This window comes from Lissotriton vulgaris, chromosome 3_1 (genome assembly GCF_964263255.1).
Source record: "Lissotriton vulgaris chromosome 3_1, aLisVul1.2, whole genome shotgun sequence".
NCBI classification, from domain to species: domain Eukaryota; kingdom Metazoa; phylum Chordata; class Amphibia; order Caudata; family Salamandridae; genus Lissotriton; species Lissotriton vulgaris.
Genome location: NC_141689.1, coordinates 1,867,109,806 through 1,867,181,894, shown reverse-complemented (window position 1 = coordinate 1,867,181,894; position 72,089 = coordinate 1,867,109,806). Strand labels below are relative to the sequence as shown.

Sequence of the window (72,089 nt, the reverse complement as noted above, 5' to 3'; positions counted from 1 at the left end):
GGTGAGTGAGGGTGAGTGAGGGGTTGATGGTGAGGGGTTGAGGGTGAGTGAGTGAGGGTGAGGGGTTGAGGGTGAGTGAGGGTGAGGGTGAGTGAGGGTGAGGGGTTGAGGGTGAGTGAGGGGTTGAGGGTGAGGGGTTGAGGGTGAGGGTGAGGGTGAGTGAGGGTGAGGGGTTGAGGGTGAGTGAGGGTGAGTGAGGGTGAGTGAGGGTGAGTGAGGGGTTGAGGGTGAGTGAGGATGAGTGAGAGTGAGGGTGAGTGAGGGGTTGAGGGTGAGTGAGGGGTTGAGGGTGAGTGATGGTCAGGGTGAGTGAGGGTGAGGGTGGGTGAGGGGTTGAGGGTGAGTGAGGGTGAGTTTGAGGGGTTGAGGGTGAGGGTAAGTGAGGGTGTGTGAGGGTGAGGGGGTGTGAGGGTGAGAGGGTTCAGAGCCTGCAGGCTTGACAATTTGAGCCTTTCCCATTCCCAAGTAGACAGCTCTTGCGCCTAAGCTACAAGTCATTTCAAAAGGAGGATGTGGCATAACAGTCAGAGCTACCCACTTTGGCCATAGGGAACCAAGTTCCAGTCTTGGTGTTAAGTGTTGGCTTAACAGCCTGTGATTCTGGGCAAATCATTTAATCTCCCCCTACCAAAAAATGTATGTACCCTTGTAACATGATGCCTCATTTCCAGTAGTTTAAGTAAGTGAATATATGACATTTGAAGGGTATGTGTGTATTTCAACCCCACGCAGGTACTACAAAGTTATCAGTCGGTTTTTCTTGCCGATTCTAGAGCATGGGCTCTAGACAAATTTCTCTATCAAGTGCACACATACGTACGATGAAAGCATTCAAATGCCGCAAATGAGCAGTCTGAAAACTTAGAAGGTATAGAAGGAACGTAGTATATATGGTGCCTTATCAGTAATGATGGCGGGACCAGAATGGTTATGACAGTCCCTAACGAAAAGAGATAAGGAGACCAGTTGGGGGAGGGCGGTAATGTGGTAAGTGCTCTCCAATCGAAAGAGATGGTATGGTAAACACCTGCCCGCTACTTACGCGGACTGCCGGTGACTCTAGTCTTGTGTCCATCGTCTGCAGTTGATCTTTTAACTGGTTTCATTTGTGCGTACTTGTAGTACTTCCGGGTCGCAAAACGTCTAATCGGACGGTTTAACATAGCCCGGGAGTGCGCGGTATAACATTTGAGTTGAAATGGGATTGGTTTATTGGAGATACTTTCACCAATCCTAGTGCGGCTTTCAAATTCGGAAGTGCTGATTGGCTTTGGAGAATTGCATTTGTTCGTTTCAGCCTCTTACTGTCTCACAGAGTAACGCCCATCTGATAGGGAACGATGTTTAGTTAGTCGGTCGGAGTCTCGTCTCTAGCCTGAGGTGAGTTATCATCATGGGCCCGGGCGGCGACTACCTGTTTAGTGTCTGGCTGGTTAGAAAGATGCTGCTCGTCGTCCAGGATAAGAAATGGAGAGCGGGGAAGGGGAACTCAAGTTCGAGTCTCGGCTGAACACCCTGGTGCTGCGCAAATATCTTAAATTCCCCGGACCTATACATGAACGTGCCATTGTGTAATGTGGTCATTTACAGCCCTCCAATACTTTCGGGTTGAGTTTGCTTTATATAAAACTGTGGTGGTGGGGTGGGGGTGTTTGGAGATACCTAGTAACAAAGTCATGGACTCTGACTGGGATATAGTCCTAGTTCCACTATGCAAGTATGTAGTGACAGTCGAAAGTGAACTCCTTGAAGTGATGACCTGTTACTTGCGCTCCTCCTCATATGCTGAATAAACGTGTAGACGGAGGGAAGAGAGGGGAGGGGGGAGGAGAAATGCGACACGGCGGGAAGGGGAGGGGGCGGAGCGGGTAAAATAAACAAGACGGAGGGAAGAGAGGGGAGGGGGGAGGAGAAATGCGACACGGCGGGAAGGGGAGGGGGCAGAGCGGGTAAAACAAGACGGACGTGCACGCGCTTTTAAGCTCAATGCGCATGCGCATTGAGCTTAAAAGTCACGGGCACTGCAAGGAATCGCCACGATTCCTTGCAGTGGATAAAGAGTGGATAAGCCCCCATAGTCTCGCTTGCTCGATGCGCATGCGCATCGACAGGCGAGACCTAAAAATGCACGCTTCCCAAGGTGAGGCATAATGAGGAGAAATATGTTTATTTCTCCTCGTTTTTCCCTCTTGCTATGTTTGATGCATTCTGCAGCACACTAGGCAAGAGGGAAACGCCTCGTTGGATTGTTTTTGTGAAGGAAGGTGCCCCATCCCACAAAAAAAAATCCCGCCTGCAATGGAGGCCGTCTTGCATCATTGTGCCAGAAATAAGCGCCCTATTCACCGAATTCTCAGAGAGCAGCAATAAATGCTCTGTGCTTAATGGGAAGGAGACAGCAGGAGAGTTCCATCGGGTTTCTTTATGGGATTTTGGGTGTAGGGCAGTGCAGCAAGATGATTCGCGCTAAATCACCTTACTCATGATTTATGAGGCCTCCCAAAGGCATGCAGTGTGTCTTTGCTAGGCTTTATAAATCAAAATGAGAGCCCATCATGCATGTACCACGTCACATGGTGCAAAAGTGATGCTGGGGCACCCATATCCACAGAAATATGCCACTCTCCTCCCTTCTCCCTAGCGCTGATGCACTTCCAGTATAAAATGCCTTGCTTAAACTAACTTGAGTACTTTTACCACTTTGTTTGTGTGCTGTACAGTGCAGCACACATGCAAAGTCAGAAAAGAAAGGAGAAATTAAAACATTTCTCATTGATTACGCTTATTTGAAATGAGCATTTTTTCATGCAAAAAGTGTCTACTTTTTTATTAGATGTTGTTTTGCATCAAAAACCATTGATGATTGCATGGGAATGCCCGTGCACCACCCATGGATTGCCCCCTTCGCGTGAAGTAATGCACAGCAGCACAATTTGCCACTTTGTGTTACTTTCAAGTGAACTACCAGCATAAAACAGGTTTTGCGCTGGAAAGTAAATTCGGAAAAAAGATGTTGAGTCGATTTGTGTTACTTTTGTGAAACAAATAAGGTACAAACTATTAGTAAATATACCCCTAAGTATCTCAAACGAACTATGACCATTTAGCAGGAGAGTGGTAAGGCTGTAGTAAGTAGCTTGCATTTAGGAGCAAACCGTCAGAATGATATTAAAACATGGTGTGGTAGCACACTGTAATTTACACATGGCATAGTCTCCATTCCTATTACCACTACATTTCCACAGAAGACATACAGTTTTAGTGAAAAAAACTGTACAGCGTACAAAGGATAAAGTTTGAAAATTAGGCTTCAGCGAATATTTGTGCAGTGCTGGAACGCCTTAGGGTAGCCACCGCGCTTTACAAATCGTCATTTCATTTGTCATTTACGCATGAACAAGCTTAGTGTTGACTTGTTTTCATCCTATTAAAATCTTTGTTTTTATCACACTTCAGAATTCGCAAAAAGCACTTCATTTGTGCTTTCTTAATTGTTAATTTATTTTGAAATATTGGTGCAGTTCCTTTACAGGGATTTAAATGTTGTGTGTTACAAGAAAAATACATTCTACCGCCTTTCCCTTCACACCAGAAAGATTGCCTCATAGTTCACTTTACAAAATCCACACAGTTTGCAGTAAGAGAAAGGAAAAAAATCACCAGTCTCTGTGTTGTAAGCATAAGCAGCAGTTTGTTAGAAGACATAGGCTGACATTTGACCTGTCTTTCAACACACAGCAAATGCGACAAGATAAAAACGCAATTTAAAGTCATTAAGTTATCTTCAATGTTCATTCACTTCTGGAACTCCAGCATAATTGTTTTGGGGGTGCAGCAGCACCACCATCCATATGGCTCAGCCCCCTGCAGGCTGGCTTTAAAGTGCAAAAAAATGAAATGTGATGCATTAGGAGCATTAGAGACTCATTCATGGTGAGGTGGAATTATAATAATACCTTTTCTATCCTTTTTTAAAAGAGGGTTGTCAATTGGCTGGTAAGGCAGCTGGTTTTGAAGTAGCCAAATATCTCTTACTCACATTCTGGAATGTAATAGCTCTAGTGCCAACTGAATAGGGGTTATGCTTAGAAATGTCAAAGTAGGTCTCAAGCATTATTGCATGACTTTGGATTTGTGTAGATAATACAGATCAAGTTGGTGTACTAGTAACTACAACTGAGTTAAATTTCATTTGGAATTCACAGGAGCATGACCTGCAGGACATGGGCTTCTTTTCATCAATAAATCTGGCTCTTTGGATAAACTACTTGCTACCTTCCTGTCTTTAATTCCTCACCTCACAGAAACATTGAGGATGGGCAGAATGGTGGGCAGGCGAGGAACACACTACTATGTAACCCAAGGTTAGTAGTTAATCAAGTGGTTATTGTTGGTTATTGCGATTAGTATTGTGCTCTGTGACTTTTTAGCCACCGCTCATTTACTCTTTGATAATCACTGTTTTGGATAAGTACACTGCCTAGAGATGGAGGGCAGCTGAGCCCTCCTTCCACATATAGCAGGATAAAAGTCAGCATCTTGCTAACTGGGAGCCAGAAGCAGTAAAAGAAAATCCCCTGCAGTTCCAGAGACGTTCGGGATGGTGTGTACAGAACATGTATCTATGTTTATGTTTTTATGTTTCTGCATGTTTATGAATGAATGCTTACATGTTTTTACATGACTGAATAGATGTGTGTATGTTTAGAGGTTTTGTTCCCTGAAATGATGTTGACAATGGCATAGATTGCACTTGCCACATGAACCTATATGTGTTAGCCTTGCATAATGCACATATTCTGAGAACACTTGACATATTTGTGGCTAGCATTATGTGGTACCTCCTTTATATACTAAATTATGTTGGCATAAGTGTGTGTATCCCTGATAATATGGTAGCACAAGCATAGTGATGCCTTCCTTGACATGTTGTAGCACTCAACATGTGATTTAATTTGGTTTAATATTTATTAAGCCTGCAAATACCCAAGGGTGTCCTGGTACTAACAAAGGAAAGTGCGTCGAAAGTGGCAAAAGAACCAGTCAGAGAGCAAACAATTAAATAGATTGGATTGAGAATGCAATGCTATTGGGAGGAAATCCAGGTGGAGGCAGAAATGGTGCAAAAAGCCCATACAACCGTATCCGTTTTTTTAAATCAGGAAATGGACAACAGAAATTAGTTTGTGGACCAGAACATAAAACTTGTTTGGTAAGGTAAAAAAAAGCACATATATAGTTTTGGGGAGTGGGAGAAAACAATGCTTTATGACAAAGACTTAGGGACTGACTTACAATTCGGCCGACAGGATACTACATCTCAAAATGTGACAGAGATACCATACACTGTATTACAAGTGCACTTGTAATACAGTAGACAGGATATCCATCACATTTGTGATGAAGTATCCTGTCCACCAAACTCTGAATCAGGCCCCTACAGGTACATGCATCAAGCTAAATTGCGTTTGCAAAAATAGCGAATTGCAAAAAAAGCATGTTTGCAAGCGCAATTTAGCTACTCCCAATGCATGAACTGAATTTTGCGAAAAACCATGAAATTCTCAAAAATAGGGAATCACTAAAGTTGCGAACCTCAATTCAGCGAATCCTTATTTGTGAGTTCCCTATTTGCGACTTCCAAATAGCGATTTGTAATTAAGGACTCGCAAACACATGCATGAAAAATCGCAAATATCGATTTGTATGAAATTCTCTATTTTGCAAGCGCAATTTAAAGAGGATCACAATCAGGTGGTAACCATGAGTACAGAAGCCCTACAGGTGTTAATTCTTACAAACTTATTTAAACTGATCCAGGAGGCCTCGGAATCTTTAACAATGGCAGCGCTCTACATAATGGCAAGGAGGATGATTCTCCATGCAGCAGCCCAGCAAAGAAGGAGAATACAGGGGCGGAGTCCGCATCGCATTGTTGGGACAAACAGATGATGAAATATACGACAAGTACAAGCTGAATGGTGCCATGATCCTTGATCCTTGATCTAATTGCAGAATTGGGGCCCCTAATGCAGCACCAGACTTGTGGGACCCATGCCATCACCACTATTGTCCAGGTGCTATATGGCCTGCACCTACTTCCGTCAGGCAGTTTCCACAGGGTAGTAGCTGTAGCTGGAGGGGTGTCACAAAGCTCCCTTTCAAGTTTCTTTAAATCTTTCCTGAGCGCCATGATTACAAAGATCCACAACCACATTACCTTCCCCACAACCCCACAGGAATTGAATAAGACCAGGACTTCTACCAGGTATCCCGGTTTCCACATGTATTCGGTTGCATAGATTGTACGCATGTTGCCATTTGTCCACCAGCAGTGAATGAATACATTTTTAGGAATCGTAAAACCTATCACTTACTCAATATACAAGTAGCCTTCACTGCTAACTATATCATTACAGACATTTTGGCTCAATACCCAGGAAGCACACTATATACTTCGACACAGTGGCATACACACCCGTCTGCTCAAGGGTGATTTTGGCAAAGGAAGCACAACCAAAGGAGGAGGATGGACGGAGTGTTGAACATTGCAAGCACTCACCCCAAGTCAACTGATCTATGTTTAATCCATCATCATTCTTTAGCTCACTCCGCCACCCAAGTTCAGACATGGCCATATGCAAATCAGTCTGACCCTGTGCCTCATGGGAACAGTCCAGCCCGAACTGCCAAGCCATGTCTTCCCTGGACCAGAAACAAGCATCCTGGGACCGGTTTCTGGCTAACCAGCCGTCAACAGCTAGGCTAGCTTGAATGCAGTGGCAAAGTGAGCAAGGGACCCACGTCTGGGCATACCCTGTTAACTTAGGGCGAACAAAGCAAAACCAAAGGGGACGATGGACGGAGTGTTGAACATTGCAAGCACTCACCCCCAGTCAACTGATCTGTGTTTAATCCATCATCATTCTTTAGCTCACTCCCCCATCCCCGTTCAAACATGGCCATATGCAAATCAGTCTAATCCTGTGCCTCATGGGAACAGTCCAGCCCGAACTGCCAAGCCATGTCTTCCCTGGACCTAAACAAGCATCCTGGGACCGTTTTCTGGCTAATCAGCCGTCATCAGCCAGGCTAGCTTAAATCCAGTGGCAAAGTGAGCAAGGGACCCACTTCTGGGCATTCCCTCCCAACTTAGGGCGAACAAAGCAAAACGAAAGGGGATGATGGATGGAGTGTTGAACATTGTAAGCATTCACCCACAGTCAACTGATCTGGGTTTAATCCATCATCATTCTTTAGCTCACTCTACCACCCCAGTTCAGACATGGCCATATGCAAATCAGTCTGACCCTGTCCCTCATTGGAAAAGACCAGCCCGAACTGCCAAGTTATGTATTCCCTGGACCAGAAAAAAGCATCCTGATACCAGTTTCTGGCTAATCAGCTATCACCAGCCAGGCTAACTTGAATCCAGTGGCAAAGGGAGCAAGGGACCCACGTCTGGGCATACCCTGCCAACTTAAGGCGAACATAGCAAAACCAAAGGGGATGATGGATGGAGTGTTGAACATTGCAAGCACTTGCCCTCAGTCAACTGATCTTGGTTTAATCCATCATCAGTCTTTAGCTCACTCTGCCTCCCCAGTTCAGACATGGACATATGCAAATCACTCTGACTCTGTGCCTTATGGGAACAGTCCAGCCCGAACTGCCAAGCCATGTCTTCCCTGGACCGGAAACAAGCATCCTGGGACCCGTTTCTGGCTAATCAGCCGACATCAGCCTGGCTAGCTTGAATCCAGTGGCAAAGTGAGCAAGGGACCCACATCTGGGCATACCCTGCTAACTTAGGGCGAACACAGCAAAACCAAAGGGGATGATGGACGAGTGTTGAACATTGCAAGCACTTACCCCCAGTCAACTGATCTGTGTTTAATCCATCATCATTCTTTAACTCAATCCGCCACCCCAGTTCGGACATGGCCATATGCAAATCAGTTTGACCCTGTGCCTCATGGGAACAGTCCTTCCCAAACTGCCAAGCAATGTCTTCCCTGGACATGAAACAAGCATCCCACCCGTTTCTGGATAATCAGCTGTCATCAGCCAGGCTAGCTTGAATCTAGTGGCAAAGTGAGCAAGGGACCCACGTCTGGGCATACCCTGCTAATTTAGGGCGAACATAGCAAAACCAAAGGGGATGATGGACGGAGTGTTGAACATTGCAAGCACTCACCCCCAGTCAACTAATCTGTGTTTAATCCATCATCATAGCTCACTCCCCCATCCCAGTTCAGACATGGCATTTTCAAATCAGTCTGATCCTGTGCCTCATGGGAATAGTCCAGCCCGAACTGCCAAGCCATATCTTCCCTGGACCGGAAACAAGCATCTTGGGACCGGTTTCTGGCTAATCAGCTGTCATCAGCCAGGCTAGCTTAAATCCAGTGGCAAAGTGAGCAAGGGACCCACTTCTGGACATACCCTGCCAATTTAGGACAAACAAAGCAAAATCAAAAGGGGATGATGGACGGAGTGTTGAACATTGCAAGCACTTACCCTCAGTCAACTGATCTTGGTTTAATCCATCATCAGTCTTTAGCTCACTCCGCCGCCTCAGTTCAGACATGGACATATGCAAATCACTCTGACTCTGTGCCTTATGGGAACAGTCCAGCCCGGACTGCCAAGCCATGTCTTCCCTGGACCGGAAACAAGCATCCTGGGACCGGTTTCTGGCTAATCAGCCATCATCAGCCAGGCTAGCTTGAATCCAGTGGCAAAATGAGCAAGGGACCCACATCTGGGCATACCCTGCTAACTTAGGGCGAACACAGCAAAACCAAAGGGGATGATGGACGAGTGTTGAACATTGCAAGCACTAACCCCCAGTCAACTGATCTTGGTTTAATCCATCATCAGTCTTTAGCTCACTCCGCCTCCCCAGTTCAGACATGGCCATATGCAAATCACTCTGACTCTGTGCCTTATGGGAACAGTCCAGCCCAAACTGCCAAGCCATGTCTTCCCTGGACTGGAAAAAAGAATCCTGGGACTGGTTTCTGGCTAATCAGCTATCATCAGCCAGGCTAGCTTGAATCTAGTGGCAAAGTGAGCAAGGGACCCAAGTCTGGGCATACCCTGCTAACTTAGGGCGAACAAAGCAAAGCCAAAGGGGATGATGAAAGGAGTGTTGAACATTGCAAGCACTTACCCCCAGTCCACTGATCTTGGTTTAATCCATCATCATTCTTTAGCTCACTCCGCCTCCCCAGTTCAGACATGGCCATATGCAAATCAGTCTGACTCTGTGGCTTATGGGAACAGTCCAGTCCGAACTGCCAAGCCATGTCTTCCCTGGACCGGAACCAAGCATCCTGGGACCAGTTTCTGGCTAATCAGCCGACATCAGCCTGGCTAGCTTGAATCCATTGGCAAAGTGTGCAAGGGACCCACATCTGGGCATACCCTGTTAACTTAGGGCGAACAAAGCAAAACCAAAGGGGATGATGGACGAGTGTTGAACATGGCAAGCACTCACCCCCAGTCAACTGATCTGTGTTTAATCCATCATCAGTCTTTAACTCACTCCGCCACCCCAGTTCAGACATGGCCATATGCAAATCAGTTTGACCCTGTGCCTCATGGGAACAGTCCTTCCCAAACTGCCAAGCAATGTCTTCCCTGGACATGAAACAAGCATCCTGGGACCCGTTTCTGGCTAATCAGCCGTCACAGACCAGGCTAGCTTGAATCTAGTGGCAAAGTGAGCAAGGGACCCACGTCTGGGCATACCCTGCTAACTTAGGGCGAACATAGCAAAACCAAAGGGGATGATGGACGGAGTGTTGAACATTGCAAGCACTCACCCCCAGTCAACTAATCTGTGTTTAATCCAACATCATAGCTCACTCCCCATCCCAGTTCAGACATGGCATTTTCAAATCAGTCTGATCCTGTGCCTCATGGCAATAGTCCAGCCCGAACTGCCAAGCCATATCTTCCCTGTACCGGAAACAAGCATCTTGGGACCGGTTTCTGGCTAATCAGCTGTCATCAGCCAGGCTAGCTTAAATCCAGTGGCAAAGTGAGCAAGGGACCCACTTCTGGGCATACCCTGCCAATTTAGGACAAACAAAGCAAAATCAAAAGGGGATGATGGATGGAGTGTTGAACATTGCAAGCACGCACCCCCAGTCAACTGATCTGGGTTTAATCCATCATCATTCTTTAGCTCACTCTGCTACCCAATATGCAAATCAGTCTGACCCTGTGCCTCATGGGAACAGTCCAGCCCGAACTGCCAAGCCATGTCTTCCTGGACCAGAAAAAAGCATCCTGATACCAGTTTCTGGCTAATCAGCTATCACCAGCCAGGCTAGCTTGAATCCAGTGGCAAAGGGAGCAAGGGACCCACGTCTGGGCATACCCTGCCTACTTAAGGCGAACATAGCAAAACCAAAGGGGATGATGGATGGAGTGTTGAACATTGCAAGCACTTACCCTCAGTCAACTGATCTTGGTTTAATCCATCATCAGTCTTTAGCTCACTCCGCCGCCCCAGTTCAGACATGAACACATGCAAATCACTCTGACTCTGTGCCTTATGGGAACAGTCCAGCCCGAACTTCCAAGCCATGTCTTCCCTGGACCGGAAACAAGCATCCTGGGACCGGTTTCTGGCTAATCAGCCGTCATCAGCCAGGTTAGCTTGAATCCAGTGGCAAAGTGAGCAAGGGACCCACGTCTGGGCATACCCTGATAACTTAGGGCGAACACAGCAAAACCAAAGGGGATGATGGACAGAGTGTTGAACATTGCAAGCACTCACCCCCAGTCAACTAATCTGTGTTTAATCCAACATCATAGCTCACTCCCGCATCCCAGTTCAGACATGGCATTTTCAAATCAGTCTGATCCTGTGCCTCATGGCAATAGTCCAGCCCGAACTGCCAAGCCATATCTTCCCTGGACCGGAAACAAGCATCTTGGGACCGGTTTCTTGCTAATCAGCTGTCATCAGCCAGGCTAGCTTAAATCCAGTGGCAAAGTGAGCAAGGGACCCACTTCTGGGCATACCCTGCCAATATAGGACAAACAAAGCAAAATCAAAAGAGGATGATGGACGGAGTGTTGAACATTGCAAGCACGCACCCCCAGTCAACTGATCTGGGTTTAATCCATCATCATTCTTTAGCTCACTCTGCTACCCAATATGCAAATCAGTCTGACCCTGTGCCTCATGGGAACAGTCCAGCCCAAACTGCCAAGCCATGTCTTCCCTGGACTGGAAAAAAGAATCCTGGGACCGGTTTCTGGCTAATCAGCTATCATCAGCCAGGCTAGCTTGAATCTAGTGGCAAAGTGAGCAAGGGACCCAAGTCTGGGCATACCCTGCTAACTTAGGGCGAACAAAGCAAAGCCAAAGGGGATGATGAAAGGAGTGTTGAACATTGCAAGCACTTACCCCCAGTCCACTGATCTTGGTTTAATCCATCATCATTCTTTAGCTCACTCCGCCTCCCCAGTTCAGACATGGCCATATGCAAATCAGTCTGACTCTGTGGCTTATGGGAACAGTCCAGTCCGAACTGCCAAGCCATGTCTTCCCTGGACCGGAACCAAGCATCCTGGGACCAGTTTCTGGCTAATCAGCCGACATCAGCCTGGCTAGCTTGAATCCATTGGCAAAGTGTGCAAGGGACCCACATCTGGGCATACCCTGTTAAATTAGGGCGAACAAAGCAAAACCAAAGGGGATGATGGACGAGTGTTGAACATGGCAAGCACTCACCCCCAGTCAACTGATCTGTGTTTAATCCATCATCAGTCTTTAACTCACTCCGCCACCCCAGTTCAGACATGGCCATATGCAAATCAGTTTGACCCTGTGCCTCATGGGAACAGTCCTTCCCAAACTGCCAAGCAATGTCTTCCCTGGACATGAAACAAGCATCCTGGGACCCGTTTCTGGCTAATCAGCCGTCACAGACCAGGCTAGCTTGAATCTTGTGGCAAAGTGAGCAAGGGACCCACGTCTGGGCATACCCTGCTAACTTAGGGCAAACATAGCAAAACCAAAGGGGATGATGGACGGAGTGTTGAACATTGCAAGCACTCACCCCCAGTCAACTAATCTGTGTTTAATCCAACATCATAGCTCACTCCCGCATCCCAGTTCAGACATGGCATTTTCAAATCAGTCTGATCCTGTGCCTCATGGCAATAGTCCAGCCCGAACTGCCAAGCCATATCTTCCCTGGACCGGAAACAAGCATCTTGGGACCGGTTTCTGGCTAATCAGCTGTCATCAGCCAGGCTAGCTTAAATCCAGTGGCAAAGTGAGCAAGGGACCCACTTCTGGGCATACCCTGCCAATTTAGGACAAACAAAGCAAAATCAAAAGGGGATGATGGACGGAGTGTTGAACATTGCAAGCACGCACCCCCAGTCAACTGATCTGGGTTTAATCCATCATCATTCTTTAGCTCACTCTGCTACCCAATATGCAAATCAGTCTGACCCTGTGCCTCATGGGAACAGTCCAGCCCGAACTGCCAAGCTATGTCTTCCTGGACCAGAAAAAAGCATCCTGATACCAGTTTCTGGCTAATCAGCTATCACCAGCCAGGCTAGCTTGAATCCAGTGGCAAAGGGAGCAAGGGACCCACGTCTGGGCATACCCTGCCAACTTAAGGCGAACATAGCAAAACCAAAGGGGATGATGGATGGAGTGTTGAACATTGCAAGCACTTACCCTCAGTCAACTGATCTTGGTTTAATCCATCATCAGTCTTTAGCTCACTCCGCCGCCCCAGTTCAGACATGAACACATGCAAATCACTCTGACTCTGTGCCTTATGGGAACAGTCCAACCCGAACTTCCAAGCCATGTCTTCCCTGGACCGGAAACAAGCATCCTGGGACCGGTTTCTGGCTAATCAGCCGTCATCAGCCAGGTTAGCTTGAAACCAGTGGCAAAGTGAGCAAGGGACCCACGTCTGGGCATACCCTGATAACTTAGGGCGAACACAGCAAAACCAAAGGGGATGATGGACAGAGTGTTGAACATTGCAAGCACTCACCCCCAGTCAACTGATCTGTGTTTAATCCATCATCGTTCTTTATCTCACACCACCTCCAAAGTTCAGACATGGCCATATGCAAATCAGTCTGACCCTCTGCCCCATGGGAACAGTCCAGCCCGAACTGCCAAGCCATGTCTTCCCTGGACAAGAAACAAGCATCCTGGGACCGGTTTCTGGCTAATCAGCCGACATCAGCCTGGCTAGCTTGAATCCAGTGGCAAAGTGAGCAAGGGACCCACATCTGGGCATACCCTGCTAACTTAGGGCGAACACAGCAAAACCAAAGGGGATGATGGACGAGTGTTGAACATTACAAGCACTTACCCCCAGTCAACTGATCTTGGTTTAATCCATCATCAGTCTTTAGCTCACTCCGCCTCCCCAGTTCAGACATGGCCATATGCAAATCACTCTGACTCTATGCTTTATGGGAACAGTCCAGCCCAAACTGCCAAGCCATGTCTTCCCTGGACTGGAAAAAAGCATCCTGGGACCGGTTTCTGGCTAATCAGCTATCATCAGCCAGGCTAGCTTGAATCTAGTGGCAAAGTGAGCAAGGGACCCAAGTCTGGGCATACCCTGCTAACTTAGGGCGAACAAAGCAAATCCAAAGGGGATGATGGAAGGAGTGTTGAACATTGCAAGCACTTACCCCCAGTCCACTGATCTTGGTTTAATCCATCATCATTCTTTAGCTCACTCCGCCTCCCCAGTTTAGACATGGCCATATGCAAATCAGTCTGACTCTGTGGCTTATGGGAACAGTCCAGTCCGAACTGCCAAGCCATGTCTTCCAGGGACCGGAAACAAGCATCCTGGGACCGGTTTCTGGCAAATCAGCCGACATCAGCCTGGCTAGCTTGAATCCATTGGCAAAGTGAGCAAGGGACCCACATCTGGGCATACCCTGCTAACTTAGGGTGAACACAGCAAAACCAAAGGGGATGACGGACGAGTGTTGAACATTGCAAGCAGTCACCCCCAGTCAACTGATCTGTGTTTAATGCATCATCATTCTTTAAGTCACTCCGCCACCCCAGTTCAGACATGGCCATATGCAAATCAGTTTGACCCTGTGCCTCATGGGAACAGTCCTGCCCAAACTGCCAAGCAATGTCTTCCCTGGACCGGAAACAAGCATCCTGGGACCGGTTTCTGGCTAATCAGCCGTCATCAGCCAGGCTAACTTGAATCTAGTGGCAAAGTGAGCAAGGGACCCACGTCTGGGCATACCCTGCTAACTTAGGGCGAACATAGCAAAACCAAAGAAGATGATGGACGGAGTGTTGAACATTGCAAGCACTCACCCCCAGTCAACTAATCTGTGTTTAATCCATCATCATAGCTCACTCCCCCATCCCAGTTCAGACATGGCATTTTCAAATCAGTCTGATCCTGTGCCTCATGGGAATAGTCCAGCCCGAACTGCCAAACCATATCTTCCCTGGACCGGAAACAAGCATCTTGGGACCAGTTTCTGGCTAATCAGCTGTCGTCAGCCAGGCTAGCTTAAATCCAGTGGCAAAGTGAGCAAGGGACCCACTTCTGTGTATACCCTGCCACTTTAGGACAAACAAAGCAAAATCAAAAGGGGATGATGGACGGAGTGTTGAACATTGCAAGCACTCACCCCCAGTCAACTGATCTGGGTTTAATCCATCATCATTCTTTAGCTCACTCTGCTACCCCAGTTCAGACATGGCCATATGCAAATCCGTCTGACCCTGTGCCTCATGGGAACAGTCCAGCCCGAACTGCCAAGCCATGTCTTCTCTCGACCGGAAACAAGCATCCTGGGATCGGTGCCTGGCTAATCAGCTGTCATCAGCCAGGCTAGCTTGAATCCAGTGGCAAAGAGAGCAAGGGACCCACATCTGGGTATACCCTGCCAACTTAGGGCGAACAAAGCAAAGCCAAAGGGGATGATGGCCGGAGTGTTGAACATTGCAAGCACTCACCCCCAGTCAACGGATCTGGGTTTCATCCATCATCATTCTTTAGCTCACTCCGCCACCCAGTTCAGACATGGCCATATGCAAATCAGTCTGACCCTGTGCCTCATGGGAACAATCCAGCCAGAACTTCCAAACCATGTCTTCTGTGGACAGGAAACAGGCATCCTGGGACCAGTTTCCAGCTAATCAGCCGTTATCAACCAGGCTCGCTTGAATCCAGTGGCAATGTGATTTTGGCAAAGGACACCTGCTTGGTCAACATACATAATGATTCCTCTTACACAATAGCCAAATGGCAATGCATAACTGTCACTAACCCTTTGCTCACTACCCTGTAGGTGACAGTACTTACACCGTACGAAACTACATATTGACACCATATCTCAACCCACCCACCCCAAATGAGCAGAGGTATAGTGCAGCGTACATGATGGTCTGATGAAAAGTCTCTTTTGCTGCCTCCACAAGACTGGTGGAGCATTGCAGTACCGGCACGAAACCTGATGCAGGATCGTGGCTGCATGTGACATGTTGCACGTTATTGCTACCAGGAGTGGTATACCCATTGAACTGACCAACAGTGAGCCTGAGGAGGACAACCAGCAAGGGCCACAACTGCGACCAGCACATGGGGAAAGCTCAGCAGAAGGGCGAAGCAGACATGCAGAAATTACACAACATTATTTCTGAGGTGAGTAATGATCAGACACGACACAGCATGTTTGAACTGTACTGTATTTACTTGCATTAAACCAAGTAGTTGTGTTGAAGCACACATAGCAGGTGCAAAGTAGCACAGTGATTGAACGCCCAAAAAAAACACAATACATGATTCTTGGACTTGGACTTGGTTCTTAGTCACTAGTATGGTATTGTCAAGGTTACCTCACCATGGTTGAATTGTGCTGCCCAAGTCAGTCTATCTCTCCTACCATGCTCCCCCAAACGCCTTACGCCGGCATCATCTACATCCCCCAATTAGGCTCTGGAGGGTGTTGTGCTCCGAGTGGTGCACCTCCTGCAAGTGGGGACTGGCACTGACAGGCCACTGATGCTGGACGCTACCTCACTCCCCTCTTCCCCGACACATTGCTGCCCCCAGAAGTAGCAGCCTGGATTTGTTCAATGGCGTTAGTTACCTGCACCAGTGCCATAGCCACATCCCCAAAACAATGGCTCATCTCTATCTGCATGTCCACGGACCGACGCAACAGCAGTGCAGTGTTGGTGCTCAGTCGATTGTTATACGTAGTAAAGGCTTCTAAGCGCATCATCAACTGGCGATGTCTTCTTCTCTGTGTCACCTGCCCCTCCTGTATCACACTGCTCAGCTCCTGCATGACCGTATTGGTCTGCCTGTTGCTTTCAACCCCAGCTGTTGAGAGTTCTCTCATTCAATTGCTCATGACTGTAATTTTGCTTGCAATTTTGCAGAGTTGTGCCTGCATTGACCTCATATGTTTTGTGTGCAGGCGCTGCTGCCTCAGCATCTGGCTCTCTAGCCCACCCCAGACATTTAGACTTTGGTCCTCCTGCGACGCGATGCATGCCTTTGACCTGTGCCTCCGCCTTTGAATGGTGCTGTGCCGGACATGTTACTGGGGTGTCGTTGTGGGGAAACCATGAGGCTGGCAAGTCTCTGGAGCTGGTTCACACGCCTCCTCAGCTTCCATGACCTGCAGTGGTGGAACCGGAGCCCTGCGTATATTGGGGGCAGGGGATGTGCCCTCTGGGGCCACAGTTGTTTCCACATCTGCCTCAGCCTGAGTCTCCTTGTGTCTCCCCATTCACTGTCCTCAGACTCTCCTTCTGCTGCATCTGTGATGTTAAACAGTGCGCTGTTAATTTGTTGTAAGGGTAATGGCATGTCACATTAAGCATACTGTAGGTCTCATTAAATTACTATCTGTCACACAGTGTTCACGTGTGTAACTGTCCCATAGTGTGTTTGCCTAGCAACTTGCCTAACCTACCTGTATGTCTCAAAATGCATTTGGATGTTGCAGAAAAATGTGGACTGGAGTTAGCATCTGTACACTAGAGCTGAACTGAGCTGATGTTCACATTATGATATGTCTCTTGCAATGGACACTTGCATGCATTTTAGCTTGTGAAGTACTGGCCCCTCAGGCTGTATCCAACTTGGTCACTCCCACCATAGCTTCAGGCTGGAGTGTGGACTCAACGAGGTCCTCCATGGGTGTATTTCCAGGTAGCATTGCCGGCCGCCCTCCAGTCTTCTTAGCCTACTTCAGCATGACCGCAGTCCTCTCCTTGGCACGGCTGAGCAGGTCGTACCACTTTTTTTTTTCAAGTTGTCTATTATGCAGTGGGTGACCCCTACAGCATTCACTTTGTTCTGGATCCTGATCCATATTTTTTGCTTCTCTGCCTCCGATACCTTGAGGGAGAGTTTCCCAAAGAGCTTGTCATGGCTCCTCATGACCTCCTCTATGAGGTTTTCAATTTCTCTCTCACTGAACTTGAGCTTGCGTTTCCTGGTTGATGCACTCTTCCCTGATGCTGATGATTCCATGTTTTTGCCCAGGACAGGTCTGAAAGCCAAGAAGTTGCTTGTCCTGCTCTGCTCCTGCACTCAGCCTCCTCCTCTCACTCTCTCTGGGCACTGAATGAAGCATGGATCGGATGACTTCCTGGTTGCGCTCAAAAGCGATGCACTTTATGCGATTTCGCTAATAGCTATTTTCGAAATCGCGATTAGCGGGATCGCAAATAGCTATTTCGGTATCTGCGTGTCACAATTGTGTTATCACTGTTTGCTCTGAAGATGAAGATTTTGAATACAACTTATTTGACATGTCAAATAGATTTGCAGCCAGAGGCTATAACAGTGATGTGATCAATAAGGCTAGAAGGAGAGCAAACTGAGAGAGAAAACTGACGGACGTATGGATAAGGTACGGTTGATCACCCAATATAATACAGAGTCCAAAGCACTGTATTCCATTGTTAGCAGGCATTCGCATCTATTAAAAGCAGATAAAGAACTGCTGCCGTATATTACAGAAAGACCATCAATTACATTCAGGAAGGGCAAAACACTAGCTAATGATTTGAGCCCAAGTTATCCCATCAAAGCTAAGAAAGAAATTTGGTTAACTGGTGCGACGAAGGGTTTCCACAAATGTGGTCGATGTATCTCCTGTAGATGGGCAAAGAAAAAAGTGCTTCACTTCAGCTATAAAGGCTCGGATACATTTGTCATTGATACATTCATTAATTGTGACACGACTTATGTCATATATGTTATATCTTGCTAATGTGGAAAAATATATGTGGGTAGCACCATCAGAAGATTGAGAGACAGGATGACGGAACACTTTCGAGCTTGGAAGAACGGTGACACGAGATACCCAATTGCTGCCCATAGTGTTCAAAATAATGGTAACGAACAACAACACCAGTTTAGTTACCATGGGATTGATCATGTAACGCAAGACCCCAGGGGGGGTGATAGACAATTAAGGTTAAGACGAAGAGAAGTGATTTGGATCATGAAGCTGAGAGCAGTAGAGAGAGGACTCAATATTGATAATGAGTATCAGTATTATCTGGGACAAGAGTAACCGTGACGAATACACATGCCTAAAGCAGTGGGATGTTAATGTATAATATCTCATGTAATATGTCTGTTATTACTTATACTTGTCTGTGAGATAGGTAATGATAATGAATGTTAATTAATTATGGTCATGTGGAATTATACAACTATAATATGCGAGAATATGTTGCTAATGAGATTAGATGTTATCTCCTATCTATAGCCTATTGTTATACGGAGGTTTTTGATATATGCATATATATATGTATGAATAATGCAAAGAGTTATTATGTTTACTATGAGTGCTGTGGTGATGTTTTGGTTAGTGGTCTACTAACACACCTTTCTCTATACTTACTATACTTCAACCTATTCCATTTACTCTGTACTTGACTTAGAGTTGATTTTATGGATTTCCAAGTCGAAAGTTAGACCGACAGCTACGTACGCAAACACTACTATGTAGAAGTTATTTCATTTGGTTAGCGTATTATTTATAGAGATACTACAGTGACTCATATATATATAATTTCCACAGATAGGATCGTTCGAGGGGAGTGCCTTTTCTTACAACCATAATGTTATTAATGGATTATGGTAATCAGGAGAGTCTATACTTTTTGCGATAGTTATGTGTTAATATCTGATATTGGCGATACATTATTATACCCCACCATCAGATCGGATTGGTCTAGGGGGAGCGAACTTCTTAATATTATAACAACAACATCGGACTAAAATTAACGATTATAAAACAAAATACAATAAAAATAAACAAGAGATTAGACCTTTATCGGAATTAACAATAAATAACACTTTTTAATACTAACAAATCGTAAATAGCATTAGGTAAGATCCCGGAGATTCTGCCGTTAAAAATTCACCATTACAATATGGCGGCCACTTTTGTTCAGGATAAATGGACTTATCAACATGGCGCATACGCGGAACGCCGTCGAACAGCGAGGATATTTGCCGCTGTTACTTAGGTAGGATGTTATTGTTTTATTTAAGAGGCAAATGCTTAGACTTAAAGCTGTAACTTGCTGATATCCTGTTGTATGATTATATAACAGACTTCTCCTTTTACAGGAGGAACTTATTGGAAGTTGGGTAGGATCGAGTGATGTTACCATTTGGGTAAGCCTAATACTGGTAGGGATCTCACAATGCGAGACGTATAGTGATTTAGCGTTTACATCACCGCAATAATTTTTTGTTGTATAGGTTCTTTGAATTTAATGTGACTACGTTTGAATATGTGACGCTTACTGTGCAGAGAGGAGTCGATTCGGGACATCGAAATATTCGTATATTCTAATGGTAAGATTTTGGTCTACTAATAAATAGGTGGTGTTATGAGTAGATCTATAGACAGAATTGTGAATAAGGTGTATTCTTTATTTTACAGTACAGGTCCTCATATCACAATAACTACAGATGGTGTTGGTGAGTTAAGGCACTCCGCTCGCTCTTTTTTGTATAATTAGATAGATCTTTAGGTTAAAGGTTAACATTCAATTTCTATGTTGCTAATTACAGATATTGATCGATGATCCGATTATATATTACTGAAAGACGCACTAGCACTGAACGGCACTAGTGTCACAAAGGGCACTGATTATTCGTGTGCTGGATCAACCAGCTATTTTCAATCAAAAAAGTATTCCAAGCTTAAAGTTCCTTGTTCATTGCAGTATTTTATTCATACTTCGATGAAGGTATTCAATGGTTAATATTCAAAATTCATATTTTTTTTCAACAATTCATATATTCCCAGCTATCCATTAGTTCCAATGCATTTCGGCCCACTGGCCTTCGTCTGGGAACTCTCTGAAACAAGGAGTGGTATCTGTCACTATTTATACTTCAATAACAGTATTTAAATCATTTACATTCTATAACTGGCATTATTAACTTAACATGCATTTCAGGTGCAGCCATTTAAAACAACCCGTCTATAAATGCACATTCAATATTATAATCCATAGTTAAAGCATCGAGTACACAGTATGTCATTCAGTGAACCTAAGGAGTCAATTTCATGCTTTGTGAAACGCATTAACTAGCGAGCCTGCGTGAAGATAAACATGCGGGATAATTACATTCAAAAAGTTCGCGTGTCAAATAAGTTCAAATCGTTAAACATGATGCGGATGGTTTTTTAGTTAGCCGTTCCGCGATGTTAACGTGCGTGTCAGTGCACTCGCGATAAATGCTCTCTGTTCTGGTATTAAAATATTATGTGCTATTACAAAAAGACTGCTCCTTCTTACCGGGTACGCGGGAACGTTGGTTCTCTTAGCGCTGCACTCAAAGCTGTCAGCGCGGTACTGAGTTGGCGTGTGACGCATGTGGGCTGTACTAAGAAGTTTTAAAGGCGCGCTTGAGTTTGTTAAAGGGCCAGTGTAAAATGATATATAAAACAATGCTAACATTACACATTTCAACGTTATATGCGGTTAATCTACCATGAAGACAGAAACACAAAATATACTTTAGAGATCATTACAAGCTTATAGATAGCAGCTAAATTCAGTTCTTTCATTAATCCCCATGGGGCGCAGTGTTTGTAAATGGAATATCCAGTAGTTTTCACATTTTAACAAGGTCTTCCTGTTATCACTCTCCTCATCTTTTTCCACAATTTCCAATATGCAGGCTCTCATCTGATTGATCTGGTGGTTTTGTTCAATGAAATGATTGGCAACCGCTGACTTGGCTACTTTTGTCCTTATGTTACTTTTATGCTCAGTCAATCTTGTCTTGAGCTTGCGTTCAGTTTGTCCCACATATGCTTTACCACATGGGCATTTTAGCATGTAGATTACATTTTTGGTGTCGCAGGTTCCATTGACCAGTAGTTTGATTTTATTACCCCGCATAGGGTGTGTGATGGTGTTGCCCTCCATAATGTTATTGCAGTTACTGCAATTTCTACAAGGAATGGTACCTTTGTAACTAGTAGGCTGTTTTGTGGGGGTCGGTTTTTTTATAATTTCGCCTAGATTCTTCGCTCTGGTGAATGCAAATATGGGTTCATCCTGGAAAATGTTATTGAAGTCTAATTCAGTTTTAAGCAAGCACCAATGTTTTTTGATGATTTTCTTAAATTGTGGAGTGATTGTAGAGTATTTGCTCACACATGTAATTTTGGTGGTTTTCTTACTGGTTTTCGATGTAAGTAGGGTCTGTCTGTTCTTTGTTGTGGCTCTTTTATGAGCCTCCTGCAGTACTTCATCTGGATATCCTCTTTTTTTGAATTTATTAATCATGCTGATTGCTTGTGTCTTGGATTCCTTCGGGTCTGAGACAATTCTTTGTACACGGAGTAGTTGGGAGTATGGTAAGTGTTGCTTGAGGGGTGTTGGGTGGAAGCTTTGGTAGGCCAGGAGGTTGTTGCGATCAGTCACCTTTGTGTATAGGGTAGTTTCAAACTTGTCACCTATTTTAGAGATGGTTACATCCAAGTAGTTAATTTGTGTGTCATGTATGGCATGAGTGAATTGGATTCTAGGATCCACCAAATTTAGCTGTTGGATATTGCTGACAAGTTGATCTTGAGTATCTTTCCACAGGATAAAGATATCGTCTATAAATCGTAGGTATAGACGTAACCCTTGTTGCCATTGGGTGTTCTGTAAAATGTGTTTATTTTCATATTGGTGCATGAAAATATTCGCGTATGTTGGGGCTGCTGGATTTCCCATGGCGGTGCCAGACTTTTGTAGGAACCATTTGTCCTCCCATTTGAAGAAACTGTGCATTAATGTGAAATTGAGTAACTCAAGTAAGAATATTTTCATATTTTCCTCATATTCCATCTCGAGTAGGGCAGCTTCCACGGCCTCGATCCCCAATGTGTGGGGTATGGAGGTGTACAATGCTTGTACATCTATGGTGCACATGATTATCTTTTCATTCGGTTCCAATTTCACGTTGTCCAACTTATTTAAGAAGTCTGTGGTGTCCTTAATGAAGGAGCTCATTGAGATGACATAAGGTTGGAGATATTTATCTAACAGTTTCCCAATCGGTTCCTGTATGCTGCCACATGTGGATACTATAGGGCGACAAGGGGGGTTCAAAGGATCCTTGTGGATCTTGGGTGTGAGGTAAAATTTAGGTGTTTTAGGGTGATCAATGATGAGATATTTTCTCATTTTATTGTCCACACTTCCTTTGTTGATGCCTTCTGTGATTATGCTTTGCAGCACTGCTTGGATGTCCTTGGTGGGGTTTGTGTGTAATTCCATATAGGTGTTCTCATCATTTAAGTGTACCTGGGCTTGTGACATATAGTAATCTTTGTTCATGATGACCAAAGCGCCACCCTTGTCCGCTCTCTGACAGATGATGTTGGGATTGGATGCTATGTTTTTTAGGGTAGCCAGTTCTTTCTGGGTGAGGTTCTTGCTTTTTGTTCTTTTGCGATAGTTGATTTTGCTGAGGTCTTGTTTGACTAGTTGTTCGAACAAATCCAACGTTTTATGGCTGATTGGGGCCATGTAGGTACTAGTGGTGGTGAGACCTTTCAGTGAATCTTCCTTGCTTGGTTGTTGATCCTGTTGTTCCACTACAATGTTGGTGAAAAAATGGCGCAGTCTAAGTTTTCTCATCAGCTTGAAGAAGCTTATATTAACTTCTAGATGGTTAGTATTGGCAGTAGGTACAAATGACGTGCCTTTTTGTAGGATATTCATCTGTATTTTGTTTAGATGGGTATCGGAGATGTTAATGACTAGGTTGTCTTGGTCTTCTTCTTGTCTTTCTTGGACATCATGTGTCTGGTTTGTGGGGGTTCCTTCTCCTTGGTCTGTTCTGTGCTTTCGTCTTGACCTCCTCGGTCGTCCCCTTCGTTGGGGCCTAGAGAACTGAATTAGCCTGCGTATATTTTTGGTTTAACATGAGCTTGGAGAATGTACTAGTTCTGGTAAATATTATGGGTAATATTTATACCCTTGGTGCAAATATATATATCAAACTCAAACATATGAGTTTTATTTCGGTGGTGAGACTTCTGATTAGATCGTAGGGAGTTATTGATAGTATGGTTTGGAGATGTATTTATGATGTTTGGTTTATATCTATTTGCGCTTATTTTGCCATTTAGACGCTTTACCTGGTAACAGGAAGAGGAGGTCATACTTACAGGAGAGAATTACCAATTCGAGGTGAATATTCTCTATTACCTCTTGTCTTAATGCTACTGGGTTATAAGGAAGTCACAGGTATTCAGAGTGTTTATAATCTTTGATTTTCAATGGGATACTTTCTCTCTATGTTTTTCTCACGTAAAGTGCCTACATGACAGCATGCACAGAACATTTTCTTGAGGTGAAGGGGACTATACTTTCTTTTTCCTTGCAAGTTTCATAATTGGATTTATTCTAATGGTGGGCAATATATATTCTTGTTACAGCCCTGAGGAAGTCTATGTGTTAGATTTACACACGACGAAACACGTGTTGGCAGATGTATGGCAGCTGTATTATCCTCACTGAGATTGATGCGTTGAAGACTTGTAATTGGAACTTTGGAATTAACTTGGAACTTTGGAATAAACTTGTGAAGATTTATAAGAGACTATTACTTTGGAAGAATATGTGGACTGCTGATTAATTTGAAGCATATGTACATTATCACGGCACACTAGACCATAGTGTACAGTAATTGAGTGCTCAGGGGTATTTGAACTGTTGATTTCTGTGTACAACGGAAATGTTGGGGTGTAGGATACACGCCCTCCCTCTAGACGCACCTAACCTAGATTAGTAATATAATATAAATTATCCCTGATACCTAGTGAGGAGCGCCCTAAGACTGTTAGTATCCTTTTTCTAGTTTTCCATGTTCTGAAGGGGTTTTCTGAAAGCTAACAGTTAAGTCTCTTTCTTGATATCGAGGGGGAGGGGGTCCCCATAGTCTGGTGGCACAGGTCACAAAGCTCCTCAAACCGAAAGAAGATTTTTTAATTTAAAGCAGTGGCAAAGAGAAGCAATCTGGGTGGGATATACTAGTGAAAGCTTTGTCTGGGATATTCAGGGCCTATGCCGTGGAGTGCCCTAAAGACGATACAGAGAGCCTTGAAGTCAATGCACTTATTGACAGGAATTCAATGGAGGTGAGACGAAGTGGAGGACACCGACTTGTGTTTGGAAATACCAAGAAAAATGCTAGCAGAAACATTTTGTAGAAACTGTATTTTGTTAAGATATCTCTTCTGAATGTTTTTTAAAAGGGTGCTAACAGTGATTGATTTTGAAATAATGAGGGCTGTTTTCTCTAGGCCCCCCTGAATAAAAAGGAAGATTTTTCTGAGAAGCTTCATGGTATAAAAGGAAGCTGTAGTGATGGAGGTAATAGACCCTCAAAACATAATTTAGTGTCAAAGATAATCCCTAAATTGCTGACATTGGTAGCTGGGGTGGAAAGTGAGCCAAGATCTTGTGGCCACCAACTTGGGGACCAGTAAGATGCCTTGCTGCCAAACAGCAAAACGTCCCTTTTGCTAGTGTTAAGCTTTAGACAGTTATAGGACATCCATCTGCCGACCTAGAGCATGCTATTATGGAAGTGTGTGTCAGTGTTATCTGGATCACTGGCTACCAACACCACAATTTGGGTGTCATCAGCGTATGATACCTCAGAAAATCCGAATCACCTGATCAGTTTGGCCTGTGGTATCACATAGATATTAAAGAGGGTAGGGGGTCAACGAAGATTGATGGTAGGGCTCAACGAATAGCACTGGAGTGTAGGCCAGATAAGGGGAGCAAGTTAGGCCCACTGAACTAAGTACCTTAAATCCTGATGCGTGGTCTGTGCGGCGTTGCTTTATAGAGCTTTGCATCATCATACATCTGTCCTGAGGGGTTACGAGTGCCACTATGCGAGGTCCATTTAACAGGTTGCATCACGGTGAATTGGCTCTGATGATGCTGTGTGGCCAGGCTTTATGAGGCTTTGCGTAGAGTCACGTCACTTCCAATGAAGTTAGCAGCTGGGTGGTGAGGCTTGGTAATACTTTGAGTCACCTGGCATTGAGTCCATTGAGGCTGACAGCTGTGTGGCAATGCTCTGTGGGGCTCCATGTCACTCGACCTTGGTTCTGATGAAGCTGTGCAGTGAGGCTTTGTAGGGCTTTGTATCTCACCAGATTTGGTGAGAACCACAACTGCGATGGAAAGCCACTTCTACCCCCACTTCTAAGGGTCCAGGGTAGTCGGGCACCACTTGGTGACTTAGGACTCACAGCAGGCAGAGCCCAGGTGAGGGTTGAAGAGAGTTGTAGCCTTTTCTGTCAGTGATCAGGAGGCTAACCAGCTCCCCCTTGGAGTCAAACTGGTGGTGCTGGTTTCAAGATGCAGGTCCAGTCCTTCTCACTCAGGCAAGAGTGCAGCAGGGAGGCAGAGCAGCAGTTCTTTCAGCAGTGCAGTCCTTCTTCTGAGTCTGCCACAGGTCCAGATGTGTTCTGAAGATTTGGGTCTAGGAGTCCAATATTTATACCTGGTGCCAGGTTTGAAGTGGGGGAAGCTTCTAGAGTCCTCCCCCACCCACCAGAGGTATCTCAAATTGTCTGCCTGCCTTCCCTGGCCCCAGCTTGTCTGGGGGCACAATAGACTAGTGAAACCCCATTGTGAGTGAGCTGAGGCAGAGACTTTGTAATGTGCAAATATGGTAGGAGAGAGCCTATCCCCACTATCAAGACAGAGATGACCCACCCTGCCAACACATATTACCCCTTTATCTCAATGTCTGGGAGCAATACACAAAGACCAACTGCATGCTACACTCAGTTATGTGACCCAGGATACAGACTGCAGGAACCAAATGGTTAGGACAAGAAAATGACAAGTTTCTAAAGTGAAATTTTCAGAATTGTGACTTCAAATCCGATGTAATAAGGTAGCTCAATCTTATCCTAGGCGAGAGGTAGGCCTTGAAGTAGTAAAAACATCAATTTAAGAGTTTTTCACTATCAGTATATGTAAAACTGAAAGGTACGAGTCCTACTTTTTAAATGTATTGCACCCTGCTCTATGGACTGTTTTGCGCCTAACCAAGAGATGATTTATATGTATTAAAAAAGGAAGGTCTGGGTATGGCAAAATGTGTAATTTGCCAGGTCAAAACGGCAGTTTAAACTGCACACACAGGCTGCAAGAGCAGACCTCAGACATGTTTAAAGACCTACTTAACTGGATGCCACATCGAGTGCTGCGACCCTACTAGTATCATTTAATTTACAGGCCCTGGGTACATATATTACCACTTTACAAGGGACGTACAAGTAAATTAAATGTGCCAATTATGCAGAAGCCAATGTTATTATGTTTTAATTAGAGAGTACAAGTACTAAAGCAATGGTTGGCAGCGGTAAAGTGGCAGAGTCCTATGGCCAGCAAAACCAAAGTCAGAAGAAACAGGAGGATAGAAGGCAAAATGTTAGTGAAAACCACTCCAAAGATGTCAGGTACAACAGTGCCCCTTCCCTAATGGTTTCCATCCTTGACATATTAGGGTCCCCCTGGATGAAACTGTGGCTATTCCTATACAATCATGCCCTGGTGTAGGGATGACCATTCATAACATATTAGCATTATTGACTTAATTCCGGCTATCAATGTCATACTGGTGGTGGAAATCTGCCATTAAAGAGAGAACCATTATTTTTGATGATGCTTATAAATGTGCATATTTTGATGTCTGACAGTAGTATAGTTATGTATTATTTTATGTTGGTGTTCCATGAAGTGGCAACTCAAGCAGGGTTCCCTGCCCCTACCTGCACCTATGCCCTTGCCTGTTGCTGTTTTCTGACCAGGTGTCCAGTCCTTTCGGGCTCAGATATACCGATGTGACGAGGCTTCCAGCTTCAACCTCATCTCTCTCACCTCACCCTTCTCCTCTCTCTTATTCTCCTGCTCTCTCTCCCGCTTCACTACTTTCTCTGCCTCCTTGCATTTTAACCTCCTTTGTCGCTTAACCTCTTAAGCGCTGCTGACGGCCAACGGTCGTCACGAGCGCTACCTCCCCAGTGCTGCGCACGACCATTGGACGTCCATTCAGCACTAGTTCCAATGGACAGCGCAGCACTGGGGAGGGATATTTGCGAAGCAGCTAAGGTGTTAATGAGCTTTTTCCCTTTCCTTTCCCTGTTATTGTCTGACAAATTCTTAAGCAATTTTCACCCTTTCCTTGAAATTATGGAAGCGAGTGGTGGTGTTATCTGGATCACTGGCTACCAACACCCCAATTTGGGTGTCCTTGGCGTAGGATACCAAAGAAAATCCCAAACACCTGATTGGTTTGACCAATGGTGTCACATAGATGGTCACGAGGGTAAGGCTCAATGAAGAGTGATGGTAGGGCTCAATGCAGAGAGATGGAGTGTAGGCCAGATACTAGGTCACGTTAGGTCCATTGAACAATGTACCTTAAATCCTGGTGCGTGGTCTGCACATCTCATTCTTTCTCATTCATTTCTTTCCTCTTTGTTTGGACATTTCTCAGTCTTTCTTTGCCCCTTATCATTCTTTCTCACTCATTCTTTGCGTCTTTTTGAGCATTTCCCAATCATTCTCTGCCACCTTTCTGGGTATCTATCAAGTTTCTTATTAATTCTTTGCCAGTCTTCTGTACTTTTGTTTTTCCTCCTTTACTTTCTCTCTACCTTTTCACACAATCCTTGCAGCCTTTTGGACAATTTTAGTCTCAGCACTTTTGTAAATTTTTGAGTTTTGTAGTCTCAAGTGCTCGAATACTTCCTCTTCTCTCTCCATGTTCCTGTTTGCGTGCTCTCCTTCGTGTCCTTCTCCCACCTCCTCTATTGCAACGCACTCCCTTTGCGCTTCCTACTGCTCGTTTAGCTCTGCCCACCACCGCAAGCTTTTCCCCCTCCTACTTAATGGGTTGCAGTTCAGGCACACCGCTGGCATGACAAAGACTAGCCCATCTACGCCCATCAACATCCCACCATGACCAGCACCATGATCGCTGGTCCTCCTTCCGCCCACCAACCTACTCCTCTGCTTCCCTCCTTACCCTGAACCTCAGACACACCTCCCAGAACTTCTGTCAAACCTCACCGGCTGTCACCAAAATGACCTTCTCTTGCTTCACCTGTCACTTCTCCTTGTCCGTCCCATCACCCTCAGACCGTCCCACCACCCTTAGACCACCCCTACACACATCACACACAGCACACACCTCTAACTCGCCTGCGTTCACCCATCTCCCACTTCTCCCCAACCCATCCCTCCTTATTCTGCCTTCTTCTCAATACCCACTTCCTTACCATAACACCATTGAATCTGAGACCTGCTGTACAACACACTCCAGACAAATTATTTCCGAGAGACCTTTGACTGGCTGCCACATCGGCTCCTGACATTGTTACAGCTATCAGGATACATGGGCATTAGACCAGACAGGACTAACAGACCCAGAGGAGAACTCGCTATCATGATGAGAGAACACATCCAGTGCTCTACTATCTCAACCAGCACAAACAGCACCATGGAATTTCTGACCTTTAAATTCCACATCACCCCAATCTACACCTTGAGTAGCACCCTCATCTACTGTCTCTGTATCCTGAGCCAACTTCAGAAGCACAATTGCATTGTCGACCTCCGTGATATTCAGCACCAATGCCTTTATCTTACTCTGCGACCTAAACTACCACCTGGAGGTCTTGACAAATCCTGGATTCACCCAGTGACTGGAAGGCACAACTCATACTGCAAAACACCTACTGGACCCCAGCTTCACCAAATTCAGTGAAATCACAATGGACAAGCACACACCCATCACCTGGTGCAACCACGCACTAATCCATTTCAAAGCACCTAATCCCTCATCACTGCAGACATGTTATCGCCAAACACTCACAATGGGATTGGAACAAGGTATCTGAAGAATCATGCACCTCAGAGCTCCTAAACCACCAACCACAACACCTCAATAAGGACCCCCCCAGATCCATCTCGAACTTTGATGCCTGCATCCCCTCCTGCGCAGACACCATGGCCCCACTCAAGACTGCCAAGGCCTTCAAAGCCAGACCACAAGCAAGCTGGTACATGGAAGAGTTCAAACTCACCAAGTGCCACTGCAAGCAGCTAGAACGCAGATAGAGGCAAAGCCAGGGCGGCATTGGCAAGAGCAATTACAGAGCAGCCCTCAGATGATACCACCAACACATCAGTATCGTTGTATCGTGTGAGTTAAAAAAATCGGCATTTGCTTGTTACTCTCGCTGCCCTCTTGTCGCTCCTGAACCACCCTGTGGCCTCAGCCAATTGGCCGCAAGGGGGGAGGAGTCTGATTTGGAGCCTAGGTTAGAAAGCTACCTGTAACGCGACCACAGGCGATCTTAGGCCTGCTGCCATGCTGACGGGCTGTTGCTCGTTTTAAATTGCTTTTAAACCTTTACTTTGAAATACTGTGACCTAATTTCTGGTGTGTGCGTTAAAAAAATCGGCATTTGCTCGTTACTCTTGCTGCCCTCTTGTCGCTCCTGAACCACCCTGTGGCCTCAGCCAATCGGCCGCAAGGGGGGAGGAGTCTGAGGCGGAAATTAAGTCGAAATGCATGCAAGGCCACGGGAGTGCAGCGGACGGGCGCGGCGGGCACGCCAGAGGCAAGCCCGTCTGCGCCCGTCCGCGCCCTGACGGGCCCAGGGGCCAGGTACCCTGCACTACTCCTCAAATAGTCTTCTGAGGAACTCAGGTCTTTTTCAAAACCACACTCATCTCTCAAGGCGGCTACTGGTAATTGCCTAAAAGCCAGTGGTATTCTTCACATACACAGCTCCCTCCCTGTCCCTATCTGTATTCCCCATCACTCCCTCACTCCTGTCTCTATCACTCAGAAACACTCTGCATTCAGCGTCCTTTATCTCAATACATGGTCTCTCGTCAAACATCAGCTTGACATCTTCTTACTGCTCTCAGCAGTTAAACCAGACATACTTTTACTCACTGAAACTTGGTTGTCCCAGGATTCTGTCCCTGATATTTTGGCTGTCCTACCCCAGGACTACTACATCCTACAGGCTAATCGATCTTCAAGCAGACCCGGCGGTGGAGTCGCCGTGATTATACTGAAACACCATAAATTCTCCTGCGTATCCCCTCTGGTTCTGCCGGCGGTGGACATTCTGGTCATCAAACTAGACTCTAGCTCTGGTTCCCTTATTTTTGTTCTGCTCTATCGGCCTCCCGAGCCCATGCCTAATTTCCCCATTTCCCTATGCGAACAGCTGGCCAATCTGGCCATGAACTTTACTAACATCTTACTCATAGGTGATTTGAATTATTGGCTTAACGACATTTTAGGAGGACCCCACGCCACAGAACTCCTTGATCTGCTTCTAAACTTACATTTTGTCCAACAAATTCACTCTGCTACTCATATCAAAGGTCACACATTGGGCCAAATGTGGTCTATCAATCTCTCATTGACAGAACTGACCATCTCTCCTTGCATATGGTCAGACCACTATTTCATACAATTTAACAATCATGCCTCCTAGTTTTAAGAACACCCCCTCTGAGGCCGGAGTCACTGGAAAGTGGAGAGCCTTAGATATACAAGCCTTTTCGGACACACTGGCTAGATCAGTGCCCCCCTTCAATTCGGAAGTGGACTCTATGAAAGCTAAGATCTCTTCCTGGCTGCAGTCGGCTTGTGATATTCATGCCCAACTCACCAAGTTTACCCGTAATCGTCATTCTGACTCTCAAAAACAGTTCAATGCTGAATTAAAAAAACAGAAACTCAACCTTCGTCAAAAGGAAAGGAAATGGAGATCACGTTACTCTCTGGAAGATAAACTCCAGTTTTCCTTAGCCCGTAAAGAATATAAAACCGCCATTCTGGGAGACAAAGAAGCCTATTTTTCACGAAGAATCGTAGACTCCCAGAATAAGTCGAAGGAAATTTTTTCGATAGTTAATGATGAAATCTGTTACTCCGAAAGGATCCTTCCCAAACAAATTCCCACTCAAGATCTATGTGATTCCCTAAATGTTTTTCCTAGAGAAGATCTTGACCATCAAATCTAGTATTCCAACCACACTGTGTAGAGAATCTCCGGATAAATTGGTAATCAATGCCTCCACTCTGGAAAAATTTCCTCTCATCAGCCCTTTGATGCTCTCAGACCTATTGATTTGTGTCAAATCCGGCTCCCCTAATGATTGCTGTACCCCCCACATTATGAGAGCGGTTCTCTCCTCTCTACCACACGGTGTGTTACCTTTTCTCAATGAGTCACTGACGCAGGGCAAGGTCCCCTCTGCCTTTAAGAACGCCATATTCGTCCCCTTTTACAAAAATCCAGGGGCTGACCCTGCAAACCTCTCTAATTATCAGCCCATTTCTCTTCTCCCTTTTCTGTCCAAGATCTTAGAGGCCCATTTGACTAAGTGTGTATCCAACTTCATAGAACAGACAGAAAATCTAGCGCTGCATCAAGCAGGTTTTAGACCTGCTCACTCTACTGAGGCTGTAATTCTGACTATGTTGGATACTAAGAGAGCTAATGCTGACAAAGGTGTCGCCCAGGCGTTAGTATTATTAGATCTGTCGGACGCTTTTGACACGGTCAACCATAAAATCTTATTGGACCGTGTCAAACAGGCCGGCATCCTGGGCACTGCCTATAACTGGATTGGATCTTTTCTGGAGGGCAGAACTCAAGCTGTCCGTCTCACCTCTTTTACGGCTCCTAAACAGGCAACTTCATGCAGAGTTCCACAGGGCTCTTCCATCTCGCCTCTCCTGTTTAACCTATATTTGCGGCCTTTGATTCACTCTTTAAAAGACATGATGGTCACCACTTTTAATTATGCGGATTACCTTCAGTTGGTCTTTCCCTTGGACAGTTCCACTGACTCCATTCTCCAATTTCAAGCCATTATGCTCCATATCCAGAGCTGAATGGATCAAAACTAACTGTAATTTAACCCGGGCAAGACCGAATTAATCTTGCCCGGGAAGAGCAAACTCACCTGGGTCCCCAATTATTGGCCGGACGAATTGGGTCCCTCCCCTTCCTCATCGGTAAAAAGCCTGGGGGTCATAATTAAAGCCGACCTCTCCCTCAGAGGCCAAGTGGGCGCAGTGGTTTCATCCTGCCTATTTCAGCTACGCAGGATTAGGAAAATTGCCCACTTGCTTACCCACTCTGCTCTGATACAGGTCGTGATTGCTCTGGTCTTGTCACGCCTAGACTTTTCAAACTCCATTTACCTCGGCCTCCCCCTGGGCCTACTTAAGCGTCTCCAACTGGTACAAAACCAGGCCGCCAGGCTAATTCATAAGCAACCCAGATGGTTATCCGCCAGACCTATGTTGGATAAGCTTCATTGGCTTCTTATGGCTCAACGCATTGCCTTTAAGACCGGGTGTATTATCTTTAAAGCTCTGCATGGCAACAGTCCAAAATTCATTAGCTGTCGAATAGCCAAGCATGTACCCCCCTGCAACCTTCGATCTGCTCATCTTCAGCTTCTGTCCATCCCTACCTTTAAGCTTAAACACCAGGGTGGGTGTAGGTTCTCTTATCTTGCCCCAATTGTCTGGAATTCCCTGCCACTACCAATTCGGATGAGCAATAATCTCCCGGCATTCAGAAGAATGTTCAAAACTTGGCTATATGAGAAACTCTTGAGTAACTTCCCTCGGTGTGACTTCTGCCTGATTAGCGCCATGAAACCTCTGGGTGATCGCGCGCTTTATAAATTCCTATTACGATAAGATCAGACCCACCAAATGCTCTGCATTCACTGAGCATATTTCAAAAGCAGCCCAACCTCTCTTAAAAACTCTTTGACATTGTGAAAGATTTCACTTCTTTGCGAGTAAGCTCCACCAGTGTCACTCCCTCACAGGGCCTCTGGACCCAATTGTTTCTCTTTTTCAGCACCAACATTTCCAGCATCTATGACATCTTTCAGGCCCAACCAGACCAATTCACCCTTGCAATGGCCCCACCAATCATTTTCAATGCGCAGAGGACCAACCTTACCACCTGGCCCACCATCATGATTCAAGAAACTGCAGCAACAATGCATACCATGCACTCCACAGCACCGTCAGACCCCTGTCTTAATCATGTATTCACTAATGGACTGGACCTGATGAACATAGCAATCACCCTGATAATGAATGACTTACTTAACAAAGCCACTTTCTTGGATGACTGGACACCCGCCACAGTACTCTCTCTCCAAATAAACCCTAAGTGAACCCCAAAAGACTAGCCAGCCGCTCGTTCATTTCCCTGTTGCCCTTCTAGTTGAAAGTCATGGAGATGATCAAGAACAAACCTCCAGCCATGAACCTCAACAACAGAAACCTCCTCAGCACCACAGTCCAGCTTGAGACCCAACCACAGCACAGAAACCTCCTTCAATGCCTCCACAGATGTCATCTGACTAATCATGGACTGAGAAGACACTGCTGTCCTCACCCTTCTGGATCTATCTGTTGCCTTAAATACAGTCTCCTATCCCATCCTCATTCAATGTCTTCACGATGCCAGAATTCAGCGGCCAGTGTTCCATTGAATCTTCGCTTTCCTCACAGGTTGCATCAAGTTTGTTCAGCCTGACTCATTTCACCTTGGCTGCCACCAAACTCATCTGCGAGGTTTCACCAAGATCCTCCCACAGTCCCACGCTGTTCAGCGGCTATGTGGCCCCACTAGTTAGGACCATTTGCACCTACAGAATGATGGTATGTAATACACAGATGATATCGGCTCATCCTCTTCCTCTCTTACAAAACATCAAACACTCAAACCAACCTCTTGCCTGCATGTCCGAAGTTCCCTGATAGATGAAAATCAACTGCCTTAAGCACAACAAGACATAATTCATCTTCTGTAAAGACACCTCACTATGGGACCCAACTTGGTAGCCTGCTGATCTGGGACCCACACTCAAACCTAGCACCCATTCAAAGAACCTCAGAATAATAATTGACAGTCAGCTCGATATGACAGGCCAAGTGAACGCAATCTTCACCTTCTGTTTCCACACCCTCAAGATTCTGAATTTTTTTTTCAAGTGGTTTCCCTTCAACACCTGTAGAATCTTGACCCAGGTTCTCATCACCAGCAAGTCACACTATGGCAACTCTATCTAGATCAGAATAAATGTGCAACGGGCCAGAAGACTCCAGCCAATAAAGAATGCTGCTGCCAGGCTCACACTCAGACCCTGCATCACCCCGCATATCGAAGACCTCCACTGGCTCTGTATCGACGAAACGGGCATACTTTAAACTCCACATGCACACATGCAAAACCTTGCACAAAATAAGCCACACCTACCTCTACAATCATATTAACTTTCACATCCTTGCCCAACATCTTTAATCAGCCAGACTCCTGTTCACATACACCTCCCACATGCAGCCGCGGTCGGTAGTAGGAGTTTCTGCAGGGCGGTGACGTGGGAAGGGGAAGGGGCAGGGTGGGGGGTAGTAATGTATGGAAGACTGAGTTTAACAGGTAAGTAAACATATAAATAAATAAAACGAATTTTTGTGTGTGCACTGCATCACCAAATGCGATGCAGTGCACGCAACAAAATTTGTTTTATTTATTTATATGCACAGAACTAGATATGGCAGCCTGGCCTTCTCCTACTTCACTCCCAAAGACTGGAACCTCGTAATGCTGCATATCGTAGCCTCCTCCTCGGTTTTTGAATTACACAAAAAACTGATCTGGTCTCGGCCTCGGCTCAGCCCCTGCCTTTCCTGCTTTTCAGCCAAGGATATCCTCCCAGGTTATTTGTGCACTCTTCGATTACACAACATAACAACTATCATCATAAGGTAACTTTAGGAAAAACTGAGCACTATGCAAACAAGCAAATACTGAAAATAATGGAGCTAGCATGTACAACATAGTGAGGATTTGAGACATGCCTTTGGAGTCCATTTATGGAGGTGGACCAAAGTCCCAACATTCTTATGTGCAGCCCCTTGCACCAGTCTTAGGCAAAGCCTCCTTATTAAATTCAGGTTTTTTTAATGAGAGCTAGTTGGATTAGGGTCCAGGGCATTCCAGAAATATTTGCCCAGCATTCTCAGAGATCACAATTTGTGTTTATTATGGCTGAAGGGACAAAGTGGGACCCAGTGCAACAAGGTTGATTGAAGGTTTCTAATATGGATGTTGTGCGCTGCTAGATTCAACAAATATGGCCCGTCCATATTCTAGTAAATTCCATGGATGATGCCGAATGACTTGGATATAATCCTGATATGCACTGGTGGCCAATGAAGCATGTTTAAGGCCAGTTTATTGTTGTCAAATTTGCATATATTCAGGCACATTTTAGTAAATTTGGAGTGCTTTTATTCGGTTGGTGAGGTTCTTCTTAAAACCTGTCTATATCAAATTGTAATATTTTATCTACCCCAAAAGAATGTTGCATATTTTATTTGGTAAGAGGTTGGCAGGAAAGGTAGGATTTTGGAGGTTATATATTGATAAGCTTGACCAATTTGTTGAATTGTGGATGAATCGGAGGTTTGCGTCAAACATGATACCCAAGTTTTACCTGAGGAGCAGGTCCTAGGGTGGTGGACTAATGAAATAGTAGATAGGTGATATCTTCACCTCCTAAAATTAGAAGTTCCATTAATGATCCTTAGTGTATATTACGCCTTCTCTCATCTAGTGTCATATGTGGATTCAGCAATCAGTGAGGTTGTATCTGTGAGGTAGTCACCAGGCAGATATAGATATATATATATTTTTTTAAAAACCTTTATTGTGCGAATAGAAGCATACAAATACGGGCCTACAACCATTCAGGCCGGCCACGACACATTATGAACGCACATGAGTCAGCATTTAAGTTCCCCAGCAGTCAATCAGTAGTATATAGGCGAGCATTCAAAGATGAAGAGGCCGAGTGTAACCGCTAGAAGCAGGATTAAGTAAGGTTAATTTTTTTTAAATATAATAGGAAGTATTGTAGGATCAGTTGCGACTTTCAACGTCTAAATTCCCATGGCGGACTATAGGTAAAGCATCAATACAAAGGGGCCTTGATAAATGGAAATACTAGCAACAATAGACAGAAATCAACTTATGATCGCCCCATTTCAGATCAGTTCCCACCACGGCCCGCCACACACCCGTCCCCACCTGAATGCAAGCTGGCATGGATCAGAAGAGTCAAAGCAGCGACGTAATAACCATCCACTATACTAACCCAAATAAAGAAAAAAGAGGGGAGGGGTAGAAAAGAGAATGTCAGAAAGAGGGAAAGAAAGAACGCGGCGCCATTGCACTCGCTCCCCGGCGGGCAAAGCACGCAGAGCTGGAAGACCCGCTATCGGGCAAGTAATGTAAAACATGTTGCATGTGCAGTCAATATCGTGGAAGCGGGAAAGCAACTCCTTACTACCCACTAACGCTCCATGGAAGACGCGCGCGGACACCACGCCCCGATAAAGGGATACAAAAGAGCCATAGAACTAAAGAAAAAGGAAAACCAACATCAGAAAGACCCCGTCCCTCCCACACCACCCTGCACCCCTGCAGAAGGCTACGGCCTACCCCCCCAGCAGCGTGCCTGTCGCCCTAATTAGAACCCGAAATATAGAAGAATCATGAAGTAAGAAAAAGAAAACACCAGACCAAAAAAGAGAGAAGGGAAAGGGGAAAGGAATCCAGTGGGAGAGGAGATCTGCAATCGAACATTCAGCTCCTACCCCCCGCCTTAACACAGCTGAAACCCACATCAAAGCGAGAAAGACACAACCCCAAACATCAGGAACAGGAAAAGGAATCGGCCATATTGTCCCAGCTGCGGATAGTCCTTGTCCACGTACATTAACCAGTAGTTAGCCGAAGCAATCCTGTCTCACCCTTGTCCTTTCCTGACTATAGCTTTCGTGCCCAATAAGGTAGTAGGTAGCAAGCAGTTCGGCATAGAGTGCACACAGGATTGAAACAAGGCAGGCCAAGGGTGCAATCTAGAGGATCCCAGTCTCAAACAGCAAAGCAAGTAGTGGCTGCGATAAACCAGACTGTCAAGTAGCAATATCAGGAGCAGCAAATAGACTGGGTGCGGCCCCGCCGTCCAAAACAGTGAGGTAACCCCTGCAAGGCATCTACGGGACCTCACTAAAGCAGTTCGAATCAAACATCTGCCGGGCTCCCCGGCCAGACCGGGGTGGACGGGCCCCGACGTGGGGCCCCCGCTCCTGTTCGCCACAGCCAAAGCGTCCTGAAGATTCGGGGCCGCTGACATACAGTCTCGTGGGTGCACCGCAGCATCGCTCTTCGCAGCAGCCGAGGGGAGCGAATCAGCACACACCATCAGTCGAGCCATACTCATGGGGGACGGGTCAACAGGCATGGCGGCAGAACCGCTGTCTAGCAGAACAGCGTCGAGGGTCATGACCACAAGTAGAGAACATAGGGCGGCCAAAACATCACCGATCGTGGGCTCACGCCCACAAGCCTCAGCCATCGTGTGGTTTGACAAACTAGGATCGCCGCCCCAAGCAGGTCCGGGACCCGGGGCGCCGGCGGCCATCTTGTCAGTGCAGCAGGGACTCTCCGCTCCCCAACTTCTGGACCGGGCGCTCGACTAAGGCCCACCGGAGTCTCCTCGAACCCCAGCAATGGCAATCTTGGTGCAGAAAGATGGGCCACCAAAAAACGGGGGTCGCCGGCGCTGCCGCCTCACGGGCGCCGCCCGCCGAGTCCGGGCGAAGGGCTTCAAGATGGCCGGACAAGGCAACAAAGGGGGGACCAGCCTCCTGTATGGTCTACCCCCGTCCGGGGCGGGTCGCGCCCCGCCACAGAGCCCTCGGGCCACCAGACCGGGCCCGGTCAGTCCCCACCGGAACAACCGCACAACGGCCTCTTCAGCCGACCCCTCTCCACCACCGGGGGCCGGCGTCGACACACCACTCCGGCCGACCATCTCAGGCGAGTTCCCGACCTGCACGCCGCGGAGGCTCCGGAACAAACAGGGGCACAACTCCAGATCCACAGCACCCAGGGGCCCCCGGGACGGACGGTAGGTGCTAGCAATGTTTCACCTTCCCATATTTAGTCGATTTCATCTCCTCGGGGCAGGATGAGGTACAGGATATGTGCTTCAGGCAAGAAGGTTGACGGAGCCGAGCTACAGTGCGGCCATCACGGTCGCGAGCTTGGCTCCTCCCTCCGCAGATATAGATTTTAGTATCATCAGCATATATCTGGAATAGGATGATGTGATGGTGCTGTAGCTGAAACAGGTGCCTGTATCTGACGGCTTTGGCGTCGAGAGATCCCATCTGGGATGATTTGAGCGCCTACTAAAGAAATGAATTTAAAAGGGCCGCATGTTGCAGCTATACAGGAGTGGTAGAGAGTGGAGCTTTAGTTGACCAAACACAGAGAACCAGGAACTACAGATTTTGAGTTACCTATGAAACTTGCTTAGTAAGGCCTCAAAGCAGTAGACTAATATATTTCGGACCAATGCATGGGCTGCAGATCCTGAAGAATCTAGTCTGCTTGCTGACCTTTATAGAGTGTGGAGCAGAGCTCCTCTATGTTAGCCATAGCTGATTCTATCCCTTTTGTTGATAATAAACCTGATTTGAGGTGATGAAGCTGTTGGCTAGGTGCAACGTAATATTGTACACGATTTGATACTACTCTTTCCAAAATGTTGAAAGGCATGGTGAATTTGACAATAACTGCTCCGTTGGGAGTTTCTTTAGAAGTAAAGAAATTATTGCACACCAGGTGAAAGTGAAGAGTTTAGCAGTGTGGTCATGTGGGAAGATAGCGTAGTAAAGTCTTTTTCCATATGTGTATTCCGTCAAGTATAGATTTTGTACTGGAAGGTGACACTTTCTATATAAATATTATGCTTTAATACGTTTGCCACTTTGTATGCGTACTTTAGGATGCAGCACATAGTGACCCTTATTTTTTGATAAATTATATTGCTGGTTGTCATGCGCAGCACCCTGGGGTACTGCTATCCAGTGCCAATTGTTTGTCCATTGGCCCTTAAAACTTGGAGAATTTTGCTGGCCTTTGATTTGGCATGTCTAACTCTTTAACAGGGCCAAGGTCTATGGTGTAGAGACTGCCCCCAAGGCATATAAAATCAAATGTGACCTGTGGACTGCAACCCTTAGTGTGCCATCTACTAGTGTGACAAGAAAATCATGGTATCAGGCCTACCATTGTAGCATGGTGGCTGCAGAATAAACCTGTAGTGCACCTGTTAAAATACCCCTTTTTGATGGGTAAATACCTCCCTTTTAAATATTTGTAAGTCTCCTCTAGGTAGGCCTTGTGGTCCATATGGCAAAGTGCATTGTATTTAAAAGTGGGGTACGTAGAAAATTAAAGTTAACATGTCCTTACAGTGACAGGGCCGTATTTTAACTGTGGCAGCTGTCCTAGCTATCCTATGTAGAAAATCTGATTAGAATGAAAATACTGTATCACAAAAATGAGACAAGCTAGAAAAATAATTAAAGGACTAATATTTAATACTTATTAAAAATGCAATTCAATGGTGAAGTCTGACTTTTAAAAAATATTAAGGGAAAGTAACTTTAAAAATTGTTGAATTTTCCCAGCCATAAACTGCTGGAGGCTATTTTGCACTAACGCTCCAGATTCTTTCAGCATGAACTTGACCTGAATACGGCAAAAATAAGGTGTGAAAATTCTCCCAGGAGCACAAAACAAGCTCACCTGAATAGTTAGAGGAGACACCTTTGAGCTCAGTAGAATATGAAGGGTGAAGGTTGTGGACAATCAGTTGGCACCACAGCATTAGATCCTGCCTGATAGGTTTGTTGAGTCATATGTAACACGTTGGCACACTTAAAAAGAGAAAACAGGATGTCAGGGTAGTTCTGGTGAATCCCTTGTCTGATGTCTGGCTGCAGAAAGACTCTGCACTTGTCGTACCAGACTTCTGTCTCTGGGTTTGTTGTGGTTATGGTGCCTGCTTCAAACTGGATATTAATGTTAGATGTGGGCGGTCACTAGGAATTACCATAGTGCACTCCCCACTCATAAGGCCGGCCGGTTGCCCAGACCCTACCCTATCGCTTATCAACAATTCGCTTGCTCAAGGGATTGTTCCAGATCTATTTAAGATGGCTGAGGTTGTCCCTATTCTCAAAAAACCTAGCTTAGACCCACAGGTACCGGGCAATTACTGCCCCATTTCTCTGCTACCCTACCTGAGTAAGGTTATAGAAGCCCATGTTGCCAACAGCCTTAGCTCGTTTGTTGAACAGACCCGTTATCTGGACCACCACCAAGCAGGTTTTAGACCTGAACATTCCACCAAAACTGTTGTTCCGTCAGTCTTGGACAAGCTACATAAGAGAGCGAACCAGGGTTCTACCCAGGCCCTGGTTCTCCTTGACATGTTGGCAGCCTTTGACACTGTCGACCACCAGATTTTGGTTGACTGTGTCAACAGTGCTGGGCTCCAAGGTCTATCACTAAGATGGATTACCTCCTTCCTTAGTAATCGCTATCAATCTGTTCGCCTTGCTAGATTCAGGGCAGAACAAACAAAACTGACTTGTGGGGTCCCACAGGGCTCCGCCCTATCACCTCTACTTTTCAATCTGTACATCCTTCCCTTGATTATTGCCTTGTGAAAAAGGAAGGTTGTGGTGTTTAATTATGCTGATGACCTTCAGCTGATCTTCAACATTGATCCATCCACCTCATCTATCTCCAACTTTCAATCTATAATGAATTTAATCAGCGATTGGATGAATGCCAATCAACTCAAACTAAATCCAGATAACGTACGGCGTGGCAAACCCGTGGAATTCGAACTTTTTGCCTATTTCATTATGGATCCCCCCTGCCCCGGTTTCGTCGGTAAAAAGTCTGGGGATCATGATCAGTTGTGATCTTACCATGAAGGTCCAGGTTAGTTCAGTGGTCTCAGCATGCTTTTTTCATCTGTGCAAAATTAGGAAAATCAGCAGGTTCCTCTCCATCGAAGCCTTGACCCAGGTGGTTCTTGCCATGGTCATCTCACTTATCGATTATGCCAACTCCCTCTACGTGGGTATTCCTGCCTACCAAGTACATCGCCTGCAATGGGTTCAGAATCAGGCGGCCAGACTCATTCTTGGACAGCCTAAGCACTCCCACTTGAAACCATTGCTGAAAAGCTTTCATTGGCTACCTATTCCCCAACGCTGGCTGTTCAAGTTGGGCTGCACCATTCACAAAGCCTTGTCAGGATGTGGCCCTGCTTTTATTGCCCTAAACATCCAGCGGTATCTTCCCTCTTGTGACCTACGTTCTTCTAATAAGAACTTGCTAGTGTCCCACCCTTTTAAACAGAAGAAACACGGCGGCCTCAGATACATGACCCTGGCTCCCCAATTTTGGAACACCCTTCCCCCCTACCTGGGCATGATGGACTCCTATATTCAATTTAGGAAACTACTCAAAACCTGGCTTTTCTCCCACGTGTACAACTGATACTCAATTTCTGTTTGGCACGGCGATCGGTCCTGCTTATAGCGCCAAGCAACCGCCTGGTGAACGTGCGCTCAAGAAATTAATTTTAACATAACATAACATCAGACCCCAAATTTAGTGTGGCCAAAGATCTTTGCCATCTTGGATTTGCCCAGGCACTTTGCATTTTGAACCTGTTTGAACTAAAGCAAAGTGAAACTACTACAAACGTGGATATGTCAGGGCCTGGGAACCTTTACTGTATTGGTCAGAGAGGAACTAGAAGTGTTTTAGGTTATCCTCCACCCACAGAGTGGTGAACACTGCAAAGTTGGACCCTCCTCCCAATGTCCTCAGAATACTGCTGGACATATGTATGTATGTATGTATGTGGTCTTGTAAAGCGCACTGCTGCCCTGAGGCGTCGTGGCGCTGTAGACTGCTGGGGAACCCGTCCTGGCTATCCCTGTGAGATGGTCCCTACTGGGTATCTCCAAGGTGAAACCATGCATCCCTGGCAAATGTGGGGGACCGTTGTAGAGATGAGGCAAGCTAATGCCCAGAGTTGCCGAGTGTGATCCCTGGTTAGAGTAGGCACCGAGGTGAGAATTATCGAGTCTGCTGACCCTGGTCCACGACCCTGCCACGTCGGGAATTGAACCCTGGTCGTTCTCTGCTTCCGGGTCTACCGCCTCTAACCAGTGAGCCACACCACTCCATGAATGGATAGCGTGCATACTGAACCTGCTATACTTGACATCTGTGATCTGTGAGAAGAATCTAAAGTGCTTGGACCCCCTTACACCTGAAATCCAAGGACAGGATGCGATCTCCAACAATCACATGGCTGATTCCCTGGGTGTCTCAATGAACATAAAAAAGCCAGAAGATAACATTCAAGTGAAGATTCCTAGCTGAACAGTGGTAACTTGACCTGGACTGGCTCTCCCTTTGCACTCTGCCTGCCCCCCTGAGACCCTAACTGCTCTGACCGAGTCCCTGGGAACCTTAAGAGTGTATTCCTGTGGCATTTAGGTCTCTATAGGAAATTTGGGAAATTTCTCAAAACCTTTACTCCCGAACTTAAAGGAACTAACTGTGAAGAGTGTCTGAGTGGCAGTTCAAATCATCAATTTGAATGTCAGTTTTTTTCCGACATGGAGAAGAGTTTTTCCTCAGGAAAACAGCATAGTCTCTTTTCAAGTTGGAACTAAAAACGTTTTTGAACTTCTATAATTCCAGGCCATGTGGGGCCAGTCTACTTGATGTATCCAACCCACCATATAACGCAATGGGCCTCAAATTGTGTTTAGATCCCAGCCTACTCCAACCATTGACTAGCATTGGAGCTTTGTGGTTTTTTGTACTATTTCCCCTTAAATCCTTATAAATTTGTATCTCTGGTTCGCTTATTAGATTTTTGTCATATTGCTTATTCATTTTTTCTTGATTTTAATAAATTGAAGCGGGATCTTTATTGTTTTGTGTTTTTAACTTTATAACAGTTTTGGTACTTCTAAATGCTTTACACATTGTATCTAAGTTAAGTCTGTTTGCTCTATATAACAGCTGCCAGTGGTTCTGTTCTGGTTGAAATTACTGAAATCTGTCACTGGCTCAAACAAGACATTGACTTTATTACTTGTGGTGGACATCCAGCCACCCCAACAAATAAGCCACTTTCTCAATGCCACGTAGTAGTTTTTCATAAAAAGAATACGTTTTAATTTAGAGGATTTAAACTTATTTATCAAAAATGAAGACTGTGTTTGACAGCAAAAATAATGCAAATTTTGCAACTGGCAGATTTGTGGTCGAAGATGTTACATTCTTAACATTTTTAAAGTTGTCCTATGACTGACATAATATCTGTCTTCATAATTCCTGAGACTGCATTAAAAGCGAGCAAGCTGTATAGGCTAAACACAAATGAGCAAACAAAATGCTAGCAAATAAGTTAACATTATATAAACTTGTATAGTGATTTTAAAGCAATTTCTGGCAATTTCTCATTCCTTGAACCACCTTAAGCAAATCGATCACCGGAGTATTTTGGGACATAGATCTCACTCGAAGAAAGGCACATTCATCTCAAATTAAACAGTCCTCTTCATCTAAACCAAGTATTTTGTTAAATAACTATTTCAGAATAATTTTAGGGGAATTCTTTAACAGCACATATCAATAAAATGTCGTTCCCTTGCTTTAATTAATTTCAAGACAATATTGTTCTATCCATTATGGAGATGACTTCATCTTCATTCAGAACACTACTTTAAAATAATCTGTATAAAGACTTTCATTTATGGCTCAAATATATTGGGTCTTAATAAACAGAAGTAATGAACAAAATATGTGCTAAAAACGTCTCAGATTCAATCAGTCATGCTTCTTTGTTCTCTAGTGAACACCTTACTCAGAAATGTTCTTCTATCAGTAGATTGAACAACAGTATGCACCATGTGAAAAGTGGTAATGTGAGACTTACCTTTTCGGTCATTTTAGAATTTGGTGTTAGAGAAGACTCTTTATTTAACTAACACTTCAGGGATTGGCTGGCCCTTTAGTGTCCAGAATGATATCCTAAAACAATATGTGCTTTTTAAAACCAAAATATATTCTTGTTTTTAGCCAATGTTTATTTTTTATGCCAGTGTGGTCCCGCAGATCCACAAACAATGACGTTTTGCGAAAACCATGGCAAAGTAAAACAAGCATTGGCAAAACCAACAGACTGGAAGCCCATGTCAGACCTATTGGCTTTTCCAATGCTTATTATTTTACAGAAGTAAACATGCCTCATATTATTTAAAATATCTTCGAGTCTTTCCTCTATTTTAGTGGCAATGCAGATTTTCCACTAGGAATTACTCAGAATAAGTGACATTGTATTCTAACAATCTATTCACACAGATAATCTATCTGTCTGAAGAAGTTTCCTCGTGGTGACATCATCCCGCAGTGTAGGTCGAAATGCTTCCCATCGTTGAAATTTCAGTTATGCTATACTGTGTTTCCTTCTAAAAAAATGTTAAGGAGCACTTAACTACATATATCTCACGCTATTTCGGGTTTATGAACATTAATTGTAACTTTCATGTTTCGTGGTCTGCTCAGTATAGCTTTTTCAACACGAACATTTCGGTTGCTATTTTAGTTTTTCATGAGCTCATGTTGCCTAATGTTTGAGTTGAATATTTGAACAGATAATAGGAGTATTATTGCTGGCCTTTTAATTAGGTTGTTGGACGTTATTACATTGGAGACAAGGAAATGTGCTTTTTTCCTCGTTATCAGCTGTTTATGTTCTCCTGTAATTGAATGTTATGGCCAGATAACAGCTGTGTAATTTCCGGTCTATTAATTACGTTGTTGGGGTTATTACATTGGAGACAGAGCTTTTTAAACTTACTATCGGTTGTCTTTTTCATTGATACCTTAGCTCAAATGAATTAATTCTCCAGGTTTTGTTGGGGTATACACCGCAATGGTTTTCTTGCTACTTACTGAATGTGCGCAACATTGCATCATTTTCCAAAATGTTTCACTTACTGCTGAGGATGTTAACTATTTTGTAGGACTGTTATGGTATAATTAATATAGTTGTTTCTGCGTTCTCAGGCGTCTCGTTTATTTACTGTCTGCTTTGTAGTGCAAACATTTCTCACTCCGTGCTGTGCATTTTTCAAACAATTATGATCTCTTCGTTTGGAAAACTTGGCAAGCATCTCTTATTCGGTTTGATGATATTTAAAAACATCAAAATTATCAAAAACTTTCCTTTCAATCTATGCAAAACTATCTTTAACCATTTGTGGACGGAATTTCGTTGTTCGCAGTACATTTTGCCTCTCAGTACAACATGCACAACTATCTCTAGCGTAGGGGTAAAAATTACTATTCCCACTCCAGAGGGTGCAACAGTAGGGAAAGGGTTGGATAGCATAGGGGTACAAATTTCTATTCCCACTCCAGAGAGTGCAACAGTAGGGAAAGCGTTGGATAGCGTAGGGGTTTAAATTACTATTCCCACTCCAGAGGGTGCAACAGTAGGGAAAGCGTTGGATAGCGTAGGGTAAAAAATTACTATTCCCACTCCAGAGGGTGCAACAGTAGGGAAAGCGTTGGATAGCATAGGGGTAAAAATTACTATTCCCACTCCAGAGGGTGCAACAGTAGGGAAAGCATTGGATAGAATGGGAGTAAAAATTACTTCACACACTACTCCCCCTTTAACACACAACGCAGTACACATACAAAAAAACACAATTAATATAAATATCAATTAATCAATTAATAACAATTAATATTAATAAATTGATGTAATTATAAATTAATTAATTAACACATATTAATTACCCATTAATTAACAATAAATACCAATAAATAAATACAATCTCTTTAATTAATTACATTTAATTATATCACACCCTATTCCCCTATAAATACACAACCCACTACACATAAATAAATCACATCCCATCATGTCTCGGACCTCGTTGCAGATCTTGCAACTCACCAACTTCGCTTGGAAAGTCTCCTTCCCACCCACAAGTTGGGCCAGTTTTTAGACCCGATCTTTTCCAATGTTTCCCACCTCTCTATCTCCAGTCCATCCCCGATACCATGGTCAGACCATCATCTAGTATCATTTAGGTGGTAGATTCCCACTCCCCCCCGCCACAGACCACCACCGAGCAAACCGACTCGCTCATGGGCAAAACTGGACCCAGAAACTTGGAAGCACAACCTGGAGTGCTCCCTTCCATTGTGTGTCTCTGATCCAATAACAGCTGATTTTGAGTTTTCTACATGGATAGGGAAAACTCTGGATATTACCTTACCTAACAAAATCCACGTGTAAACCTAGAAGTAAAAAGTCTTCACCTTGGTTCACCATAGAAGTACGCCTCCAAAGGAAGCTCTGCAAAAAATCTGAAAGGGCGTGGAGGAAGGACTTTGACCCTTTAAAAAAGCTAGATTATAAACGTATGATGCTCTCTTATAAAAAAACTCTCAAAACAGCACAGTCCAGGTATTTTGATGAAAAGATCAGGTCATCTGCTAATTCGTCCAGGGAGACATTCCAAATAGTAAAAAAACTTTTAAAACTCCCTAACCATCCTCCGCCTGTGGACCCCTCGACCAGTCACTGCAATGAACTAGCCGATTTTTTCGATGCCAAAATCAAAAGAATCCTTATTTCTCTCCCAGCCTCCCCCCGAACATCTCAACACTTCTCTTGAGACTCTTGACCCTCCTGACCCACTGGAACTCCCTTCCCATTTTCAGACGCCCAAACTAGATCAGTTTACTCCTACATCCCCTGATAAACTTCTATCCGTGTTACAATCAATCAAAAGCGGATCCCCCGTGGATCCTGCCCCTCTAACGGTGGACGGGAATTTCATTTCCAAAAGTATTCCTATACATTGCGGGATTCCCCAGGACTCGTCATTGAGCCCAACCCTTTTTAATGTCTATATGTCTCCCCTGAAGAAGATCGTCGCTGCATCAGGAATTAAACTTCTTACCTATGCAGATGACACCCAGATGGTAGTATCTCTTTGTCAGCAAAACCACCTCTCCCCTGACCTCTACACCTGCCTTGGAGAAATATCCAAATGGATGGACAGATCCCATCTGAAGTTAAACAGCGGAAAAACGGAGATCATGATTCTGGGCAACCCCTCCCACTACTGTCCCGAGTCCCTATGGCCCCCTTGTATGGGACCCCCTCCAACCCCTAAGAATGAAATTAAGAGCTTGGGGATCTGGTTGGATGAAGGCCTTACCTTCTCCGCCCAAGCCCGAAAAACAGCGTGCACCTGCTTTGGTCTCCTACGGCCCTCTAGGAAAATACTACCACTGCTGCCCCCCCCAATTTCAAAAACTCCTGATCCAAGGTCTAATATTGTCTCGCCTGGACTATGGAAATGCCTTGAACCTTGGAGCCCCCAAAAAAGTGATCTCACAACTCCAAGTTGTACAAAACACGGCGGCCCGTCTCCTTACAGGCACGCGCACCCACTGTTCAGCCAAACCTTCCCTCAAAGCCCTCCATTGGCTCCCGATTCAACAAAGACTGCATTTTCAAGCCTTGTGTACTGTACACAAAATTTTGCACAAAAAAGCTCCCTCAATATTGAAGGAGCTTATTATCCCCCTCACAACCAATAGTCCTTTCATCTCACCTCCACCTCACTTCAGTACCTAAAATTAAGAGAGCCCGCTCCGGCGGCCGTCTCTTTTCCTACAACGCTTCCAAGTTGTGGAACACTCTCCCACTGGATATCCGGGCTCAATCGAACCTGCTCTCCTTTCGTAAACTCCTAAAGACATGGCTGTTTTCTTAACTCACTTCCCTCTCACCTTCTTCTTCTTTCTCTAGCGCTGGGACGCCTACGGGCAGCCATGCGCTCTATAAATCTGTAAACATTAAACATCATTTACTCACTTAATAATTATTAATTACCAATTAATTATTAATTAACAATAACAAAAAATTAAATATATTAGCACATTAACTCTAATTAATTTAATTAACTAATTAATATTATTTAATTACTAATTAATTATTAATTAACATAACAATCACACAAAATTAAACATATTAGCACATTAACTCTAATTATTTAATTAACTAATTAATAACCAATTGGTTATTAATTAACAATAACAACAAATTAAATATATTAGCACATTAACTCTAATTAATGTGATTAACTAATTAATATTAATTAATTAACAATTAATTATTAATTAACAATAACAAAAAATGTAATATATTAGCACATTAACTCTAATTAATTTAATCAACTAATTAATATTAATTAATTACCAATCAGTTATTAATTAAAAATATTTAAAAAATATATCAATTAATTAATTAGTATTAAACTACTTCCCACCCTATTCCTCTATAAACCCACAACCCGCTCTGATACTAAAACACAAAATGTAAACAAAATTACTAATTTTCAAACATACATTAAAAATCATATTTAACAAACATATAAACATAATAAAATACATAACACTATACAAAATTTCGATATTAGTAAATTTCGATACTAGTAACATACATACCATAAAAATTATATTCTGTCCGTCGATATTTTGCGCATCGATATTCTATTCCATCGAAATTAAAACATCGATATTATTGTATATCGATATTTTAATTTCGATATTTTGTCTCTCTACCCCTCATCCTCCTCAGTGGCAACTCTCAATGTCTTCAGTCGGCCTTTCCCAGTTCCCAAGTATCTCCAATCAATACTCTGCAATAGGGCTTCTACAAACTCCCCTGTTGTGCTTTCGAAGGAGTGCTCTCTCCTTCGCCCTGGCCCATGTCGTAAAACCCTGCTCCCAAACCTCCAACTGTGGTCCCATTTCTGATTTCCATAGTAATGCTATGCGTTATTCTGCAATCAATCAATCAATCAAGAGTATTTGTAAAGCGCGCTACTCACCCGCTAGGGTCTCAAGGTGCTGGGGGGGGCTGCTACTGCTCGAAAAGGCAGGTCTTGAGTTGCTTCCTGAAGGAGAGATGGTCTTGGGTGAGTCGTAGGTGGGTGGGGAGGGTGTTCCAGGTCTTGGCCGCCAGGTAGGTGAAGGATCTTCCTCCGTTGGTGGTTCTACGGATTCGTGGGACAGTGGTGAGGGCGAGGCTGGTGGAGCGGAGCTGACGGGTTGGCGTGTAGAACGTGAGGCGGTTGTTGAGGTATTCGGGGCCCAAGTCGTGGAGAGCCTTGTGTGCGTGGGTGAGGAGTCTGAACGTGATCCTTTTGCTGATGGGGAGCCAGTGCAGGTCCCTCAGGTGGGCGGAGATGTGGCTGTGTCGGGGGATGTCCAAGACGAGTCGTGCTGAGGTGTTCTGGATGCGCTGGAGTCTTTTCTGTAGTTTGGCGGTGGTCCCAGCATAGAGGGCTTTCCCGTATTCCAGACGGCTGGTGATGAGGGCCTGGGTGACCGTTTTCCTTGTTCCAGTGGGGATCCAGTGGAAGATCTTGTGGAGCATGCGGAGTGTGTTGAAGCAGGAGGAGGTAATGGCGTTAACTTGCCTGGCCATCATGAGGGAGGAGTCAAGGATAAAGCCCAGGTTGTGTGCGTGGTCCGTGGGCCTGGGTGGGGGGCCCAGAGCAGAGGGTCACCAGGAGTCGTCTCAGGCAGAGATGGATGGGCCGAGGATGAGGACTTCCGTCTTGTCTGAGTTCAGTTTCAGGCGGCTGAGCTTCATCCAGTCTGCAATGTCTTTCATTTCATCCTGGAAGCTGGCTCTGGCGGAGGTGGGGTCGTTGGTGAGGGAGAGGATCAGTTGGGTATCGTCGGCGTAGGAGATGATGTTGAGGTTGTGCTTGCATGCGATGGCTGCCAGGGGGCTCATGTAGATGTTGAAGAGGGTGGGGCTGAACGAGGAGCCTTGAGGTACGCCGCAGATGATCTTGGTGGCTTCTGTGAGGAAGGGCGGGAGACGGACTCTTTGGGTTATGTCGGAGAGGAAGGAGGTGATCCATTCCAGGACCTTTCCTTGGATCCCGTCGTGGCTGAGGCGGGCTGTCAGGGTGCGGTGGCAGACCATGTCGAACACAGCCGAAAGGTCAAGCAGGATGAGGGCGGCGGTTTCTCCGTTGGCCAGCAGGGTCCGGATGTCGTCGGTTTGTTTGTTGACGGTTTTCTCGATGACTTTTGCAGGGATGGGGAGGATTGAGATGGGGCGGAGGTTCTTTAGGTCTTAGGGGTCTGCGATGGGTTTCTTCAGGAGGGCGCTGATCTCTGCGTGCTTCCAGCTCTCCGGGAAGGTGGCGGATATGAAGGAGTTGTTGATGATGTCCCAAAGTATTGGTGCGATGATGGAGTCGGCTTTGTTGAAGATGTGGTGTGGGCAGGGATCAGCTGGGGAGCCCGAGTGGATGGTGTTCATCATGCGGGTGGTATCTTCCGTGCTGACCTGAGTCCAGGCGCACATGGTGGTGGTGGGGGGTGTAGGTTCGGTGGTGGGGTATGTGTTCTGAGCACTGAAGCTGTCGTGTATGCCGACGATCTTACGGTGAAAATAGGTGGCCAGAGAGTTGCAGAGGTCTTGAGAAGGCGTGATGTCGTTGTCGCTGGCGTTGGGGTTGGAGAGCTCTTTCACAACGTTGAAGAGTTCCTTGCTGTTGGGGGTGTTGTTGTCCAGTCGTTCTCTGAAGGATGACCTTATGGTGGTGCGGATCAGCTGGTGGTGTTTGCAGGTGGCGTTCTTGAGGGCTGTCATGTTATCTGTTGACTGGTTGTGGCGCCAGGCTTTCTCGAGGTCACGGCAGGATTTCTTGGAGTCTTTGAGATCGTTGGTGAACCACGCAGCTTTCTTGCTGTTGACGTTGCTGGGAGGGTTTTTCAGTGGAGCAAGGGTGTTGGCGCAGTCGGTGATCCACTGTGTGAGGTTGTGGACTCCTTCGTTGGGGTTCGTGGTGTTGGTGGGAGGATTTAGGCGCAAGGAGGTGGTGAGTTGGTCGGTGGTGATCTTGCTCCAGTATCTTTGGGGGGTTTGTTGAGGGTGGTGGTGGGTCGTTGTTTTCCTGAAGTTGAAGTGTACGCAGCTGTGGTCGGTCCAGTGGAGCTCGGTGGTGTAGGCTGAAGGAGATGTGGTTGCTGGAGGAGAAGACAGGGTCGAGCGTGTGGCCAGCGTAATGGTTGGGGTTGTTGACCAGTTGCTTGAATCCGAGGTTGGCGAGGTTGTCTAGTAGGGCGGTGGTGTTGTTGTCCTGGTCGTTCTCCATGCGAGCGGGCTGATGAGGTCTGTGATGGCCTTGCTGAAGTGTGAGCGTGGCCCCAGGGGTCTGTAGATGAGGGTTCCTCTGAGGGTGGTCTTGGGGTCGGTGTGAATCTGGAAGTGCAGGTGCTCTGCGGTGGCGAGGGTGTCGTCGGTGTTGGTCGTGATCCGGATAGTGTTTCTGTGGGCAATGGCGATGGCTCCTCCGGTCTGGTTGACTCAGTTCCTCCGGATGATCTTGTAGCCGTCCGGGATAGTAATGGGGATATCGGGGGCTGAGGAGGCGTTCATCCAGGTTTCCATGAAGAAGACGACGTCTGGTGCCGTTTTGTCCAGGAGGTCCCATAGTTCGACGGCGTGCCTGTGAATGAGGCAGGTTTTGAACAGGATGCACTTGAGGTGGTTGTTGTTGGCAGCAGTTTTGGCTGGCACGGTGCAGGACCGAGTGCAGGTGAAGTAGCAGGCGTGGCAGGTGAAGGCTCCGTGGGTATGTTTCGGGGTTGTTTGGTAGCAGGCTGGATGTCGGCCGGTGTTGAGTGCGTGGAGGGTGGCGGCGGCGTAGCTCAGTCGGGTTGGCTGGCTCTGGCGGGGTCCAGGGGTTCTGGCGCTGGGCGCGGTGAAGGCGTGGACGGGCGTAGACGGGCTTGTCTTTGGCACACCTTCTGCGCGCAATCGGTGGGCCCGCGGGGCGGGGCCACAGGAGAGCAGCGGCGGGGAGCAGAGGGGGGAAAGAGCAGGAAAGCGGAGCGGGGGAGAGCGAGGGCAAGCCTGGGCAAGCCTGGACATAGGGGCAAGCCTAGGCAAGCCTGGAGAGCGAGGGCAAACCTGGAGAGCAGGGGCCCTAAGGAGAGGCAGCAGCAAGAGGGCCAAGCAGGCAGCGACAGCAGAATCCGGGCACACAGGGGCTGTGTGGTAGTGGAGTGACCGGGTCAAGAGCCAAATCCAAAAATCTGGAGTCCACTTTCTTTGACCTTCGTTTAAGGAAGAGTTCTAACAAGCATATGTCCAAGGAACAAGCAACTTGGTGGCCCAGTGTACAGGTCAACCTACGCATTACTCTACCCCAAAACCAGCAAAGGTTGGGGTGGCTCCAAGTCATATGTTCAAAGCCCATGTCCAATACTGGATATCTAGGGCATGGTTGTGGTCCTCCCCCTTTCTGGTCTGAAGTCTATGTGGTGTTAGACAAGTCATGTGCAAATAGTTGAACTGGGTAAATTTCAACCACATATTAATTGATATCTGCTTGGGATGTGCCATAACCCTCTTTCATTCACTGCCTGGCAAGTCACGCCCTAACAAAGCTTCCCATCTGGCCCTCAGAGACAGGAGGGGTCTATCTTCTGGCCAGTTCCAACATAGCTCTATAGAACCACTTCACTAGGTGCCATGCACTACCCATGGTCAACAAGACTGTGCAGGTCTTAGTTTCGTCTCTACCACTGGGCAACAGGTCACTGAAATCCTATGAGCGGGGGCCCTTACCATGGGGGATGGTTAGGTCAGGTGTGAAGCGGTCTAGTACCATGTCTGCTACACAGTTTAAATCTCCCCCCACGAGTAAATGAAGGGTGGCCGTGGGTGCTAGTTGGGTCGAAAATGCTCGTAGGAAAGCCACCTGATCCTGATTAGGGGAACATACACTTCCTAATGTAATATCTTGACAAAGCAGTCTACCCTTTATCAGGACATATCGGCCCTCCTGGTTGATCACAGAATTCATTTGTACAAAGGGTGTCCTGGCCTAATCCAGATAAAATCTCATGCATTCTACTTCGCCATCAATAAGGTGCTTTTCCTGTAGAATGGCTATATGGACTTCCTGCCTCTTCAAATGACTATGAATGGCATAAAGCTTAGAGGCTGAGCCCATCCCCCTAACATTTTAGGATATGAAAACTACTGTGAATTTGGGGTCTGCCATTTATAAAAAAATGCATGCTATACGTTCACCCCCCTCCCTGCAGCCCGCCCACCCCCCAATAAAGAAAAGGGAGCATGGCATCCCCTGAAACATGGGTAAAAAACAAACTAATACAAAGTCCCACAGCCTAGAGCAGTCCAGCAACGGGCAACCACCCAAACCTGTAAGAAAAAAAGATTGCTATTAGTAACCCATCTCCTGAACCCTGGTAGGGACAAGACTGGAGGGAGGAAGGGCTGAGGAAAACAAGCAACAAAGATACCACACCCACCCGATTGCGATAGGAGCCAAGGCTCAGAGACTGGCCAAGGCGTGTCTCAACCAGGATCACCACCTACTCTGTGAGGGACCTGCTGGACCACATGTTGGTATGAGAGCACAATTCTTCAGATACCCCAGGGTTCCCCAAAACTCAAATAGTGACTATGTTCAAGGGCAGAATAACAATGTCCATGTCTTCTTTCAAAATGTCATTAGACCAAATCCTCTACAGACTGAGGAGTAACCTGTGGTAATGCCAGGAAGTAAGGGTGGTCAGAGGAAGGCTCCAAGTTTTGAAGTGTGTGATTTCAGAAACTAAGCAGGACGAGATGAAGGCTAGATCTAAGTTTGGTAGAAGCATGGCAATAAACTATAACATGAAGTAAAGGCGGTAAGGGAAGAGCTGAAGCTGGGTATGCTAGAAGCAAGGTAATGAGTGCCAGGAAGTAAGGGTGGTGATGGGAGGGCTGTATTTGTGTATGCTAGATGCATGGTAATGAGCAGTGCTAGAAAGTGAGGATGGTGAGGGGAGAGCTGGCTCCTGGCATCCTAAAAGTAAAGGGCCCGATTCACAGAATGAACTTAAGACTAAATCCTAAACTTACTACTATTTGGTATTCACAGAATGCACTTACTACTTTCAGGATTCACAAAGTGAACTTACTACTTTCGGGATTCACAAAGTGAACTTACTACTTTCGGTATTCACAGAATAGATTTAAGACTACTAACTTTCCGTCCGAACTCGGGCCGTAAATTCCGGCCTGGAGGCGGAGTTTCCAGCTTGGGGGCGGAGCTTACGGCCCAGAGGCGGAGTTTCCGGGCCAGAGGCGGAGCTTGCGGCTTGGAGGCGGAGCTTCCGGCCCAGAGGTGGAGATTTCAGCCATGGCTAAATACCCACCTCCGAGCCGTAAGCTCCGCCTCCAAGCCGCAAGCTCCGCCTCCGGCCCAGAAGCTCCGACCCCAAGTCGGAAACTCCGCCTCCAGGCCGGAATTTACGGCCCGAGTTCAGACGGAAAGTTAGTAGTCTTACATCTATTCTGTGAATACCGAAAGTAGTAAGTTCAGTCTGTGAATCCCGAAAGTAGTAAGTCACTTTGTGAATCCCGAAAGTAGTAAGTGCATTCTGTGAATACCAAATAGTAGTAAGTTTAGGATTTAGTCTTAAGTTCATTCTGTGAATCGGGCCCAAAGTAATTAGCGTTGCCTTAAATAGGGATGGCAACAGAATGATTGATCCTGGGGTGCTAGAAGTAGGGTAAAGGACAATGCCAGGAAGTAAGGTGACAGGAAGGATATACCCTGTATGCAAGGAGTTAGGTAGTTAGCGAAGCCAGAAACTAAGGGTGACGAGATGAGGGTTGGATCTAAGTATGGTAGAATCATACTAACGACTATGCCAGGGGTTAAGGGTGCAAGGGTAGGGCTGAACCTGGCTTTGCCAGAAGCAGGGTTTTGTTCAATGCCAGGAAGTGAGAGTGGGCGAAAGCAAAGCTGGATTTGGGTATTTTAGAAGCTGAGTAATGTGCGATGGTAGGAATTAAAATTGGGGTGGGCTAGATCTGGGTTTGCTGGAATCAGGGTTAAGAGTGAGGTCAAGATGTAGGTTGGCAAGAGGAGGGCTCAACCCTGCTATCCCAGAAGTACGGTAATGAGCGATGCCAGAAAGTAATGGTGGCAAAGAGAGGACAGAACACAGGTATGTATAAAGCAGGGTATTGATCGATGCCAGAATGACGGTGGGAAGGGGAGGCTTGATCTGGGGATGATACACAGGACCCTTGAGGCCAGTCCACCTCACCCATTGGTGCCTCCATTTTGCATTGCAAACTCACCAGGGATTTGCAATGCAGAATTTGCATGCACACCAGACAAAGGAGCATTTTTTCAAGGTCCTTGCGTCATGCTTGCTCCTTGTAATGTGGTACATGTACAATTCAAAGCTCCAAGTCATGTTTTAAAAGCCACTTTGCATGTCTTTAAGCAACTTCATAGATATTGAGTAGTGCAACGCAGCACAAATGCTGTAAAATCGGCCCAGTAACAAAACCAGCAGAACTGGCATAATGACTCATTCTTAAAAACGCATAAATCACAGCAGAGCTCCTTATAAACCCAGTAGTTTTCCTGCAACAATAAAAGTCTCCCACACAGCTCCCAAGGTTTTGGACGCATTCACAAGTTTACAAGGACTTATAATCCTGGGAATGCGTAAAAATCTTGCGCTGCCCTAGTGGAGGCATAGCTAGGAGAAATATCTTTATTTCTCCTTGATTTTTCCTCTTTCAAAGTGTGCTTTATTCTGCAGCACACATAGAAAGAGGAAAAAGCTTCTCACTATTGTTTTTGTACAGGAAGGTGCCCCTTCCTGCATAAAAACAATACTGCATGGAATGGAGGTACCCTTGCACTATGGGGCAAGTGTGCCTGCGTTGACGCTAGGCTGCCGAAATGGTGCCAGCGCAGGGGGAAAAGACAGGAATGCACTATATTGGATAAATACTGTGCATTCTTGCCCTTTACCTATGATACAGGGGAGTGCAGCAAAGTAACATGCTGTGCTGCCCTGCACCACCATTCCCATAAATATGTCCCTAAACTCACAAACTTCATAGTATCTCTGCTTCATACACAATCACTTTTGGCATGTGCTGCCTGCTTTGGGGCCACTGCAATTATGCAGCAATGGAGGACAACATAATGTTGCAGTGTTGAATAAATTATGCAGCAAAAAAAGACTGCAGGGTTATGTAGTACATTTTCTGATACATTATTATTTTGACATTTTACACATACTAACAGTCTCTGGAATGCTTTCACCTCATTAATCCCAGTGTAACTTGCAAATGCAGCGGTGAGAAAGGTGACCAGTCAACCTTTGCACACGGCCTTCCACTTCACAGCAACACAATTCACGTTGTTTAGTAACTTTTGATTCGTTTGAGCTACAAACAATTTTTTTGATAAAACCATCAGATTATGCGGCAGATGTATCATGTGGAAAAATACGGCAGAGCTATAATTATGTGGAAAACATCTGCAAACTAGGATATTTTACCAGGTTTGAACATTTAATGCTGGCCTTGTGCATTCTGTGTGAAGCACATAAAAAACATAGGACTACAATTTTGCTTTGCTCGAGTGTCACAGAATGACAAGTGTTAATTAAATGTAACTAGTATGCACACACTACCTCGGCTAACTAAAATGCTTTATGCCAGAACTTATAAACTTATTATGTTCCATGTCTGGTTTCCCAACTGCTATAAGATGTGTACTGCAGTAAGATATCTAGGGGGCTTACTTGGCCATTCAAGTAGTCCCTGCTTTATTAGAGGGTGCAGGAACGGGCAGCTGAGCTCAATAGTTTGAATAGGATTTACTGGTGTCTTGCGGTTTTTTTGTGCCTGAACTTAGTTATGGAACAGTTTAAAATTGAGCAGTTCCCATTCTCTAGATACCAGTGCAAAATGATCAGTATTTTCTAGCAAATTCATGTTAACTTTTATTTACCATTCCCTTCTTTATTTGAAACATTTCTCAGATCATGCTGTTGCAGAAACTCACCAAACCGGAGGAGGGTGTTTCTGTTCTCAAACCAGAAAGACGGGTCATCATCAAACCACGGCACTGCAAGGCCAGAGAGGGATCAGGTTTACTGCTAGATCAGAGGCAAATCAGTGTCACTGCATTGGCCGCAAAGCACAGTTGTCACAGAATCTCGGAAGTAGGGGTGCTTCCTAAATCTCTTCCGCCTGCCACATAAATGCTGCTTACCCAGAAGCTGCGCAGTATTCGACTATCTTTATTATTATTATTGTGTCATTTATAAAGCGCGCAGCTACCCCAACGGGGTGTCCCGGTGCTCAATGATTAACAACTAGTCCCAACAGACAAATGTTTATAGGCAAAAGAGGTAAGTTTTCAACGCCCGACGGAATTCTAATTCAGATTTAATCGAGCGTAGGCCCAAAGGCAGTTTATTCCAACGTTGGGCAGCTCCTAGCTCAAATGTTTTCCCTCCAGCACGAGATTTTTTAAATCTTGGGATGGCCAATAAGTGTTTAGAGTTAGAGCGAAGAGCTCTGCTGTTACAGTAAGGGCGGAGAATGGTTCTGAGATGGGCAGACCCAGTGCCCTGAGTAGAGTGGTAGGCTAATATCATAGCTTTGAACTCAATTTGTTTATTCATAGGCAGCCAATGCAATTCGCGGAGGTAGGGAGAAATGTGCTGCCTGCGTGATAGACCTCCAATCAGACGAGCCGTAGCATTCTGGACCGTTTGAAGTTTATGGCAGAGGCCTGAGGATAAACCTAAGTAGAGTCCATTCGCATAATCCAAATGCGAGATAATGAGTGCATGAACAATCATATTTCTATTGGCACTGGGCAGGTAATTTTAGCGTTTTAATCTTAGTAAAACATGCTGCAGAGACTGATTGAACCTGGGACCCTAGAGACAGCTGTTGATCCCAACGGACTAGTAGATTTCTATCCGAATCCTTCGGTATCGGGGCTTGGCTAAGATCTTCCGGCCACCAGATATTAGAGTCAAGAGGGGATGACTGATTAAAAAAGAGCACTTCAGTTTTTGCTGCGTTCAGTCTCAGATGATTAAGATCCATCCAATTAGCAATGTCTCTGATACAAGATTTGAGAGGGTCAAAGGTGGAAGAGGATGGCTTCTCAAAGGTAAAAAGCATCAGAATGTCGTCGGCGTACGACGTGGTTTTAATCCCAGACTTGAAAATCATATCAGCTAATGGGGCAAAGTAGACGTTAAAAAGAAGAGGACTTAATGAGGAGCCCTGGGGGACACCCCATTTCAATGGTCTGGGTATGGAAATGAAGGGGGGGGTGTGTACACATTTCGTACGATTAGTTAAAAAGGAACCTATCCATTTAAGGACCTTGCCCTGTATTCCTAGTTTCCATAGTCTGTTCAGTAATATGGGGTGAGAGACGGTGTCGAATGCTGCTGATAAATCCAGCAGCACCAACACCGCCGTCAAGCCCTGGTCCAATGTCCATCGGACAGAGTCTGCCATCTCGATTAGGGCCGACTCCGTGCTGTAGCCTTTACGAAAGCCATGCTGAGAATCATGGAAACGGTCATGGCTCTCGATGAAGCCCGTAATTTGTTGATGGGCTAGTCGCTCCAAGATTTTAGCTGGAGCGGGAAGAAGAGATATCGGCCTATAGTTAGCCGGATTATCAGGATCTGAATTGGCCTTTTTTAGAATCGGCACTAGGGAAGCATGTTTCCATACTTCCGGGTAGATGCCTAAGCTCAAAGAAGAGTTCCATATAGGGTTGAAGTAAGGATTGAGGAAAGAAGCTAACGCTTTATTCTGTTTTATCGGCCAAGGGTCCCCCGGGGCACCTGACCTGCATCAGAGTAGTTCCCTGAGAGAGGACTCCTCGGGTATTTCGGTGAACTCAGAGAGGATAGGACCATGAATATACATATCGGTCGGTTCAACAGGAGATCCAATGCTCTCTCTACTAGGAAAAGAGGCCTGAATCTGGGCTATCTTGTCCTCAAAAAATTCAGAAAGCTTGGAACAGAGTTCTTGAGAAACAGTGTGCTGACGAGTCAATGCCTGTGGGTCAGTAAATGACCTAACAATAGAGAAAATTTCTTGCGGGGCATTACTAGCTTTTTCAATTTTCTCAGCTAAGAAGGCTCTTTTGTGTTGGACAATCAACTTTCGATACTCTTTGAGGGCTCTACGGTACTCAAGTTTACTCTCTATTGAGTACCCTGATCTCCAGCGCTGTTCCAATACTTTGCAGGCAGATTTGTGAAGACGTAGTTCGTACGAATACCAGGGGGCAGCTGGTGAAGCCCTAAAAGTTTTTATCGGCCTGAGAGGGGCCAGTGAGTCGATTGCATTACATATCAACCCATTGAGATTGGTAATGCGGGAATCCAGGTTCTCCGCCTGAGGAGGACAACTGTCTTTAAGATACTCAGAGAGAGAACTGTGAGAAATCTTGCTCCAATTTCTTCCCATCAGCCGCGGGGTAGAGGTAGGTTTGTCTATGCGGGTCAAAAGGACAGAAAAAGGAACAATAGAATGATCAGACCATATTACAGGAATAGGGTCTTCAATGAAAATCTCCGGAAGATTGGAGCAGATTAGATCTAAAATATGGCCGGCTTTGTAAGTGGGATGGCCCACTAACTGAGGCAATCCACAAGCTGCCAGAGAGGATAAAAAGTTGGAGCTAGTGGGGCAAGAAAGGTCCTCAACATGCAAGTTACAGTCTCCAAGGACCGTAAAGTTGGCGTAATGGATGCATGATTGGGTGATGTAATCTAGCAGAGCCGGTAAGTGGGAGGGGCTAGAGTTAGGGTGCCTATATAATAAAAGGCCCGAAAAAGCAACAGAAGCTGAGAGACTTATACAGAAAGGAAGCCCCTCAATGGTATCAATGGGGCCAAATTGAGAGGAGGCAACTGCCCACTTATTTTTGTAAACAATGGCCACTCCACCTCTCTTCTTACCGCCCTGTCGATTGGCGCAGAAGATACTTAAACCCTCAGGGATAGCCAGGGCAATGGCAGGATTAGTTTCCTCATTGAGCCAGGTCTCGGTCAAAAACAAAAAATCCCAATCATTATTAGAGAGGGATTGCAGAATGTCTAGTGAATGCTTGACCGAAGACTTGCAATTTATCAAAGCGATTTAAATAGGTATGGTCAGTTTAGGGCCCCGTGTGGGCAGCCGGGGAGGGCATTTACAAGAGTCAAGAAGGACATTTGAGGAAAAGCCACAGTGCATACAGAGAAAATCCGTGTTCCCGATGTCCGATGGATTGATCCGCTCAGGGAAGCAACCCCTGGGACGCCGCGCAAGTAGTTCACTGCGAGTGTAACAAGTCCTTATTAGGTCAGTACCAAGTCCACCGGATCCAACCGCGATCCAGTCGCGGACGTGCGCAGACGGGCTTACCTTTGGCGCGCCCGCTGCGCCCGCCCGCTGCGCGAACAGGAAGATCCTTCCATAAATAGTAGAGGAGGGTGGGCGGGAAAAGCAACTGGTCCGCGACCCAGCCCCTCACCAAAGATGGCGGCTCAACCTGCCAGCGTCACCCATCAGCACCTTATCGTCTGCGAGGACTGCAGAGAAAATGAGCTACAACAGTCAGCACAGTATACACAACATAATAAAAAAATTTAAAATGTTAAAATGTGCCCGTGGAGTAAAGTGCGAAAACGCTCGTTTTTCCTTTGGTAATCACAGTGAAATCAGCAGAATAACGAACCTAGTTTCCCTGGCTTTCCGCCTCAGGGAAAAGTGCAAATCAAAGGGAGCGCTGAAAGAATCGGATTTTATACCGGGAGGGCGGGCGGGAAAAGTAACTGGTCCGCGATCCAGCGCCTCACCAAAGATGGCGGCTCAACCTGCCAGCGTCACCCATCAGCACCTAATCGTCTGCGGGGACTGCAGAGAAAATGAGCTACAACAGTCAGCACAGAATACACAACATATTAAAAAAAATGTAAATGTTAAAATGTGCCCATGGAGTAAAGTGCAAAAACGCTTGTTTTTCCTTTGGTAATTACAGTGAAATCAGCAGAATAACGAACCTAGTTTCCCCGGCTTTCCGCCTCAGGAAAAAGTGCAAATCAAAGGGAGCGCTGAAAGAATCGGATTTTATACCGGGAGGGCGGGCGGGAAAAGCAACTGGTCCGCGACCCAGCCCCTCACCAAAGATGGCGGCTCAACCTGCCAGAGTCACCCGTCAGCACCTAATCGTCTGCGGGGACTGCAGAGAAAATGAGCTACAACAGTCAGCACAGAATACACAACATAATAAAATTGTTTAAAATGTTAAAATGTGCCCGTGGAGTAAAGTGCAAAAACGCTCGTTTTTCCTTTGGTAATGACAGTGAAATCAGCAGAATAACAAACCTAGTTTCCTCTGCTTTCCGCCTCAGGGAAAAGTGCAAATCTTTAATTCAACATCAAGTTTTAAAGAGGTAAAGAGCTCCAGCCAGGTTCTGAGACTATCCAATGTACTCCCTCACATTTATTGGGACCTGCTCATTGATACAAACAATGGAGCATTTAATTCCCCCATTATTCCATTGCATAAATGGATGTAAAAATATTTTGTAAAAATATTTTTCAAGTATGCCTTAAGTGTGGGCTGACACATTTTAATTTACACCTTGATTTTTATTGTCAAATGGCTAATATTCAATATAGTTCTTACTGTGGGATTAAAAAATGACATGGACTCTTTCTTAAATTGTCTTATGAGAAATCCCTATTCATACCGACAGCCAGCATTTAAAATAAATCATGAGTTTTGGTACAGTGCTTCTTTTAAAATGTATGCATTTACACAATTATTTATGCAGATGCTTCAGTGGCTGCAGAGGAAAAATGCTCCAGCCACATCTCGCGAAACACAGAAGTCCCCAGACTCCAGATCAGAAGGACCAATGACAAATGCAAATCAGGGTTTTGAAAGGCAAACAAGTGAAAGTGTCAGGGTGCCCGAGAAGAGGAGAAGAGTTGATTCTGAAGACGAAGTATTGATAGATGGTTGTGGCACTAACGCCAGTCACATACTCCTCCAAGGAAATGTGGTGGAGAGTGTGGAGCACATTGATCACCCAGCCTGCTGGTCTATGGAACAATTTGAAATGAAAGGTACAGAGTATCCATGGCTCTTATTTTCCAAAGGCAAGCTTGGATGTAAAGTGTGCAGGAATGTAAATCTTAAAACAGAAACAAGTCAAGGTGTGCATTTTCCCATAGAATGGATAGATTGCTTGATCATCCCATATGGCCCTTCTAAAGACAAGCAGCACATTTCTCTGCGGAAAAAAATATTTCATCATAAGAATAGCTCCTGTCATCTTAAGGGACTAGCATTTTAGAACAGAGGGCCTGTGAAAGTATTCAACAGTACAATTTGAAAATGCAAATGAAAGTACAGGAAGAGACATGCCGTGTATTCAGAACTGCATACAAAATAGGCAAACATGATTGCCCTTTTTCTGATATGCCGTTGGATATTGATGTTCAAAAGATGAATGGTGCAGACTTGGGCAGAGTCTTGCATTCAGATCACAGCTGTGCTGACATATTAGACCATATTGCTGCTACAATGAGGTCAAGGCTGATTGATTGTATCTTGCAGAATGAATCAAAAATAAGCCTCATGATAGATGAATCTACCAAAGTTAGTAAATTGACCACACTAATTATCTGTGTAAGAGCATGTATTGATACACACGGTGAGCCACTGACCTTTTTCTTAGACCTTGTTGAGCTGCCAAGCACAGCAGCAGATATAATCTTAGATACCTTACTTGCATGCTCAGAGAGACATGGTTTTACTGATGAGTATTTAAAAATGCATTTGGTTCAGCTTGTAACTGAAGGGGCTTCCAACATGATAGGTAGGAAATCCGGTGTGGCAACTCTTCTGAAACTGAAATATCCACAGTTGAGTGTATGGCACTGTGCTAACCACAAGCTGGAGCTTGCTGTGGGTGATCTTTGTAAAGAAGTCACAGGCATTAATCAGCTCAAAGGTTTTTTTAATAAACTTTATACCACCTACCATGTCTCTCCGAAAAATCAGAGAGAACTTGGGGAATGTGCTCTGGAGGTAGAAGTAAGACTTCTGGCAATTGTAAAGGTGGTAGATGTACATTGGGTGTCCTCAATTGAAAGATCTGTGAGAGCTGTTTGGAATAACTACAGAGCACTTAGTACACATTTCATGGAATCTTGCAAAGACTCAACGAGGAGTGACATTGAGCAGAGGAAATATGCTGGTTTAAACCGTTTGTTAACCTCCCTGGTGTTTGTTGAAAATATGGGCATATTATATGATCCTCTCACAGAATTGGGTGACCTATCCAGAAGGCTGCAGCGGCGTGATATGACCATATATGAGGCTGATCGTTCAATACAGATGCAGATTTTAGTGTTTGAATCAATGGCTGATTCACCTGGGCCTTTTGCTACAACTGCATTAAATGCTGCTGAACGGATGCAGTTTGATGGTGTAGGACTGCAACAGAAGAAAGGCTGTGTTAGCATCAATAGGGCACAGTTCTTTTGGAGTTTAGCATATAACCTGCCAAAAAGGATGACAATGTCTAATGCATCAAATGTTTCGAGATGCACAACCACAAGCAATGACCAAATCGAACACAAAGAGTTGGTACACAGAATGAAACTCCTACAACCAATTTATTGGCCAGATCCGCTAGACATCATATACGGTGAGGGAGAATTACAAAACCTTTGTAGCAGGTTGCATGCATTTGATACTAGGCAGTACATCCTTGGTTTCAGAGAGTACAAACAAAATAAAAATTGCATCCCTGAAAGCCTGAAACCATTAGTGCACATTATAAACACCTTTTGTACCTCAACTGCTGAATGTGAACGGGGCTTTAGTGTAATGAATGATGTGCTCACACCACTGCGGAACAGAATATCAATTAATCGTCTGTCTTCTATAATGTTCATTAAAATCGTGGGGCCTCCTGTCATAGAATTTAAACCTGAATTTTATGTTCAGAAATGGTTAGAAAAAGGGAGGAGAAGTGTCACTGAAAGAAACTGCATGGTTCGGAGACAAATGGCTTATGATTCCACTTATAAGCGTATTTGGAATATTCTGTGATTGGAAACATGTCCCACATTGTAAATGAATTAAATATAAACAACTTATATATTAAACCTCAAATAAACATGTTTATTGATTGTTTGAATTAAGAAACGTTATAAGCTGTAACTGGTCAGTGAAATGCCAAATGCCCTAAAAATTGGTATGTTTTGCTATTTTTAGCCACACCTCCGACTCCGCCCACTAATCCAATCCTCTGCTTATTCCGCCCCCTGAGTCTCCACCCACAGTTCCCCTACTTTTTTGTCCCTACTTCGACCACTGCTTCCATCGAGTACTGATTCTTTGTTCTGCTGGTTTAAGAAAATGAGGCTCGCTGATAAAAGAATTCTTCTCAACAGCGGATCAGAGTTAGTGTAGTCATGTGACTAAATGTCATTTACTGGAGAGAGACAGACATTTCATGGGTAGAGCTAGGAAGATGTATTTTTGTTTCTACTGTAGGAGCATATGCTTTAGATGTACCAGCAACTGAGTTTTTTTTTTTAAATGTCTCTTAAATAATTTTTAGAGGTATTATTTTTCACATATGCTCCTCATTCACCATCTTATGAACATTTGGTGCGTGAACTTTGTTGATGATGGTGCAGATATTTATGATGCATTCAAGGAAGCATTTGACTTTAGGGAACCGACTAGAATTCTTCAATATGGTCAGTAAGTACTGTTATTGGGCTGCATGCGAGCTATTATGTAGCTGTTGGGGCAGCATTCTTAGCTTCACATTTGGCCACATGATAATTTGTGAGTGTTCGCTCATTCGTGTGCCAACATGCTAATCTTTGGTTCCAGATACTAATCGTGCACCCGTCCCCATCGCCCAGGCCTCCAAGGCATGTGCGGGCTAAATGGTAGTGGGTAGCGCACATTAACAGATGTCCCAGTTGGCAGCCACCCTGGACGAACATTTATAAACATTTATCTCTTAAATTGCAACCGCAACATTTATTTTTTAGGCTAAAATTAGCCGAAACGGATTTTGTAAACTTTACTTTTCCCATAACCGCTGCACACGCTCTATGAACAGGCAACATGGCCGTGAAATTCCCAGATTAGACTGACACTAAAATGCAGCTCATTAAATACTGCTCATTGGAGCTATCTCGTCATCGCGCAGATAATTATTACTCTCTATATCTTACAATATTTTCAGTAAATAATGACAGTTTTGCAATGTATTTTTTATTTCAGAATTACATTTTTTTTACATTTGAATTGCATAATTAGATTGGAAAAAAGGCAGGCAAAATGCTGATCGCGTCGGAGATATTGATAGGCCATTGTTGCACCAATGAGGACCCTGGAAGGCTCTCATATACAGACCACGGTGACTGTTGTTTTACCAGAAAAAAAAGATTAAATCATTAGTTGCGCGTGAAAAGGTCAACCAACTGCACAGTCGTTCTCTAGGCTTTATCTTTTCATCTTCGCCTGTGACCTCTTACCATTGATCTCAGTGTGAACGCGCAGGGCAAATACTTGTACCTTTGTGCCACGTGGGGACACAGGCGGACTGGGAATGGAAATCAGCCATGGCAAAGGGGGGTAAGAAGGGGTGCTAGTTGAAAGCACCACTGCTGTCTACTTCTAGGTTGCACATGTTCTGAAAACATTGTGAAGACATTATGCATGACACCATTACTTTACATATGTAAAGCACATTAGGCCCCTATCACTTTGTTCACCATCAGTGCGGTAGGAACTGTGTGAAAGGAAGCTGTAATTTATAGCTTAGTGCAACTCCGCCCTGAGCACACCATCCGGGTGTGTGGTCACTGGTGGAAGTGATTGGGCCACCTTAAAAACAAACATTGGCATAGTCAATAGGGCTCGCATTTGGGGCCTTATAAGTGCTTGGCCATGCAACAGTTGATGTTGTTGCACAAAGGATATTGTGCTGCATAACTAAATACTTATAAGGTCCCAAAAGCAACACCCACTGGCTAACCACACACAACCACACCCAACCACACACACAAACACACCCAACCACACACACACAACCACACACCCAACCACATACACACAACTACACACACAACCACACACAACCACACACACAATCACACACACATACACACACACAACCACACACACAACCACACACAATCACAACCACACACACGACACACACATACAACCACGCACACACACAAGCGCACACAACCACACACCCCCACACACACACAACCAAACACACAACCACACACACAACCACAACCACACACACAACCACATGCACACATGCAACCACACACACACAACCACACACACACAACCCCACACACACAACCACACACATAACCACAACCACACACCACCACACACACACATGACCACACACACACACACAACCACACACACAACCACACACACACAACCACATCCAACCACACACACAAAACCACAAGCGCACACACAAGCACACACAGCCACACACACACACAAACACACACAACCACAACCACACACACAACCACACACCCACAACCACACACACAACCACAAACACACACACAACCACAACCACACACACAACCACACACACACAACCACAACCACACACACAACCACAATCACACACACAACCACAACCACACATACAACCACACACACACACACAACCACACCGTCAGTGCACACTTACACCAGATGCAGACACCATCAGTCATCAGTGCACACTTTCATCGGACACAAACACCACCAGCCGTCAGTGTACACTTTCACCGGGCATACAAACCACCAGCCGTCAGTGCATACTTCCACCAGGCACACACCACCAGACGTCAGTGCACGCTTTCACCAGGCACACACACACCACCAGCCGTCAGTGCACGCTTTCACCAGACACACACTATCAGCTGTCAGTGCATGCTTTCACCAGGCACACACACCACCAGCTGTCAGTGCACGCTTCCACCAGGCACACACACCACCAGCCGACAGTGCACACTTCCACCAGGCACCCACACCACCAGCCATCAGTGCACAATTTCTACAGGCACACACACCACCAACCATCAGTGCACACATCAATTGTTAATGCATCCATAATTAACTATTGTAGCAATCGCAGTATGGCGTACTTTACTTTTAAACATATTCATCTAAAGCGCAGCATGCCACTATTGCTACAAAAATAAATACACATTTTTTTGGCCTACAATTTATAGACTTTTGTTGCAATTGGTGTTGCAATATTAAGCAATGTCAATAGCTCATATTAATTATTACAAGACCTATTGCATTGCAAATGCTTGTTAATTGAGTAGCTTATCCATTCCAGACACCTTGTCAGTTCAATTGGGTGAAATATTTTGAAAAGAGGGAAGAACTTTTGGGTTAAGGAGAGATGCATGTTGAATCAGTATCCATGTTCTTGATTTGAGGGAAGAGGAGAGAGGAGTTGGACTAATGGCTAGGGTGGTCGACTTCAAATCTGGGGAACCGGGTTCGAGTCTCGGCAATGACGCTGAACATCCTGTAATTCTGAGCACATCACTTAAGCTCCCTGTGCCTAACAAAAATTGATCTGACCTCATGTAATGTAACTGGTGCTATGTAAGTGCTTTGATTCCTGTGATTCTGGGCAAATCACTTAATCTCCTAGTGCCTAACAAAAATGGAACAGACCTCAGGTAACGTAACTGGTGCTATGTGAAGCGTTCTGATACGCGATAGCGGGTCAAGTTTGCGCTATATAAAACTCAGAAAAAAAGTGCCTCACAATCTCTTGCTTTCTGATTAGCAGTGTAGCAAGCCCTAGAAGGGGTTCACATTGAAAGAGCAGCAAGTTAGTAATGTATCTTAATATGATTATGAGTTTAATTTTATCTCCATGTAGACAAATTAAGCTTTGCATCATCCATTTTTAATTGTCTGCCAATCACTGGGAGATGTTGTAGTGAGGCAATGGAGTGTTTCTCTTCCTTTCCCATTCAACACTAGATTACTACTGCAAGCAAATAGTTTTCTTACTGATGGTTTGCACAGTAGCTCAGGAGCAGCAAGGAATTTGAGCTGGTTTGCACACCAGGAACCTGACATTAATGGTAAAAATTATGTAGCATGGTGCTATGCCAAACTTGGTAACGCAGCACTCTGACATGTGTTACAAAAGCAGGGATGCGCTGTATTCACAAGAGTAAGGCGCACCCATGTGTTTTCCCTAGCACTGGCACTAAAAAAGCAGCCTAGCGCTAGCGCAGACACCCTGCCACCATGTTGCTAGAGTATCTTGCGGATACAGGAAGCAGTCAGGGGAATCCCTGCTGATGCTTTTTGCTAATTAGCCATAATTTGAATTACGTTTAAATTCCACCTTAGCGTGCTCACTGTTTTTAACGAGTTTTCACTTGTGCTTCCTTTATTAGTTGTTTTTTACACTGTGCATCTATCTGGGGCATTCAGGAACTCTTTTCTCTCCACATACTGTGGGTGTACATCCTCATCACCCTCAGCAGCTCTTCGGGGGTATTCTAGCTGGCATCTCTGGGTTTTACTTCGATCTTCAGTTCCCTCAGTGCCTCTCCGGTCCACCATGGGTTTTCCCGATTTCTCAGAGAGAGCTCCCAGCACCGGAACTTGCTCCAGCCTCGCATACGCTTCCGGGTCAGGAAATTAAATGCCAGTTCAACCCCGGGCGCGCAGAAGACGAGGAAAGCAGTCAGGTGAATCCCTGATGACGCTTGTTGCTAATTGGCCATAATTTGAATCACTTTTAAATCCCACCTTAGAGTGCTCGCTGTTTTTAACCAGTTTTAGCTTGTGCTTCCTTTAGTAGTTGTTTTTTACGCTGTGCATCTATTGGGGCATTCAGGGACTCTTTTCCCTCCACTTACTGTGGGTGTGCATCCTCAGCAGCCTTAGCTACTTTTCGGGGGTTTTCTAGCTGACATCTCTGGGTTCTACTTCAATCTTCAGTTCCCTCAGGGGCTCTTCGGTCCACCACGGGTTTTCCAGATTGCGCGGAGAGAGCTTCTTGCACCGGAACTTGCTCCAGCCTTCCATAAGCTTCCGGTTCAGGGTATTAACTGACAGTACAACCATGAGCTTGCAGCAGACGTGCTCAGCAGGCGCGTCGCTGCTGTGCCAAAGGCGCGCCCGGGATAAGCCCATCTGCGCCCGTCCACGCCTGGACGGCGCCAGTGGCCAGGCACTCTGCCCAGTTCTCCCCAGGTAATAGAGCGCAACAAGGATGGAACCTACTCCAGGGCAGAGCTCCTGGAGATACATCCCAAAGGCCATCTTAGGAAATGTGCTGTTATACTGGAACCCCCTTTGGGAGACCAAGCACACTGTCATCATTGTAAACTCAGACTTACCAATGAACTGGTGTATGGGTACAGCCCCTACACAGCATCCAGAGAAACAGGGAATAACAAGTCTAGTGTCAGGACTAAAATTCCCCTGGTCATAAATCTAGGACTATTAAAGGGGCACTATTCAATGCCCGGTCCATGGTTGAACACAAAACAGGAATTGCATTAAGTATCCGGACTCATAATCTGAATTGTTTCTTTGTTACGGAGACATGGGTCAATGAGAACTCGGGCACGACCTGGTGGATGCTGTTCCCCCTGGATACACAATCCTCAGATGTGACCACACTGAGCCTAGGGGGGGAGGTCTCGCTTTGGTGGCCCATGACTCTTTTAAATGCACCCTAACCATAGTGGGAAATGACTTTGCTTCTCCAGTGGAAGCTGCCTCTTTTACGATTTTGTTGTCCAAAAATCACACCTTTACTAGTGTACCGTCCCCCGGGACCTAGATCCAGGTTTTTGGGGTCTTGTTGCTAAATTTTAAAGCCACTTGTTACTACCTCTCATACCACCATTCTCAGAGATTTGAACTACCACCTTGAGAAGGATCAGGACACTGACACGCAGCACTTCCTGGAACTTTTGTCAGCATTGGGTTTAGAGCAACTTGTTCAATCCCCCAACCATAACGTCGGCAATATCTTAGAAGGCGTTTTCACCAAAGATTGCATTTTAATGATTGATGATGTACAGCCACTAAGCTGGGTCGACCACTTGCTTATTTTGTTTAAGGTCTGTCAGAATCCCCCTACTATTGTGGAAGATAGCATTGCCCCAGGCACATCTGCTACAGGGGATTGAGCAAGCTTTCTGCTCCTGATTGGGAGGCAGTTTTGGCCTCTGCTGGGGCTGAGCGGCACAGTTCCTTCCCCCCCTATGGCAGAAGGCTTTCACATGCGGATTACTCATGCCTTAGATATACACGCTCCTTTTAAAGAGTGCATCTTTAAGAGAGCCAAACCTACATCACCCTGGTTTTCGAATGAACCTAGATCACTCAGAAGGGAATGTCGCAGGCAGGAACGTAGATGACAACTAGACCCTTGGGTTAGGCAGAAAACCAAGCAGAAATCTCTGCTTCAGAAGTATAAGCTAGCTATCTTTCAAGCTAAAGCTCACTTCCTCACTTATAAGATCCTCGCTGCAGAAAGTTCCACTACCATGCTCTTCAAGGTGATCAAGGAGATCTCCGAACCTTCTGGGACGCAAGCATTGCCCCTCTCTCAAGATCTCTCTGATAGAATAGCTACCTACTTCAAGGAAAAGGTTCTTAAAATCTTTAGGGAGCTTGACCATATGCAAATGGTAGAATTAGAGGGCGTCAAGGTCATGCAGGACCAAGGGATGGGGAGTCCCCCTGCTACTCTGGCCATTTTTATTCTAGATCACTGTTCAACAAACTCTGGCTCTTCTTATGGGCCTCAAGTCCAGTTCTCCCTCTGACCTTTGCACGCCCCTCACTCTCAAGAAGGTCCCCAACCCGATTGCAGGCTTTCTTTGCAAGATGTTTAACAACATCCTCTGTTCCGGATGCTACCAGACACTTGGAAAGAGGCAATTGTTAAACCCCTACTCAAGCAACCCAATGCTGACTCCTCTGAACTGAAAAATAATCACCCTATCTCTCTTATTCCTGCCCCGCAAAAATCCTACAGTAGTTCATCAACATTGAGTTGATGAATCACTTGGATTCTCATGAGATCTTGGATCAGTCTCAAAACAGTTTCCATGCAAACTACAGCACTGAATCCGCCCTTATTGCTGCCACTGATCACATCTGCATGCAGGTCGGGTTGGTAGTGCTGATTATGCGAGATCTGTCGATGGCCTTTGACACCGTCTCTCCAACTCGGATGGTTCAACGTCTGAAAGAGGTGGGAATCTCGGGTAAGGCCTTGCAGGTCCTCCACTCCTTCCTGACAGAGAGAACTAATGGGGGAACCTTTGCTGACCTGTTATGGACTGCTAGAGGGATCGCTCCTGTACTCTGCTGCAAGCGCACCCTTTCTTGAACGCTGTCCTGCTGCTGGAGCCTCCAGTCTGCCTCCCGCTGCCTCGCTAGCTTTTCCACCACGCTAGCGCG

At 45.4% G+C, this 72,089-nt stretch overlaps 1 pseudogene; it reads left to right on the top strand.

Moving 5' to 3' along the window:
* The first annotated feature begins 34,115 nt into the window (after positions 1–34,115).
* LOC147728559 (E3 SUMO-protein ligase KIAA1586-like) lies at positions 34,116–69,364 on the top strand (annotated as a pseudogene).
* The last annotated feature ends 2,725 nt before the right edge of the window (positions 69,365–72,089 follow it).